Consider the following 72,089-nt stretch of genomic DNA (forward strand, 5'->3'; position numbering starts at 1 on the left):
CCTGGCATTAGTTCTGCCCACAATGTAGTCGGTAACTGAAAACTGACATCTATTTCATCTATTATTTTGTTATTCCAACGCGAGATTTCTTTTTTTGCCACTGGGCTATCTAATAAACAACTTACCAAGTCACTAAAACCGCCTATAGGCTGCTTGTTACGTCGCATTGGCTGATCTTTATATGACTGAGCCCAGCTGGAAATCTGGATATATTTAAATCTTGACAACCCTGGGCCTACTTTGTTAATAAGATAATCCCATGGGAGTAAGGCCCCGTCCATAAACAGGTCATCCCAACTATAAATACCAACTTCTATTAGCGGATTATTAAGAGCGTCTATTGTCCATAAGGGAGGAGCGGGTAGGTTCCATATTGGAGCCTTTGCTGAATAGTAGCCAATCTTTATCGTTTGCCTAATTTTGTACCAAGTAGATACAAAGCCTTTTAGAACTTTCAGTTTTATCTTTTTAAAGAATTTGGGATCACCAAACTTAAACAAGAAACCGGCATGATTAACTCCTTCGCATTCCAATAATATAGAAAAAAGGGGGCCCATCCCTGTAGATATAGGGGTTTTAAGCAACATGCGCATGTGCAATAGCTGGAACGCCCATGCGTATATTTGAAGGTCTGGGCCAGCCAGCCCACCCTTCTCCCTACGACGCCTAATTTTTTTCCACGAAATTCTGGCACCTTTATTGTTCCAAATAAAGCTAGTAATCGCACTCTGTAGTTTAGAAATTAATTTTGGATCAAAATAAAGTGGTATTGAATTAAATAAGAAAGAAACTTTCGGTAAAATGCTCATCTTCACCAAATTAAGCTTACCCAGAACAGAAAGCGGAAGGTGAGACCAATCTCTCATGAGTTTCCGGCACTCTGCATCTACTTTGTTAAAGTTAAGAGAAGCAATCGCGTCGATGTCCTTAACTATGTTCACCCCCAGATAGCGAATTTGGCTTTTAAATGTCCCATTGTTATTAGTTCTATTACAATTCCAGGACATTGACTCTGTCTTGAGGGCATTAATTTCATACCCTGACACTTTCCCAAATGTAAGGGCCTGTTCGATTATCTCTGGGTATGCCTCTTCATAACTTGTGGAAAAAATCATAATATCGTCTGCATAAAGTGCCACCTTCTTATCCCAGCCACCAAAAATAAAAGGTTTAATGAGTATGTTGTCCCTAAGAGTCTGAGCGAATGGTTCTATATATACGTCAAAAAGAAGGGGGGACAGGGGACAGCCCTGTCTGGTTCCTCTCATGACCTTGAAGGGCTCTGTCAAGCCTCCATTAATTAGCAGTGAAGCAGATGGATTACGATATAGAAGCTCTATCGTCCTCCGAAATCTGTCCCCAACGTTAAACCTCTTCAAGGCCTCCGACAGGTACAACCAATTCACCCTATCGAAGGCCTTGGTAGCGTCAAGAGTAAGAACAACCAGTGGAATTTCCTCCTTTATAGCAATATCCATTGAACCAATCAATTCATATGTAAGCTCACAAAGCTGTCTCCTTTTTATAAACCCCTTTTGGTTCGGAGCTATGATATCAGGAGCTACCCGACCGAGCCGATTAGCTAATATAGATGTAAATATTTTATAGTCGGCGTTTAGTATTGAAATGGGCCTGTATGAGCCACAGTCAGAGGCGGGATTACCAGGCTTCAGGATGAGGGTTATAGAGGCATTATTCCATGACTCCGGTGGTAATTAGCCCTCTCTAAGAATTTGATTAAACAAAGTGGCCAGCACTGGTGAAACCTCCGAGATAAGTTTTTTGTAAATCTCGCAAGGCATCCCATCAGTACCTACCGCCTTTCCACTCTTTGCTTTCTTTATGGCCTCCTCAACCTCTAACATGGTTATTTCCCCTTCCAAGGAGCAGGACTTTTCTGTTGTTAAGGACGGAAGAGATATGCCCTCGAGCCAATTAATTATGTCATTCTGATGGGGCTTAAGATCGTCTTGGTATATAGTTTGAAAAAAAATTCTGAAAACTGCTCTAATTTCCTCATCTCTGGAGACGGTGCCCTCCGCTGATGTAACTGAGCATATGTTGTTACGGACCCGATCAGATTTTATTTTCCAGGCAAGTAACTTTCCTGCCCCCTCCCCATATTGGAAATGCGAGAGTTTACTTGCCTCCCATCTCTGTATGACCCGCTTCTCCAGAACTGCTGACAATGAAAGCTTCAGCCTATTCAGTTCTACAAGTTTTGCGGTAAGGATTTGATTTTCTATAGGAGCGGTGTTATCTATATCGTTTTGTACTGTCAAAATGTTTCTTTCAATGGAGCTAACTTCGTCTGTATATTGTCTACTACGGTAGGCTACTTTATTTTTAATAAGACCTCTTAATGTACTCTTAAATGCGTCCCAAATTATTCCTGTGGGGGCTGTATCTTTATTGGTACTAAAAAAGTATCTTGTCTCTGATTGCAAAAATTCAATATCCTCTGTTGAAGAGAGAGGAGATCTGTCAAAGGACCATATTCTAGTGAGAGGTGTCGTAGCCAGTTCTAGTTCTAACTTAACTGCAGAATGATCGGAGAGATGCATTGGAGTGTATTGTATTGAGGTAATTTTTTCAGCTAGAGCTCTACTTGTGAGAATGAAATCAATTCTGGATCTGTGTCTATATTTCCAATTTCTGAATGAGAATTCTTGCCTTTGACCCTCTTTGAACCGCCAAATATCTATGTAGTCGTAATGGTTCATTAAGCCTAGCAGACAGTTTCTGGATTTAGAGATGATTTTCTGCCTACTATTAGGGGATTTATCCACAAGTGGATTCAAGGTTATGTTGAAATCTCCCGCTATAAGCACCGGGTCAGGGAAACTAAGCAAATGGCTAAAAAGGGTTTCCAATATTGAGGGGTCATCTATGTTGGGGCCGTAATATCCCACGAGTGTTAACTTGGTGTCTCCTAATTCTATTGCTGCGATAGCCCATCTCCCTCCGGTGTCTACTTTCTGCTGTTTTATTTTAAATATGACGGATTTTTTGAAAAGAATCGAGACCCCCCGTGTATTAGAACCTTGTGTTGTTGAGATCGATTATTTTATCCATCTATTCCTTCGAACCAAATCTAGTATCTCACTCTCGATTAAGTGAGTCTCCTGGAGGATAATGATTCCCGCATCAATATCTCGAAGATACTGCATGATTTTGTTAGCACGCGGTTTGGTGCGGAGACCATTAACATTCCAGGATACTATTTTTAGTTTACTCATTAAGTTGTGAAATTAAGTCATTTGTTAGGGCTGACTGTAAAAAGAAGAGATTGGACAATTCAAGTAAATTGTTACTATTTGGCTTAAGATGAGAAGAAAACATTGTGTTGAAAAAATTATTTACACAAAAAGATTGGAGCTCTTTTTTAGAAGTGTGGTTGTGCCCCCCCTACCCCCCCGATCCCTCCCCAACTCCCACCCTGGGAAAACCCCGTACTCACCAACCGGAAAACTTCCGGAAGTAAGTGCCCCTAGCTCTTCCCCTTCTCGTCACCGCGTGCCTTTAATATCTACAGTGTGACTCGCCATTACATTCTATGTTTATCTTAGATGCGAGTATAGTTGTGTATAATTGTGCATTTGTGTTTGTTTTAGGTTTTTTTTTTTCATACCCCTTTTATTCCCTGTTTTTTTTTTTTTAACTTTACACTTTATGACCTTCTTTTATTACCCTTTTCCACTTCAATGGAACCTTCACAAAACTATGCTTCGAGTGTATGTAAGAGTCAATAACGATTTTTTAATTCATCTGATTGTAATTGTGATTATTTCAACACATCTTAGTATCACTCCCTTGGTTTCCTATTGCCAAAGGATAATAAAAGATCATCTGCAGCTTGCACTGATCTAATGTTGTGCATTTTGTTATCTAGCATGATTTTAAGGGATGCAGGGAAACCCATCTGTACTGTAGCGCCTAGCTTACGAAAAGCGTCCATCCTTTGGCCGAGCTCCCATTGTTTATCCAAGGTGAAGCGGGACAGCATAACTTTCTGAAAGATGTGCTAAAACTGTAACTCTGTCAAATGACTCTCCGTCTGTCAACAAAATTAGCGATGGGAGAAGAGAAAAAATCACTACACCCAAGAATCAAAGAATGTATCAGAAACCCAAATCTAAGAAAGAAGTGAACACTTTAGTGAACAGTTCTGGTTTTGTGTGTTTCAAATGTGGTAGTACTTTGCACACTGCCAGGTTTTACAGATGTCCTGCATGATCATCTAAGTGTTTAGAATATGGGATTCTAGGACATTTTGCGAGGGTATGTAGAAAAAAATGCACTAAGAAAAATTGAGTACCGTGTTTAATAGAAAGTGGTTCAGACTCATCAGGTAATGAATAATTCTGGTACCATTTCTACAGATTTGAAGACAAGTGTTGTTCTGAATTTAAATGGAGATAATGGCAACAAACCTATGTGCATAATTTCCTTTGAGGGTATAGCTTTACAAGTAGCAGAAGACTCTGGTTCTCCATTCGCCATCATTGCTCGCTCCATTTGAGAGGACAAGTACGTTTAACACCAGAGGCCCTTATTTAGAACCCACCAATGTAAATCCTGAAAATTTTCTGGGAGAAAATTAAAATGCTGGGGTACAGAACTCTTGCATTTGAGTTTAAAGGCAGAAGGGTGTCATGTAAGTTATATGTGGCCACCGATGGACCCTCCATTTTAGGATGGAAGGATCAACGTGCATTGAATATTATTCGTGATCCTGATAGTCCAGAGCAAGTACTAGTCACTTGTGATGCTGAGGAAATAGGTCACAGCTGATATTCTGAGCCAAATATCCTTACCATCGACAGAAGTAGCCAATAGTTCTTGGAATGAATTTTCTGTTGCTAATGTGTCATTGATTAGAGCTCAGGACAGTTTTGGCAACGAATAATGGATTGAAGCTGAGAGTCTTGATCTTATATTACTCGAAGCTAAAGAATTGATTGTGAATGGATGGAGTGGCATGGAAAAGAAATCATTGAGAGATGACAACAGAAGTTTCTGGGGGTTGAGTAATGAGCTTCGTATATGTGATTGATTAGTCTACGTGCAGATAAGGTGGTTTCTCCTAAAAAGATACGAGAAAAAACGTATTAATTTGTGTCATAAAGGCCATTCAGGCTTCACACATACCAAACACTGGCTCAAGGAGCTATATTGGTTGCCCAAAGTGGATACGAATAGTCATAAATTGGTAGAACATGTACTATGGTTTTGGTAAACCGCAGGTGTAGAGTTGTCAAGTGCTTCAGGAGTATCATTCTCTGATCAGTGAGTGTAATTTGGATAAGCAATAGATAGCATCTCCTAACAAAGAGGCGTCCCCCTGAGCACAGCGTATCCCACTGAATAGTGGGTATAGCAATCTTCAACGCAAATGTAGTAACAATAAAGCACCGAAGTTGTAGCTTATTGAAGCTGTTTATTCATACTTCGATATTACGACTTCCTATCAACAACAATATTCGTCATGTGATGCATTAGACCATCATGCATTTCAAACGTATCTCCCAATGCATTTTGGGCAGTGAAAGCACTTCGTCAGGGGAAAATATCTAAGGAGTAGAAGAAGTAAAGATATTTTGAGGACAAAACACGCAAGTGATTAAAAACCATCACCTTTAACCCTGAATGTTCTAGACATAAAAATAATTGGTCTTACGAGTAAATGCACAAATCTTGTGGTAGAACCGCAAACAAATATACAATAATGTGCAAGTTTTCAGTGCTGCAAAACAAAATGCTTACGGTTAAAGTGTTCCCGAAGGGTAAAAAAGTGAACAGTGAAACTTAAACGAGTGCAAAATGATGAATTTATTGAGTGCAATAAAGTTCAATCAGGCGCTATCGTCTGACCACATCATGACACTTTGCAATGTGCAAATCACGATAGAAACACGGTTACTATAGGTTGAAGGTCACGCATGTGAAACACAATGTGTATTGTGCTAAAGAATAACTCTTTGCAAGATCATGCCATGAATGAGAAAGTCAAAGTGAACTTACGATGTTAACAGATTGGGCGAACAAGTCTTGCGAATAGTGTGTGGCAACCGGAAAGTTTGCAAAGCCTCTGAAGTAGTTGTGCATGGAAACAGTGAAGGAGGACAAAATAGAGGAACGTTTAGTGTCCGGAAAACAGGTGCCATGTTACAGTAGGTTAAAAGGAGAGAAAAGAAGCTGTACAAAATGTTTAAATAAAATTGTGTGATTAGGAAATAGTGTTATTAAGAAGCGGGAATGGTGAATGTTGAAAAGTCAAAGTGTATGCTAAAGTTATTGTGTAACTGAGAGATGCACAAAATGAAAATTGAAAAAAGAAGGTGGAAAAGCCGGAGGCTGAGGTAAGTAAAAATTCGGTAAAATTATAGAAACTGGATGCATAAGTAGCAAAGAGGCGTGAGAAATCAGAAAGAAAAGACACAGGAATGCTGTGAAATAAGTAAACATAGCAGTCTGCATGCCAACAAGAATAGCACAATAGATGCAAACAATAGCTGCAAAACCTGCAGTGGTGTAAATACAAGGTTCTAATGTGACAATTCATAGAAGGTGCCAATGAAAGGTAATAGAGAAATTCCATGCGGTCATTGAGTCCGTGTGGTTTTAAAGAGTTTAAGAATCTGATCCAATAGTTCTGCCTGAGTGGTTGTTGTTGTCTCTTCCTTCTTGTTTTTCTACAACCTCTAAAATGAGAAATTTCAGTTGACTGATGTAATGATGGCTATCAACGAAATGTTCTGCAACAACTGACTTGAGATTTTTAATATTTTGGATACTGCTTTTATGTTCATGAATCCTGGTTTGAATTTTTTGCTCAGTCTTACCTACGTACACTAGGCCACAAGGGCATTTAATCATATAAATAACGTTCATTGTGTCACAAGTGACATTGACTTTGAGCTTGATGTTTGTGCCTTTCATGGGGTGTGTTATGATTGAGCCCTTGATGACGTTGTTACAATTGCTGCAGTTGTAACATGGTGACAATCCTTTGAAGTTAGTTTGCATGGTATCTTTGGATTTTGACATGATAAACTCCATAATATTCTTGCCTCTATTGTATGCGAAAATGGGCATGTCATTGAAAATACCTTTACAGTCAGGTTCTGATGCAAGGACGGCAAACATAATTGAAAGCTGGTGTCTAAGTCAGAATTCCAAAGTGTTTCTTCTATGGCTTCCAGACCCAGATTATGGACAGGAGGACGCCTCCTTGCTAGGTCACGTTATCCACAGTGGATACATACATAGAAAGATGCGTCAGATCATGTATCAAGTGTGAGATATCTGATAAGACCTTGAAAACTTTCAATCCACACTTAGGCTCCTCGGGATGTCCAAAGCTTCTGTGGGAGTAATTGCGTTGGATATTACGGGACCCATCTCATGGCAAGATGGTTCACAGAAATACATCCTAGTTCTGATGGATACCTTTTCAAGGTGGTTGGAAGTTACAGTTGTGAAAGTTATCAGCACAAGAAAAGTAATTTTATTTTTGGATGAGATATTTTTAAGGGAGGGGTTCCCAGCCATAATCCTTTTTGACAATGGGGTGGCAGTTCAAATCTTTTAAAATGAAAAGTTATGTATCTGCTTCTGGATTCAACAACGGTTCACTGCCTTATATCATCCTAGCGGAAATGATATTGTTGAGAGGGTGAACCATAGCATTAAAGGTGTCCTGCAGCTAGCTAATAAAGGTGGTGTGCGTCATTGTATGACAAATTGAAGAACATGATTTAGGACTACAGGAGTAGAATTCATGGTACAGTTGGTAAAAGTCCGTTTTCATTAATGAGAGGCAGAATACCTCATTCCAAAGTTAATCCTGGTTGGATGAAAAAAAGCGTAATGGTTGATTTTGACATAAGTGAGGTCAGGAAATGTATTGATGAGTCTCAAAAGAAAAACAAATTGTATTAAGATCATAAACATCGCACTAGACAAGTTCATGTGTGTGAAGGGCAATGGGTACGGGTTAAATATGCAAAAAGAGTTGCTAAAGGTGAAAGCAAATTCAGTGCACACAAGAGAGTAGATAAAGTAATGAACAGGGATGCCCGGTTACAAAATGGTGAGGTTTGGCATTTTAGTTGAATAGCTACGGTTAGAAATAGGAATGGAAAAGTAGAAGCATGTGAAGGTAATACCAGAAATGTTTGGTGGTTGGATGTTTCAGATGTGCCCCAGGATAATTGTTTAAGCCAAGACACCAATGCAAATGAATTTGATGTGTATTGAAGAGTGTGTCACTCAAAATACTTACTCCATGTCAAAGGAAACCCTTGGCCAGGACTCACAATGTACAACCAGTACAGATGTACAAATTTGTGATAGTTGTGATACCAAGGTGATAAAAATATCAAAAGGAAGAATTGTAAAAAAGAATCAAACAAAGGGTTTGGAAATATTTGATTGTAGTTAAGTCAATATCAATATCAAAACAGCTTTATTTGGTGCAAAATGAACATCCATAAAAGCATACTTATAAAGACCATTAATAAAATTGATCATCGGTACAAATATACACTTTTAAAATTTCAATTCATTTACAATTAAAGTTTCATGGAGATTCCAGGGGATCATTAATCAAAATATATCAGGGGTCGCAAACAGGAAATAGTGCCACATCCAAATATCATATCAGTATAGGTGTCTGCAGATATTTTACTAATTAATATGATCACTTTTCTCACACAGTAGTTCATCTAAGTGTGCTAATTCCTTTCTACGCATTACTGCCCTTAATATAAAACGAAGAACAGTGCAAATAATCTTCATATTGTCCAGACTACATAGAAAGTTAAACGCATTTTTTATAAATATCCCACCTATTCCTTAAAAAAAGCGGTTTTAAAACAGACCTCCGAAGTTCACTGTATAAAGTACAGAACAATATAAAGTGTAGTGTGGACTGGGTTTTTTTTCCATTACATGGGCAATTTGGTAAATTATACGGACCCATTTTTTTGTCATGAAAAGCAGTTATATAGTATATTGTGGCAAATCTTAACCGTGTTAAATAGAATCTGTGTTGGGCATTTCTTGTCATTATACGATATGTATGTATACCCTGCACAGAAGGGATTTGACTGTAAGTAGTAACACTATGTTTATGATTTACCTCATTAGTTCTAATACAGGCCATGTTAATGTTAATGTTTAGTGGTCATATGTAGAGTGCACTTACACCGGGTGGCTTTATGGCGCTGACAGGCTTATGATGCTACCAGGATAATCTATTTGTACGCTTACAGAAACAACCAAGTCTTGAGGAGCTTTCTAAATTGCAGAATGTCAGTGCTGGACCAGATTTTCAAAGGGAAGGAGTTCCAGAGTTTAGGAGCGAGGACCGCAAATCTGCAGCCTCCTTAACGTACTCTCTTGAAGGTAGGAATGGTGAGCAATGAGAGATGGGCAGAATGGAGATTTTGTGTCGGAGTATGTCTGAGTATCTGGCTGTTGATAAATGCAGGGCTTTTCCCATGCAAGGCTTTAAATACAAGGTAGCCTGTTTTAAAGGCACAGCACTGAAAGATAGGGAGACAATGTAATTTCCTTAGCACAGGCGTGACTGGTTGCCATCTTGGTTGTGGAAAGACCAACCGTGCTGCCTGATTTTGAACCAGCTGCAGTTGTTTAAACAGATAGAGTGGCATTCCCAGGTATACCGAATTGGCATAATTCAAATGTGACAAAACTGTGGCAATTATAATCTGGATCAGAGCATCATGGATAAAGAAGCAATGTACCTTCCTGATCTTACGCAGCTGGAAGAAACACTTAGAGATCACTGTGCCAACCTGAGACTCCAGTGTGAGTTCGTTGTTGAGTGAGACTCCCAATGTTTTCGCTGAGATCGAAGGGGAAGGTGAAGGACCCAGCTCTGGTGGCCAGTAGTGAGGGCCCCAGAACTTATGGCTGTCCTCGGTCAAAAGGAGCTCTGTCTTTCCCGGGTTTAATTTAAAGGGATTATGGTCCATCCACTGTTGTATATATAATATTGTTGCCTGAAAATCCTCCACAGAGCTCTGAGAACCATCTATCTTAAAGACCAACTGTAAGTCGTCTGCATAATTGAAGACTGTCACCTTTCTTTCCTTCAGGGATTGAATCAGAGGGGAGATGTAGATATTGAATAAGTGAGGGGAAAGTGCTGAGCCCTGTGGAACTCCACATGTGATTTTATGTGAGGGAGCCAAGAAGAGCCCTTGGCGGACCGCCTGAGACCTATCATCCAGAAATTAGGTGAGCCAGCGGGCAGCAACGCCTTGAATGCTAGAAAGTTTGACATGGTCGACCAAACTAGCATGGTCAACCGTATCGAAGGCGGCAGATAGATCTAGTAGTACCAGTGCTTGAGGGGATCCCTTATCAGCATGGTCCCGAAGAGTATCCAGGACTGCCAATATGACAGTTTCGGTAGAATGGGCCGGCCGAAACCCTGCCTGGTGAGGATCAAGATATTTACATTCCTCCAGAAAATTAGAGAGACTATTGGCTACATGGGGCTCCAATATCTTTGCAAAAAACGGGCGCAGGGAGATCGGACGGTAATTAGATAGAAGCGTGGGATCAGCTCCTAGTTTCTTTAGCAGAGGTACCACTATGGCTTTCTTAAAAGCCATAGGGACTCGGCCTAATGAGAGAGAATCATTCAAGAGGGTGAGTACAGGGCCTGGGAGGGCGGAGAGACAGTCTTTGAGTATGTGGAGCGGGCAACAGTCAGAAAGGGCGCCTGATTTAACCTTCACTAAAGTTTTTGGAAGGTTTCAGTGTTAATAATAGGAGAGTGACTTAACATGTTATTTTTGACCAAAGCAGAGGGACTGGGAGTGAGTGGATGCTTGGGGATGTTGACCTTAATAGCAGTGATTTTATTGATGAAATAGTCATTGAGAGGATTACACAGTGCTGGAGATGGTAAAGCCTTCAGTAGAATTCTCTCTGGATTAGAAAGTTCATTAACTATATTGAATATTTTTTGGGAAGTTTTATTGGAGTTAATAATGCGTGTAGAGAAATGGGTAGCTTTGGCTGTCAAAATGAATTTCTTATATTCTTTCTTAGCAGCAATATAAGTGAGTTTTTTATCCGGGTAGTATTTTGATCGCCACTGTCTCTCCAATTGGCGCAGAGACAATTTCAGACTTTTAAGCTCAGTGGAGAACCAATTTGGTGCGTCGGTACGACGGGCTGATTTTAGCCTATTAAGCGGAGCATGCTTATCGCTGGCGTTTAATATCCATTTTGAGACGTTCGCTTCTGTAGCCTCAATGTCTGTCCCCAGGGAAGTGGCAGTGTCAGTTGGCGCACAAAGAAAATCATCTCTATTTGCAGTGTTCCATTTTGTAGCAAGGCCACCTTTGGTCGTGCTAGGTTTCTCAATGGGCGGAAATCTAAGTATAAATTTCAGCAAGTGAGGATCGGACCACGTGCATGGAGCAATGATAGGAGTGGAAATGGTCATGCGTTCGTCCAGACTTGGTCCAAAATGTACCCTTTCTGGTGGGTTGGGGACAGGACCTGTTGAGTGAAGTTTAAATTCATGAGAAGGTCCGTCATTTCAACTGAATGTGGTCCTTTATGGGGGTGTTTGTACCAGTATTTGAAATCTCCCACAAGCAGGACCTTAGCGTGATCAGTTAAAAGTTTCACCATTTGATCGCTAAGTGCCAAAGGAAAATAGGGCATCTTATTGGGAGGCCTATAGAGTAGCACACAGACAAAGGAATCATGAAGAGATTCGAGCTTTAATACAATGTTCTCAGTGTCTTTAAGAGAGAGGCTAGGCAGGCAGCAAAACCTATAGTAAGCGTGAATAATGGCTGCCACACCCCCCCCTAGTTTGTCAGATGAGCGTTTCACATGGATAATGTAATAGTTGTTAGGAATGGCCGCCAACATATCAGGGATAGAGTCATCAGTGAGCCATGTCTCAGTCAACAGAAGGATGCTGGGTTTATCCGAGATCAACAGAGAGAGAATGTCCAACTGATGTTTAACAAGGGAGAGAGTATTAAGATAATAGATAGTTATGGGCATGGTTCCTGACTTAACCTGATTCTGTGGGATACACTCATGGGCTGTGGAAGTCTGTTTTTCAGGAAATAAAATCCGTTTAGTGAGGATTTCATGTTCGAAGAGAAGTGACGGGAAACAACCTTTACAACAAACTTTTAGTACGCACTACCATTACAATGAAACTTTTACAACGCAACATCCATTACATCGCATGCCATTACACGCAACCATTACAACGCATGAAACTACAACGCATACCACTACAACGCATACCACTACAACGCATGTTATTACAATGCATACCATTACAGCGCATACCATTACAACGCATAGTACCCTTACAATATCCAACACTTACCCTACTGTTGCACATCACTGGAGTTAGAATAGTAATTTTACCCCTACACTATCCAACACTTACCCTACTGTTGCACCCCCCTGGAGTTAGAATAGTAATTTTACCCCTACACTATCCAATACTTACCATACATGCAATGTAATGGTATGCGTTGTAATGGTATGCGTTGTAAAGGTATGCGTTGTAAAGGTAGTATGCGTTGTAATGGAATGCGTTGTAAAGGTAGTTTTTAAAAATTTGTTGTAATGGCATGCGTTCTAATGGAATGCGTTGTAATGGATGTTGCGTTGTAAAAAATGCATTGTAAAGGTATGCGTTGTAAAAGTATGTGTTGTAACATCATACATCCGAAGTGACAAGGTGTCGCTAGTGGGATACAGATGAATAGAGTGCATACTTTTAAGCATTTCCGAGGAATAAGTGGGGGAATGGGCATTATAACTGGCCCCTGGGCCTTTGGCACGCATTTACCACGCATGCCTTTACAACAAATTTTGCTGTAAAGGTATGTATGGTAAATGACCATGCGTTCTAAAAAACATGTAGACAATCCACGTTGTTGTAAGGAAACAGAGGCTGTTCCATTTCCTCACAATGACGTGCGCCGCCCCTCGGAGACGACGTGAAGCAGGAACCACGAGGAGAGAGGAACCACAAGGAGTGAGAGGTAAGGGGGATTGGGCCTGGGGTGGGGGTTTCTTTTCTAGGGTTTAGGGTAGTGCAGTGGTGTTTGGGTAGTGTAGGAGGTCGTGCTGGAGGTAGTGTTTTAGGGTTTAGGGTAGTACAGTGGTGTTTGGGTAGTGTAGGGGATCGTGCTGGGGGTAGTGTTTTAGGATTTAGGGTAGTGCAGTAGTGTAGGGGGTCATGCTGGGGGTATTGTTTTAGGGTTTAGGGTAGTGCAGTGGTGTATGGGTAGTGTAGTGGGTTGTGCTGGGGTAGTGTTTTAGGGTTTAGGGTAGTGCAGTGGTGTTTGAGTAGTGTAGGGGGTCATGCTGGTGGTAGTGTTTTAGGGTTTAAGGTTTAGGGTAGTGCAGTGATGTTTGTGTATTGTAGGGGGTTGTGCTGGAGGTAGTGTTTTATTGTTTAGGGTAGTGCAGTGGTGTTTGGGTAGTGTAGGGGGTCATGCTGGGGGTAGATTTACAGTTTAGGGTAGTGCAGTGGTGTTTGGGAAGTGTAGGGAGTCATGCTGAAGAAGGGTTTGTTTTAGGGTAGTGTTTTAGGGTTTATGGTAGTGCAGTGGTGTTTGGGTAGTGTAGGGGGGTAGTGCTGGGGTAGTGTTTTAGGGTTTAGGGCAGTGCAGTGGTGTTTGTGTATAGTAGGGGTTCATGCTGAGTAGTATTTTATGATTTAGGGTATGACAGTGGTGTTTGGGTAGTGTAGGGGTCGTGCTGGGGGTAGATTTAGGGTTTAGAGTAGTGCAGTGGTGTTTGTTTTGTGAGGGGGTCGTGCTGGGGGTAGTGTTTTAGGGTTTAGAGTAGTGCAGTGGTGTTTGTATAGTGTAGGGGGGTTAGGGTAGTGCAGTGGTGTTTTTGTAGTGTAGGGGTTGAAGGACTGGGTTTTTCTAAGACCCAGCGGTGCCAGGGGTCAACACCTGAAACCTTCGTGGGTTACCTGTTCCGGCGTACAAATGACAGAGACACGGGACACTTCCTTCGGCGTCAAAGATTCGAGGTTTATTTACTGCAGGGAACACAGAAGTCACAAGAAGTACATAGCATGTAGGTTCTAGGAGACTGCTTCAAATTGTGTCTGTGGATCACTCCTTTTATACAGTTTTTCGTCATAGAACAACATGGCAAACAAAAGGTTACAACCCGGTTCCCACAGTAAATTTCATAGGGGGTCGCTTTCATGTATTCTGGGTCCGGAACATAATTACAGTAGCATCGCCGGTTCCCAACTGTAAAAGTACATCTTCCCACCATTAGTGCATTCCATTCCGGCTGTAAACGAGTTAAGGGAGAGTCAGAAAATGGTGCAGAGGAAGACCAGGATAGTCAACAGATTGAAAAGAGTGTAATGGGGTGATATCAGAAACACGATTGCAGGGATCAAAGGAGACGTGCCTAATGAATGCACAACTGAGACAATAGACCGGCACGGCAAGATGAGCCTCGAGCGGGGTCATCTGCCTTGCAGTGTCATCCCCCTTGTCATAAAGACACCCTTAAAGGAACACGTGTCTTCCGCAAGAGTTTGGGAATCCCAGGGTCACGAAGCGGACAGTGTCCGTTCGCTGGCTACTTCAGGCCAAGAAACAAAATGGATGCCGTATCTAAAATGGAACCTGTGGGTTCAGATGAAGAAACCCACGAAACAGACGAACGTTTTAGGTTAGCATAGCGAAAACGCGTACACCCACTAAACTCGTCATTTGCGGTTCATAGATACCAAACTCGACCATATTCGGGCGAGTTGAAAACACCACTTACAATTGTCACGGAACCTCAGGGTCATTCTGTGGGTAGTGTTTTAGGGTTTAGGGTAGTGAAGTGGTGTTCATGTAGTGTAGGGGGTAGTGTTTTGGGTTTACAGTAGTGCAGAGGTGTTTGTGTAGTGTAGGGGGTTGTGCTGGGGGTAGTGTTTTAGCACCACTTCAAACAGCAAATCAAAAGCAGAGAACTGTAGCCATTCAGGCTCCATGCCTGGAGGTACAAGTTGGGTAGATTCAGATGGAGGACTCCACCCTGCTGGTGAGACAGGAGATCCTCCCAAAGTGGAAGCCTGATACGGGGACCAGACTCCACTCATGCAAATGTACTCATGCTCTGGAGTTGTGGGTGCCACACTCTCATGCACCAAACCAGTAGCCACTAAGGCCCAGTCATTCTAAATCTTCTTCAGAACTCAGGAAAGGGGTCATGTTGCAAAGGTATGCAGAAGTTCTTTAGTCCATTCCAGCTTGAATGCACCTTCTAACAAGTGTTCTTGCAGAAACTCTAAAACCAAAAAGATCCAACCAGAGCTCTCCCCATTGGTCAAACACTCTGCGCTACCTTGGAATATGGGCACTACTCATGATCTGCCAGATGATGTCTCCTCATTTAGTATCCTCAGTAACCCTGCCAGCCAGCTGGTGACCACAAAGGTGTCATGCCCTCCAGCCATCTTCCTCTTCTGAGACCAAACCTCTCTGCATAGAACACAGTTCCCCAAGTCGCCTTACTTGTTGCAATACCACATGGCAGTGGTGTTGTCCAAGGGAACCTGCACCAGCCTCATTTAGATGTATGGCATGCAAGCATTTATGGCCAGAAGAATGGTCTGTAGCTCCAAACATCTGATGTGAAACCGGCCCTCCACAGAAGACCAGAGGCCTCTGATCTCCACCTCTATCAAGTAACACACAGTTTTACGTGTGCCAGCTAGCTGACAAGGAAGAATCACAAGGCTAAGAGGTGAAGAAACCTCAGAGCCACAATTACTTGGATTACAAATTGAGTCTGAAATATTACAATCACATCCCAAACATCCCAGACGTGTTGCAGCGTAGAAAAAGCCTTGAACTCCACAGTGACCAGGATTTCTCCAGTGAATGAAGCCTCTGTGATGGAATCAGATGGTCCCTGGGCTTCCTATCTTGTAAACCCCATTGATATTCTGCTCTCAACTGAGGTAGTCTATTACTCTCTGTGGCAAACCTTCCATCAGCATCCAGTTGTCGAAGTACTCCCAATCTCTAAAGATGGGCAGCGACCACCACCATCACTTTTATGAACACACAAGAGACATTGGTGAGACAAATTGAAATGGCGTCTGACCCATCTTCAGCTGTGGAATGATGGGTAAATGAAAATACATCTGACAAAATGTGAGCATTTTCGACTTCCGCAGGCAGACACTCAGGGGTTAGCAGTCCAAAATAAGCCTGAGGTTCCCATCCTTTTTCATGGTGAGGAAGTAGCAGGCATAACAACCCAGCCTTTCGTCAAGTCCAGTATGCTTTTTAAGGCACCCTTGTAGAGTAGCAGGCATACCTCCTGTAGAAGGGTAGCCAGATGCGCTTTCAAAATTAATTCTAATTTGGGAGCTATTGAGAGGGGAGGAGAGAAAATGTAGGGCATAGTCTTCTTAGGCACTGTGTATAAACATCTGTCACACGTGATGAAGTGCCAACTTGGCAGGAAGGGTTGGATCCTTCCACCAATTTGCTAGGCATGCACCAGGGAGAGCACACTAAAGCAGTTTGTTGGCCATTGTAGCAGGAGAAATAGAGTTGGAGGAATGGTGCCCAATCTTGCCTATATGTCTGCTGCTCCCAGGTTCTGTGGCACCAAAAGAACTGAGCGGTTTCTTGCATCTCCATCTGAGAAGGCCTGCCTGTATGCCAACTCCTTGACATAGCCTCTAAATTTCATGAACTGGTGGGAGGATTGTTTGGCACTCGTCAAAGGCCCCAGGGAATACACTATAGTTCTGCTATCTTTAAAGCATTTCAAAACAGTGTTCCCTTCTCTCCAAGGAGCCAAGACCAATCAAAGGCCTACCAATTTGCGATGCATTTTTATTGTTGGAAAATCAGGTTGATTTCATGCAGGCATGTCTATGATTGAAGCACAACACTGCTACTGACTTTCCTGTCAATGCAGTCTGTGGTTTCCAAGCCTGCACGGATGATGGACTTGACCGCTGCAAGCATGTCATGGATCATCTCAGCCAAAGAGTCCATAAGATCTTACAGGACTGCCAGCAAGAACTCTCTGGCCATGTCCCAAATGGCATGCGCATATGGATCCCATTAGAGAGACTGCATTTATGGATCTCAGTGCCATATTGGTTAAAGAATATGTTTGACAAAAGCATCAATCCTTTCATATTCTCTATCTGGCGTATTGTCGGAAATTGATTAGAATTCACCATTCTGGACCAGGCCTGTATGACAAGACTCTCCAGAATAGGATGCTTGATGAGAAAATCTGGGTCACTGTGCATCGGCCTATGTCACCTGCCCACATGCTGCTTACAGTTGGGAAAGAACAGGGTTTCGATTAGGTAGCCAACAGCATATCTGTAAGGGCCTCATTAAATGGGAGCAAGTGCTCAGATGTTGCTGGGCCAGACTACAAAATATCTGTCAAGACATTTGTTTTAGTCTCAATGGAGGTAGCTGTAATACTAGTACTTTGGCTGCCATCCGAACCCCCAATGCAAATCGGGCACTTTCTTCTGTTGGTGGCCCATGTGGCAAGTAAAGCTCTGTCTCAGGTGCGGTATGAAGCCCAATGGCATTTTGCAAATCCATCTATGAGTCATAATCAGTATAGTGAGGGGGACCAAGTCCTCTCCTTTACTATTATCATTAGTAACCTCAGTATCCTCAGGTGCACCCTGCTCTGGCACAGGGCCTATTGATGAAGGCTGAGCCCACCCTTCATTGCTGCAGCTAAGAGAGCTGCTCCCCAGGGATGCGGGGACCGCTCTACATGCACCCAGTGCCAGAGAGAAGGCTGGTTCACACCAGGAGTGCAGAGGGTGAGGTGACCCCATTTGTAGGCAGTTGCAAAAAGTGGTCCTAGAGACCCTGGAGGGTCCCGGACATGCTGCCATGTGCAGCGGCTCACCATTGTTCGTGGCTACACTTGTTCCTCTTGCTGATCAGCAGTCCGGGAGAGTCCTGGACCCGCTGAAATGACAGCTTCACATTTTTGATTAGGCTGCATTTTTCCCAGCAGTTGTTCTGCTTGTACGCGAACAACTGCTTCTTAATACCCTACACGCATGGGACCCAGCGAGGCTTTACAGCAGAGTTAGGTAGTGTGTGCCCCCCTTCACATGTTGACACATACTTGGGGGCACTGGATTAAGCATGGGCGAATTTTGCGGATCTCGCGTTCGCGAATTTTGCGGATTTGCGAACTCGCAATCCGCAAAATCCGCGAATTCCCGCGAATTTGCGGATTTTTTTTTTTTTGTGTTCGCCCGTGTTTCTGCCAGTTCGCGAGGGTTTTTACAATTTCGCAATTTGCGAACTTACCTGTCGGGTCGCAAGTTTTGCGAACTTGTTGTTTCTACGTGTCCAGCCTGTTTGGGACACTCTTCTTCATCACTGCCACTCTCTGTCACCACTGCCACTCTCTGACTACTCATGCCACCCTCTGGCCCTCCCATGCCACCCTCTGTTTCATCACCACACCCTCTGGTTGTCCAGTGTACATTATTTTCGGCAAAGCAAAGCACACCTTCCCTGCTTCAAGTGACCTGAATCAATTTGGGGCTGATTAATGTGTCACAGAATATTTTTTTAGCTGGCACCTGCTTCCTTAGTGCGCCCTGATTAGTGATCTTTTGCACTTGCTAAGTGCTTTCATTGTTGCAAAATTAGTTACAACACCTGCCCTGCCCCAACTGACAATAATGAATTAGGGGCTGATTAATGGATTTTAACTTCCAGCCTGGCTCCTGCTTGTCTCCCTTAGCTGTAATTCAGGACCTTTGTGGCATATGTGTAACTATTCTGAGGTTCAGAGCAGGGTCACATAACAGTTGCAACTGGCAACTGAACTCTGGAGGGGCCCCTCAGGAAGCACTACAGGAAATGGCTACTAATGATGAGCCTGAACTTTTGAACCTGGCAAGTAGTTTCAGTTTTGCTAAGATCGTATTTCTGCAATTTAGCACTTATTCGCGGGGCGCGAAGTTGTACTGGGAAGCCGCGAACTCACGCGAACAGTGCGAGCAGTGCGAGCAAAATCCGCTGCTCGCGGATTTGCGGATTTTGCGGGAGATTCGCGAATCTCGCGGATTGCGAATTTCCCGAAAATCCGCAAAATCCGCGAGCGAAACGGATTTTCCGCCCATACCTACACTGGATATTGGATATATGATGGGTGAGACCTCGATGGAGGTGCTCGCTACGGTAATCGGAGAGCAGAATACTGAATTGTCCCTAATAGGAGGGCCGGTGTTCCTGCACTCTCTGGGACTGCCATATACTACCTAATATGAGCACAGAAGCTCTGTGCCCTGTAGCTCGAGGGTGAGACCATCAGTACTGACAGGTCTCTGATGATGCTTTGGTGACTCATTTATGTTCTGTATCTAACTACTGCATTTTTATGTCCTGACGTAATAATGTATATTTGTTGATTTGCATGGTCAGGCATTGGCAGTTATGATGAGTTACGTTCCATTACATGCAGCATCTTGTGTTCACAGGGATTTATTTGTTTTTACATTGTAATGAGGTAATGCTAAAATAGTGAATATCATTTCAGGACCAGCATAATGAATACAGTGACGATGTAGGGTGTTTTCATGAAGTGTGCAACCCATGCGTATTTACTGTATTGCACTAACAGTGGTGTTATGACAATTGCCTAGTTGGCAAAGTGATTTAGGATTTATGTGATTGTGGTCGATGTGTCATATACAATATATGAGATATTTTTATATACTAATGCATGGAGTCTCTTTTGTGGAGCATTTGTTGTGTCACTGCTGTGTGTGTGTGTTGCACAAATGCTTTACACATTGCCTCTGGGAAAAGCTTGTGCCAAGCTACAAAGGGGGTGAGCAGGGCTTATCTTGGGTGTGTAACTCCCTTACCCTCACTAGAGTGGTGGGTTTGGCCTGGCTTACCTGCCTACCCTAGACAACCAGAAACCCCATTTCTAACAAGTCCACTATTACCAGTGTAGTGCATTCTGGGAATTGTGGAATGTCATGAACGGTCATAAATCATTAAAACTTTGTTTGTGTGTATCATTTTTCATGTCTCACATTTCATCCACGAGTCACAATGCATATTTTTGAGGATGACGGTCATACAATTGACAGACTTAACATATTAGAGAGTCACATACATTTACAACATAGGTAATGTGAGAGAGGACATAGAAGAGTGTGGAGATGTTGAGTAAGAAAAGAAGAGAAGACCAGGAAGAAAGTACAGCAATACCGATTGTACTGCTGAATATTGACCACCCGAATATTGTGGTACAAGAAATTTGAAGACAGAATATCGAGGGACAAAATATCAAAGGGGTAAGCCCTACTATTGCCTCTTATATGGCATTATCAAAACACTTTTAGGATGGGGGCCAAGTCTGTTCATGTGGGGGCCAGTCAATCAGAGAAGAAGGCTTGAATTTTTCAATTTGAGCCCAACTGTCAATATATCTATAAATGTTTAGCATTTATTTCTTCAAAACTACTGAATGAATTTATTCTGTTATCCTTGGATTGTCACAAAAAGCACACTTCTTAGTAAAGGTCTAGTTTTTTCCACATTTCATGTAATTCCATTCAGCTGTTGTGGCTATAGTGCTGTCTTAAATTCCCTATGAAAATTGCAGTGAGAAATTGCGTTTTGGGACCTTTTTACCTTTCTCTTGGCACCCCCTTGACAGATCACCCCAAAAATTTCCAGGAAGGAGCTGAGATGGATACACTTTTATTATCGAAAGTTTAGTGACGATTCGCTACTGCACAAAACATAAAACTATGTATATATGTCGCTAATGGGTAGTTATAGTTAGGATGACAAATCTCCATGAAACTTTCCAAAAAGTTTGGCTCCCACCTGGAGCCACAAACCTTTTAGAAAAAAAAAGGAATTTTTAAATTCGGGTACAATTTCACTAATTTTGAAGGGGTGGGCCAGGGCCCAGGAGGAGTGGGTTTTTTGGGGGAGGGGGGTGTCCATGGCCCCCCTCCCCAGGCCACAATTGGCCCTGGGTACCCCATCCCCTGCGGCATGCTGTGTTTTTCAGCGGGAGAGGGCACGTAGACTCCCTTCCCAGACTGTTTTCTGCCGCAGGGGCCCAATCCCCTGGGTGCCTGGCATGCTTTTTATGGGAAGGGGGCATGCAACTCTTTCCCTAGATCATTTTTGGCCCAGGAACCCAACTCCCCTGGGCCTGGCATGTTTATGAGGGGGAGAGGAAACAAAACCTCCCTTTTCAGGCTGCTTTCGACCCTGGGAACCCTAAACCCTGGGGCCCAGCTCCTTGTTTAGGGATGGGGGCATGTGACCCCCCTCTCTGGGTCAACTTCGACCCCTGAGGAACCCATCCCCTAGTGGCTGGCATGTTTTTTAAGGGAAGGGGGAAAACACAGCCCTCCTCCCTGAGCCTTGAAACACCACAGGGTCTCCATCCCCTGTGGCCCTGGGGCCCCAAAACTAACCTCACTGAGTCATTAATGTCCTTTGGGACCCCATCCCCCAAGACCGGCTAACAAGCTATGCCCAGGGAGTCCACCCCGGGACATATTGGTTTCCATGCCCATACCAACATTGGCAGGGAAACCTGTGTTTGCTCTCTCTTGGTGGGAGCATTTTCAAAACTCCTGACAATCGGCAGGAAACACAAAGTCTTCTCTCAGTGGGTGGGCACTTTGAAAATGCTTGTGCCTGCTGGGAGCAAACATTTGATCTGTTTACCTGACTGCACTGAAGCAGGCAGGGAAACACATCAAAATATTGCTCCCACAAAGAGGGAGCAGAATTAATAGCTGCTTCCTCTGAGTAGGAGAATTGTTGGCTCCCACTACATGTGGGGAGCCTGTTGGGGTCACATGGGCCTTGAGAATTCCCACGCGGCCATAATGTGTATATGGTGGGTGCCCTGGGTGGGCACCAGGGCATCCCCCTTTAAGTGTGAATATCTCGAGTTTGGGTACCCCAGGGCCAATAAAGGCTCAGGAGGGCCCCCCTTCCTCTTTATTTAATCGATTACTCTAAACTTTTAGCAATGCAATTAGCCCCTCTTATGCCCCAATTGGTAAATGATCAACAACACGGTTTTGTTGCTGGGAGGAACACCACCACACATGTTAACACGGCTATTACCGCTTTTGATGAGGCTACAACTAATCTCACCCCACTCGGTATGATACTTTTAGACGCAGAGAAGGCGTTCGACCGAGTGGGGTGGGATTATTTGTGGGGAGTCCTAAGGCAATTTGGTTTCAGAGGGCGTTTTCTAAGAAGTATTCAGGCATTATATAAGGACCCTAACGCTAAAATTAGCTATGCAGGGGCACTCTCCTCAACTTTTCCAATTCTGCGGGGGACGCGGCAGGGATGTCCGCTATCACCCCTGCTTTTTGCTCTCTCCATGGAGCCATTTATTAACGCTTTGGAAGCCCAAACTAAGATTGCCCCTATTTTGCATGAAGGTAAAACTCTAAAAATTACCTCATATGCGGATGATTTAGCTATTTATACCACCAATGTGGCGGATGCATTAATAGGGATCACAACAGAAGCTAAAAAATTTGGGACTATCTCAGGCTATAAATTAAATATAAATAAAACACAAGTTATTATGAACTATCAGGCCAACCTACCAGTGCAAGGACTCTGTCAATCCGCAGTATATCTAGGGGTAAAGATATCATCTAAAATTGCTGATATAAGTTCAATGAATTATGATCTGTTATTAAAAGAAGTTACCAATCTGCTGAAAAAAATGGCACAAGATCCCATTAAACCTCATAGGTTGCATTAATCTGATTAAGATGAACACTCTGCCGAAGTTCTTATATTTATTTTGTTCCATACCATGCCGCGTTAATAACTTATTCTTTAAAAAATTAGATGGTATTCTAAACAGTTTGCTTCTTTTTTAGGCCGGCTCCGTAGCCTATTTGCCGCTAACAATCAATATTTTTTCACCAATATATGCTCGGTGGTCACTCAAAACAATTCCTGGCAAAAATACAAGACCCAAATTACTTCAAACGTGTAAAATTTAAGACTGCGAGAGACGCCGTATTTATATGGAAACAGATGTTGACTAAGTGTAATACTTCTTTTTTTTCACAATGAGTTGCCAATATGGGACAACCCTGGGCTTCCAGACATTTTTAGAGATAAAATTGGTCAAGAATGGCTAACTATGGTATTCAGACATTAGGAGACCTGTATGGTATTGACGGTCTTTTACAATTTGAAACATTGCAACTTTTGTATAAACTGCCTGAAAAAATGAGATATAAATACATTCAAATTAGGGACTACTTAATACGTAAAATGAATTTGATAGAAATTACCAGTTCAGATATATGGACTTGTTTCTATTATGTGCATAGAAAATCATTAATTAGTCTGGGATACAAGTGTCTTAGGCAGAATAGCTTTGATGAAGCCCCTAGACTGGCACTAAAATGGACTGTTAGCTTAGAATCTAATGTGACAACCCAGAACATCTCTGCTGCCTCAGTCAATATCAGCAAAACTGTCCAGTCTTCCAGTTTGAAACTCCAATCGTATAGAACGATTAGTCAACTCTATTACACTCCATTAAAAATTTCAAAATGGGCACAAAATAACTTTAATAACGATCGCTCCAAATGTCCTAAATATTGGTTGGACATAGAAAATATTTTAACGCAAAAGCAACTGATTAATTTTCCATTAAACGCAGCCGCGGTACTATTGTCCATATACCCGGTTAGCCCTATCGATAAAGAACTGCTAAATATTACATTGACTTGTGCTAGACTGGTGATTGCTAGGGCTTGGATTTCTCAGAACCCTCCTCATACAACCGAATGGTGGACATTGGTTTTTGAAATTTACACTATGGAAGATGCTATTGCCAGGAATAGAGGAATTAAAGCTAAAAAAAGTTTGCTAAGATATGGGGGAATTTTTTGCAATGCTAGCAATGATTTGGATCATGGATGTTCTTTCAGGTTATGACTTTATTAATTATTAGTGATTTGCCCTGACTAGGAATTACTTTTCTTACTTTTGTCTGTGTCTTTTCTAATATGAACCTACACCAAATTGAATTTAAATTTGATTTATTTTATTTTTCTGATTCTGTATTTGGATATGTTAATCTCCATGACTTGCTTGTCAAATAAAAATTAAAAAAAAAAAAGGATTGCCAAGGGGATGGGGTACCAAGCCTAACAAGACTCTTGGAGGGAGGCCATGCAGCCCACTTCCCCTTGACTATAGCAGCCCTAGGGATAGGTTCCATAAGGCCTAATAAGGCTCAGGGAGCAGTGCCAAGTGACCCCTCTCCCCTTTTTTTAAAAAAAACAGCCCTGGGGGGATGGGGTTCCAAGGGCCTAATAAGGCTCACTGAGGGGAGGCCATGCAGCCAACCTCTCCTTTATTAGAAACAGATGGCTCTGAGGAATGTGGACCCCTGGTCCTAATAAGACGCAGGTAGGGGGGCAATGAGTAACCCCAGAGAGCCCAGCCCCTGGACCGAAAACATAGCCAATGGGGAAAGGGTCAGTATGCCCCCCTCTCTGAGCCTATAAAGGCCCTGGAAAGCCCACCTCTGGGACTGAAAATGCGTACAATGGTGAGGGGGCCGGATGCCCCCCTTTCTGATCTACTAATGGCCCTGCTGAGCTCAGCAGCTATGTACCCGTGTGCCCACCCCTGGCACAGAGTGGTTTGGTGAGGGGGGCTGCATTTCTTCTCTGCCTGAGCCACTAATGGTCCTGGTGAGCTCACCCTTGGGGCCATATCAGCAGCTATGATACAGGGTGCCCACCACCGGGACATAGTGGTTTCTCTGCCTGCAGCGGTTTGGGCAGGGAAACCTGTGTTGGCTCTTGCTTAGGCAGGAGCATTTTTAAATCTCCTGCCAAGTGGTGCAAATACCAACTCTGCTCCTAGCAGGTGGGAGCTTTATCAATGCTCCTGCCTGCTGGGAGCAGATTTTAGTTATGTGCGGGCAGTGAAACAGATCTCAATATTGCTTTTTCTGGGCGGGAGCAATGTCAACTCCTGCTGGATCTAGTGTGCCGGCTGGGGCAGCAGCTCTCCCCACATACTCCAATGTTTTTTACCAGTGGGGGAGGGGGCCTCATGCTCCTCTGTCCCATATATTAATAATGTGCCCCAGGGATAGGGTACCTGGGCCGTAATTGGCCTGGGTGGGAGGGCGCATACCCACACCCCCTACTTACAATGCTGGGCCCTGGCAAATGTGGTTCCCAGGACCACAGTCAGCCAGGGAGTGGGGGCACCTGCCCGCTTACCCTAATCTTAGTGACAGGCCCCAGGGAATGGGGTCCCCGGGGCTAAAATCAACTTTGGGAACTGCATGCTCCCCACCCCTAAAATGAATGCTGGTACCTTGGGGATGGTGTTACAGAGGGCAGAATTGGCCCAGGTAGAGGGTCCACATGCCCCCCTCCCCATAATCTTAATGAGTGGCACTGGGGAATGGGATTCCCAAGGTTTATCAAAAACTGTGAAGGGGGGGCCACGTGGTCCTCCTCCCCTTTACTACAAAAAAGGCCCTGTGGATAGGCTCCCCAGTGCCCAATAAGGCTTGGGCAGGGATGGTCCTTGTGGCCCACCTCCACTTCATTTTAATGAGTGACTCTGGAGGATGGGGTCCGCAAGACAAGGCTCTATAGTCAAACTCCTGTGTGTGGTGGGGTTTGCATATAGGTTTGGTAATGAATTATTAATGTTATGTTAAAAAAACTTGGAGATTCACTGAAAAACAAAGTTTAAAGTAACATTATAGTTAGGTGCGATAAAAGAATCTGTTTTCATTTTTTCAAAACCTCATAAAAAATCAAAGGTTAAAGTAGTGTTATTGTTAGGTGAATTTGTCAGTGTCAACATTAACATTTTGATCTAAAAAAAACACAGAAATTCACCCTCATCAGTGATGTCATCAGTAAAGTCATACATTATGTCTAGGCTATCTGGTTTTAGGTTTAAAACTATAATAACTGATAAAACCCCACCAAAAGGAATACAGCCATCACTGGTGTAAACATATAAACACTGAAAAAACAACTTTGCAACCACAAACTAAGTGCCATTTAAAAAAAAGAAAAGATGAGTGAAAGAGTAATTTTTATTTCTTCCTGAAGGGGTCAATACAATGTAACTTTGTTATACAAGGTAGCATCAAGAAAGACTGGGCTAACATTACTCTGCTTAAGTTTTGTTGTTTAGGGATGTCACTAAAACATTGTCTCTTCTTCCTTCTGCTTTGTTCAGTTTTGTGGTCTTTGGTCTAAAGATGCAGTGTTTAGATGCATGTTTAGGCCTTATTTAGTTATATCATAAATTTTAGAGAATTGGAAAATATCAAAATCGTATTTGATATTTTGGCTAAATTTGATTTCACTGATAGGTAAAATGGCTGGTTTCATAAGAATCTTTCCTAATATGTATCATCACATTTATCCACAGACAGGTAATGGGTGAAATCCTTTGATACATCAGCCCCCTTTTCTAGTGAGTCAGTATTGATTGTAAGTGAATTGCCAAACAACCCAGGCTTTAAGCATTCAATGCAAGATGCAGTGACAGGTATATATGTGAAAAGAATGTTGTCACCAAGCATCTGAGATAGTGATGAAAACATGCCACCCGATGTCAGGTAAACATGGATTGCAGTGTCACATGGAATGCTGCTGAAAAAGGTTCCTACCAAATTCAATAAAGTCTGGAGTGATATTATTTGTATTTGCAGTAATTCAGCTACGTATATGAAAAAGTTGTATGATGGCCTGTCAAAATCAATACCAGAGCTGAAGTGTTTCCCTGAAAGAGATCCTTGTCACTTGGTAGATGGTAAGCTGAAAGCATCTTTACAATCTTCAGAGATAATGTAAAATACCATTGACTTTGTAGTCCACTCTGGTGCAGTAAAAATGTTTTTCGACCTCATATACCCTATGCACACGTGCACACATGCACTATCAGTGCAGAAGGCAAGCATAATTAAAATTAAATAAAAATCCCATAAACACCAGAAAAACACTGTTTCTGTTGTTTTTAATGGCATGAAAATATGTAACCACTGATAACCACTGTTTTTTAAGGTATTGAAAAAACTGGGAAAAAAAACACCAGAATTTACCAAAAATAGAAACTGAAAACAGGAAAGCCTAATTATGTCATGTGAGGTCATAAGCCTTTCATGATGAGGGCGCAAGACATAGTTAGCACTGATAACTAAAACTGGCGAGTTTATGTGTAGATCAAAACCTTAATGTTGACACTGACACATTCACCTAAATATAATGTTTATCTATCTATCTATCCTGTTATAGTTACTTGAGCTAACTAAAGCTTATGCCTGCACAATACACTGCTAATGATCTCATATATGACATCACTCATGGCCAGTGACATCACTGATGACATTACTGACGATTGGTAACAAATAGAGTGGGGGAGGGGGACTATTTCGTCCCCGGGGCTACATCCCCTGGGGTTCGGCCACAAGTCAATCCGGGAATGGGAGCCCCCTTCTCAGGCCGAATTCAGCCCCGAGGACCCCATCCCCCAGGGACTGGCCTTGACATGCTGGGTGCCTTGGAGTCCATCCAGGACACCCAGTCAGCAGCACTGGGGACGGCAGAGAGGAGACTGAATGCCCTTGCAGTCCCAGACAGCTCCCACCTCCATGCTAAACATGCAGCTCCCTGTGTGTGAGAACAATCATTTCATCTGTTTCCCTGCTCGCTTCACAGTGAGCAGAGAAAAATAAAGATATATAAATAATAATAAATATTAAATATTATATATAGAACTTTGGCACCGTTTGATGATCCTTCATGAAATCTTTAAAACTAATTTGCCAGTCACCTAAGCCCCTGCCTTGAAAGTTTTGGTGTCATTCGTCAAGCAGGGACAGTGAAAAAGTGTGGGGGGGGGGGGCAAAACACATTTTCCCTGTGTGAATTCCCATAGGGTTTACAAACAATACTACGGCCTGAACCACTGAATGGATTTGCACCAATGTGTCAGAAAGCTAGATCTTGTTCCAGAGTAGTGTTTTATGGTAGTTTGGTGTAAATCCATTTAGTAGTATTAGAGATATTAACTGAAATTCAAATTTGTACATATAGGGCTGATGATCCGACAGTCTCCATGCTCTAATCTAATTGACTGGCAACACTTCAACCAGGAAGGGTGGGCAGTCATCTTGGGACTCAGTTTCAGCTGAGACCCACAAAAGCCATTAACAATATAGAATAGAAGCAGGGTAGAACTATCCTGGCCCCCCCAGATGTGGTGGTGGGACCCCACTGGCTTTAACACTGTTTTTTTCATTTCTGCTACAAATTTATGGGTGGATCCGTGAATTTGCAGCACAATTGAAAACAACAAAACAAGCATGGTCTCCCGTGCTGGTTTTGAAATTAGCCCCCAGGTGGGGCAGGTCCCAGTGGCATTTATTTTAAAATGAAGAGGGCGCATGGGGCCCCTCTCCAAAGGCTCTTAGAGTCTCATGGCCCACCACCTCCCCACAATAATAGAGGTGGGCCACACGGAACCCCTCCAGGGCTTCCTCCGAGCCCCAGGGACAACCCCCTCCCCAGGGCTTTCATTTTAATTATAGAAGGGGGAACATGGATCCCCTCCTGAGCTTTTTACCAGCCTGGAGACTATCTCTCTGGGGATAAATATAAATGGAATGGGGGGCTGTGCAGACCCCCTGGGCCCCAGGGGGCACCACCTCCCTGGACCAATGCACTTAGAAAACTGGGAGAGGGGCCATGTGGCCCCTCTCTTGGGCCATATATGGCCCACGGACCTCCACCCCACAGGGCCAGCCACTGCTATCTCCCTGGGTACCCAAGCCTAGGAGATAGCAGCTTGCTTGACGGGAGCTGTGACAGCTCCTAGCAAGCAAAAACTTGATGCTCCCAGCAAAAGTAAAAGGGCTAAAACAGGCAGAAAGAGGCAAAATAAAGGTCAGAAATTAGCATAAAGAGGTAGAATAAAAGTCAGAAACAAGCAGAAAGAGGCAGAATAAAGGTCAGCAGTGATCAGAAATAGGAAAAATAAAGGTCAGCAAAGAGCAAAAAGAAGCAAAATATAGGTGAGAAATGAGCAGAAGGAGGCAGAATAAAGTTCAGCAACAAGCAGAAAGAGGCAAAATAAAGGAGAGAAACAAGCACAAAGAGGCAGAATAAAGTTCAGAAATTAGAAGAATGAGGCTAAATAAAGGTCAGCAACAAGCAGAAGGAGGCAAAATAAAGTTGTGAAATGAGCAGAACGAGGCAGAACAAAGTTCAGAAGAGGGCAAAAGGGGAGAATAAAGGTCAGAAAAGAGCAGAAAGGCAAAACAGAAGTCAGAAACTAGAAGAAAGTGGCAGAATAAATGTCAGCAATGAGCAGAAAGAGGCAGAGTAAAGGTCAGAAACTAATAGAAAGTGGCAAAACAAAGGACCAAAAGGAGCTAAAAGAGGCAAGAAAGAAATCATATATGAGCAGAAAGAGGCAGAATAAAGGTCAGTAACGAGCAGAAAGAGGCAGTATAGAAGTCCGAAGCGAGCAGCAAGAGACAGGATAAAGGTCAGCAACGAGCAGAAAGAGGCAGAATAAAGGTCAGAAATTAGAAGAAAGAGGAAAAACAAAGGACAGAAATGATCAGCAAGAGGAAAAAAGAGATCATAAATGAGCAGAAAGAGGCAGAATACAGGTCCTCAAGAGGTAACATTAACGTCAGCAAAGAGCAGTAAAATCTAAATATAGGTGAGAAACAAACAGAAAGAAGCAGAATAAAGGTCAACAACCAGCAAAACAATGCAGAATAAAGGGGAAAAACTAGCAGAAAGAGGCTGAATAAAGGTTTGAAATGAGAAGAGGGGCAGAATAAAGGTCAACAACAACCAGAATTAGAAAAAAAAGGTGTGAATTAAACAGAAAGAGGCAGTACAAAGGTCAGAAGGAGCATACAGGCAGAATATAGGTCTGAAACTAGCAGAAAGAGGTAGAATGAAGGTGAAAAATGAGCAGAGAGAGGCATAATAAAGGTCAGAAACAAGAAGAGGGAGTCAGAATAAAGATCAGCAATGAGCAGAAAGATGCAAAATAAAGGAGAGAAATGAGCAGAAAAGGCAAAATAAACATCAGTCAGCAGCAAGCAGAAATAGACAAAATAAAGGTGTGAAATGAGCAGGAAGAGGCAGAATACAGGCAAAAATGAGTAGAAAAGGCACGATAAAGGTGAGAAACAAGCAGAAAGAGGCAGAAACGAGCAAAAAGAGGCAACATTTATAGTAGTCAGAAACAAGCACCAAGAGGCAGAATAAAGGTCAGACACAAGCGAAAAGAGGTCAAATAGAGATCAGAAACAAGCAGAAAGAGGTAAATTAAGTTCAGAAACTAGCAGAAAGATGACAGAAACAAGCATTAAGTTGCAAAATAGAAATCAGAAACAAGCAGAAAGAGGCAAAATAAAGGTCAGAAACTAGCTGAAAGAGGCAAAATAAAGGTCAGAAACTAATGGAAAGAGGCAGATTAGAAGTCAGAAACAAGCATCAAGAGGCTGAATTAAGGTAAAAAACAAGCAGAAAGAGGCAAAATAGAGATCAGAAACAAGCATCGAGGCAAAATAGAGATCAGAAAAGATCGGAAAGAGGCAAAATAATGGTCAGAAATGAACTGAAAGAGGCAAAATAAAGGTGAGAAACAACCAGGAAGAGACAAAATAGAGATCAGAAACAATCAGAAAGAGGCAAAATAATAGTCAGAAACTAACTGAAAGACCTTAAGTCTAAGGAAAGAGCTAAGCAACATCGCTCGCCGCGTCACGCAGAGCGTACGTCAGCATATCGGCCATCTTCGGTGTGGTACTACTATTTAATGCCACACTGCTTCTGGAAGGTGCTTAGCCTTCTGCCCGTTGCCAAGGAGAGAGCTGTGTCCAGGGATGCTTACCTGGAAATCGAAGCAGCATCTCTTCGGCTTTAAATTTCTTGTCGGGTGACATCCGCAGCTTCACTGCTGCATATCGGCATCATTCCATCTGCAAACCTGTGAAGAAAAGGACAAAGAGAAAGTTACGTGATTTTTATTCATTTACTGTAATCAAACAAGAGTGCCTCTCACTATTCAATCACAGCCAAAAATCAAGGCAGGTTGAAGACGCTATTTGTCGTTTTCAACACAGTACTTTTATTTATACCAGTTACTTTTATAGTTTATAGAATATTTGTCGTACACAACATATGATAAGCAGAAAAGACCTGTACGAAACGTCAATTTTAAACAAAGTTTAAATTATTCATTGCAACATATTGTCAAAATTAAACGTAGACCTGAATGTGGTCAACAGATAGAAACATTAAACATATGTGACAAAGTACATAGTGCAACACACATTTACATCAGTGCAAGGTTTGATTAAAGCAAAAAACTAACAAAGAAAGGAAAGATTAGAAAAAAGGAGCGCGAAAGTGAATTCGAGACTCTATTTTATCGTCAGCAATGGCTTGAGTTTGAATTGTCCTTTTCTAATTCGCCGACGCGTTTCGAATCCAGAGATTAACTGTCAGGATTCTCATCAGGGCATAGTTAATCTATCTGTGAATTTAAACAAAAAAGGGGGAAAAGGTTTCAGTGTCATGATTTAATGTAGAGGCAACCCTCCTTATATTGTGACAGTCAGCTGTGACCTACCGCTTTTGGAAGAAGCTGATTTCAGCAAGAGAATGAAAGTGCAGACTTGAAAGTGGGTCCAAGTATGGAGCGCCTACAATTAAAATGGACGGACATTTTAGCACAAATTGGACATTTAAATGCTAACACTTAGAAAACAAATCACCACTAAGCGTACCGTCATTGGTTTGAAAGTCGGTCAAAACGGCTGCTTATTGCGGGATGAGGGCTCCGCGGCGTGCTCGCAGTCGAGGAGGGGGCAGTGGCGCTGTGTACAAAAAAATGATTGTATATCGGTACTTGTAAACTGAAGTCTGGGTCTTAAAACAGTTCTCTTCCGACATGCGGGAATAGTACCTTTTACGTTTACCACTGTGTTGGTCCAAAGGGGATCCTGTTGCCTGAAAGGACGTCTTGGCGAAGCCGACGTGTTAAAGTTTAGTGGACGCGCTCCATCTCCGCTAAGGAAAAACGGAGTTGTTATTAGTCTACAGCTTGCCTCAGTCCTTAGGAGCGCGCTGGGTCGCGGCGCTTTGCCGCAGGAGCATTGCTTACCTCGATGTGATTCAGTTGACGGGTCACAGCGTTCTGTCTGGTTTCCCAAGATGGATGCTGCTGTGGTTACTATGGCAATGAATCATTGAGGTGTTGCTTTGCATTATGGGATTTGTAGTTTGTGCAAATGTCATGTATTGAGTTGGGAAAAGTCCATGTTACATTTAAAACATACTGAGACGCGACCGAGTCGGTCGTCAGGAAAACAAGACACCATTGGATCAGAGTCTGGCGACTTCAGATAAAGTATTGAGGCCCCTCTGCACACTGTTAAATTTCAATATTAAGTAAGCTTCTGTTTTCAAAAGCATCCTGTCTACATCCACATTGCTTTGTGCCGGGCGTAGTGTGTACAACACTGTCCATTTGAGATGATTAGCGTCATGGCTGGCGTTTATGAAGTGTTCCACCATGGGGGCAGTCATGATTTTATTCTTGATCCTGGATCGGTGTTGGCAAATGCGTGTGTTCACTTGTTGTGTGGTTTTGCCAATATAAATTAGATCGCAGGGGCACTGGACCAGGTAAACGACATTCTTGGTCTTACAATTTGAAAAGTCTGAATGCTTCCATCTGGTAGTTCCATGTTGGAACTCGTCACCCTCGATAGTGTTTGGGCATACAACACAAGTGCCGCATTTGTGATGCCCTGTGATTGGTTTAAGGTTCCATTGGCTCAGAAGGTCACTTTTCTTTTTTGGTAAAGTGACGTCCGCCCTCATGATATGTTGGCCTACATTTTGATTCCTCTTGTAGGCAAACAGAGGATTAGATAGTGGGCAGTCTAAATTCGCCAATAAGTGCCAATTGCTCAGCACTGTTTTTCTCAATTTGTGGGTGTCTTGTCCAAAGGTGGTGACACAGACCAACCTTTCAAGTGTGGGTTTGGGCCGTACTTGCAGTAGAGTTTCGCGGGGGGTGAAGCGAGCTCTTGTTAGGGAGTGCTTGAGTAATTTTTTAGGGTACCCCCTCTCCTGCATTTCTTTGCAAAACGTCTCAGCATGAGACGTGAAGTCTCTCAGGTTCGAACAGTTCCTCCTAATGCGCAACAATTGCCCATATGGAAGGTTGGATTTCAAGTTCCTGGGATGAGCACTCTTATGGTGCAAAATAGTATTTCTATCTGTATCCTTTTTATGGAGAGAGGATTTCAATACTCCATTGATGTTGATGATTTCAACGTCAAGGAAAGTCATCCTTTCGTTGCTTTGTGCCATCGAGAATTTGATGTCAACATGCCGGTTATTAAGCCAGTCATGGAAAGCTACAAGGTCTGTCTGGCTCCCCTGCCATAGGAGCCAGACGTCATCTATGTAGCGGAGCCATTGTAAGATATGCTGTTTAAAGGGGTTATTGCTGTCAATGAACATCTGTTCGTACTGCGCCATGTACAGCACAGCCATTTCTGGGGCATAAGGGCACCCCATCGCGGTGCCCTTGACCTGCATAAAGAACTCCCCATTGAATGAAAAGTAGTTCTTTTTTAATGCAATTTCGGCCAGTCTTAAAATGAACGCTGTGGGTACTTGGTGGGGCCTCTCTCTCTGGTTCAGATAAATTTCCATCACCTCTAGTGCTTCTTCTTGCGGGATCTGTGTATACAGGGAGGTGACGCCCCTGCGATCTAATTTATATTGGCAAAACCACACAACAAGTGAACACACGCATTTGCCAACACCGATCCAGGATCAAGAATAAAATCATGACTGCCCCCATGGTGGAACACTTCATAAACGCCAGCCATGACGCTAATCATCTCAAATGGACAGTGTTGTACACACTACGCCCGGCACAAAGCAATGTGGATGTAGACAGGATGCTTTTGAAAACAGAAGCTTACTTAATATTGAAATTTAACAGTGTGCAGAGGGGCCTCAATACTTTATCTGAAGTCGCCAGACTCTGATCCAATGGTGTCTTGTTTTCCTGATGACCGACTCGGTCGCGTCTCAGTATGTTTTAAATGTAACATGGACTTTTCCCAACTCAATACATGACATTTGCACAAACTACAAATCCCATAATGCAAAGCAACACCTCAATGACTCATTGCCATAGTAACCACAGCAGCATCCATCTTGGGAAACCAGACAGAACGCTGTGACCCGTCAACTGAATCACATCGAGGTAAGCAATGCTCCTGCGGCAAAGCGCCGCGACCCAGCGCGCTCCTAAGGACTGAGGCAAGCTGTAGACTAATAACAACTCTGTTTTTCCTTAGCGGAGATGGAGCCCGTCCACTAAACTTTAACACGTCGGCTTCGCCAAGACGTCCTTTCAGGCAACAGGATCCCCTTTGGACCAACACAGTGGTAAACGTAAAAGGTACTATTCCCGCATGTCGGAAGAGAACTGTTTTAAGACCCAGACTTCAGTTTACAAGTACCGATATGCAATCATTTTTTTGTACACAGCGCCACTGCCCCCTCCTCGACTGCGAGCACGCCGCGGAGCCCTCATCCCGCAATAAGCAGCCGTTTTGACCGACTTTGAAACCAATGACGGTACGCTTAGTGGTGATTTGTTTTCTAAGTGTTAGCATTTAAATGTCCAATTTGTGCTAAAATGTCCATCCATTTTAATTGTAGGCGCTCCATACTTGGACCCACTTTCAAGTCTGCACTTTCATTCTCTTGCTGAAATCAGCTTCTTCCAAAAGCGGTAGGTCACAGCTGACTGTCACAATATAAGGAGGGTTGCCTCTACATTAAATCATGACACTGAAACCTTTTTCCCCTTTTTTGTTTAAATTCACAGATAGATTAACTATGCCCTGAAAAGAATCCTGACAGTTAATCTCTGGATTCGAAACGCGTCGGCGAATTAGAAAAGGACAATTCAAACTCAAGCCATTGCTGACGATAAAATAGAGTCTCGAATTCACTTTCGCGCTCCTTTTTTCTAATCTTTCCTTTCTTTGTTAGTCTTTTGCTTTAATCAAACCTTGCACTGATGTAAATATGTGTTGCACTATGTACTTTGTCACATATGTTTAATGTTTCTATCTGTTGACCACATTCAGGTCTACGTTTAATTTTGACAATATGTTGCAATGAATAATTTAAACTTTGTTTAAAATTGACGTTTCGTACAGGTCTTTTCTGCTTATCATATGTTGTGTACGACAAATATTCTATAAACTATAAAAGTAACTGGTATAAATAAAAGTACCGTGTTGAAAACGACAAATAGCGTCTTCAACCTGCCTTGATTTTTGGCTGTGATTGAATAGTGAGAGGCACTCTTGTTTGATTACTATATTTAGGCCCAGCCTCCTCACTTGTCCTCTAAGGGCCAAGCTCCCCTTGTTCTTTTATTCATTTACAGCACCTATCGCAATACAGCAATGCCTGCTAAAGCGTTATAGTAAATATTCTAGACAATTTTGGGAAAAAAATATCTACAACAGGAAAAACATGTTTGGACAAGTATCATTGAGATAAAGAACTTTCAACAGAAGAACAACATTTATTGCAATAAAGATTTTTAGTAACTAAGACATCACATTATATTTGTGTCATATGTGAAATTGTAGAAAGTTTCGTTTGTTTTTTGCCTTTTGTTTATTTTCTTGTACTGATGGATTACATATGGGGCAACTTAGAAAAGCAAGTGTTATAAAGAAAAACATAAGAAAATACTGTATAATGAAAAAAACCTTGTAATAATACGTTTACAGAAGTAATTGTTATTTATTTCTTCAGAAGAAGAAGATTAAGGAACTCCTCAATTTATAAACACACCTCTCCAAAAACATCTACACAGTGAAAAATCAAGCCATCACAAGTCTACTAGGACACAGTGCTCATCAGCTCGACTTCGCAGGTAGGAAAGTTAACCAATGTAATTACACTAATTAGGAAGTGAAGAGGGAACTAATTGTGCGTCAAAATACAACAGATACACTAAGGTTAATTAAATCTTGTTGCCTCGCAGGTCAACAACAAGAGCCCACAAGCATCCAGTATCCTGCCCTCCTCCCTGTACCCTATTATGTAGCTCTAGTGGACATAGATTCACTGATTATAAGGTAGGGTAATGGGAAGTTGGTCCATAGGGGCTCTGCGAGACTCAGCTGCACACATTAAAGATAAGAGTGCATGGCTGGTCTGACAGAAGGCTAAGCCCAAGTAAAATGTTTCGCCCAGACGCAATGGATCAAACTCGGCAGATATTTCTGCAAGATATTGCCACCCTCTTAGCTGACATTAAGTCAAAAAATGCACCATTACGCAGAGACCTCTCTGCGTTACAAAGTAATATGCAAGACCGTTCAGCTTGGAGTTTTCCCTCAATGCAAAGACCTCTCCCCAAGCCACCTAGTTGTTCATCCAGTAACACAGATGCTGAATAGCACTATAGCCACTGCACCTACACAAATACAAGTGGTAACTCCTGTTTCTGTTCTCTTAGCACCCCCAGAAAGATTTCATGGGGATAGCAACAAATTAACGATTTTTCTAAATCAGTGTCATTAAATTTTATTGCAAAACCCACAGCCTTTCCTCACGATTCCTCTAAGGTAGCATTTATTCTGTCTTATTTTGGAGGGGACACAGCGTTGTGGTCATTTCCTTTAGTGGAGCGAGATGATGAAATGAAATGAATGAAGCTTATGAAGCTTATATAGCGCATGACTTACCCTGGGGCATCTCCGCGCTTGCTTAGGGAACCCGTCCTGGTATTCCCCTGTGAGATAACCCTGGCAGGGTATCCACAAGGTGAAAGCCAGGCATCCCACCGCGAGGGGCCGATGTGGAGATTAAGCAAGCTATTGCCCAGAGTCGCAGAGTGTGAACCCGTGAGTCGAGAAGCCACCGGAGCGAGAATTAACGAGTCCGTGGAATTTTTGAGCCCAAGACCCGCCGAGGCGGGGAATTGAACCCTGGTCCAGGGCCGAACTCAAGCTCCAGGTCTGCCGCCTCTAACCCCTGAGCCACACTTCTCCACTCCTCTATGACTTCAGAAGGTTTAAAGATACTATGAAGAAAATATTTGCCAAACATGTGTTTGTGCAATCTGCAGACAATTAAGTACTCAACTTAAAACAAGGGTCTTCAGACCTACTTCATTATATTTCAGTGTTTAATAGGTTAGTAATAGAAGCTGAATGGCCTGAAGAAAAACGTGTATCCCTCTGAAATAGATTGTTATGAGACAAGCTCAAGGATATGGTAATTCAAATCTTAGAGCCACCAGATGACTGCAGTGAGTTCATCAATCTGGTAGTAAAGTTAAACCATTGTTTATCAGAACGTGAAGGCAAACAAGGTAGAACTGAACATAAAATGTTGCTGTTTAAGGAAAGGAATAGTACTAAAGTCGAATCCACTAGTAAACTTGATATGGGGAAGCAATGCAAATTGGGACAATTAGAGGACTCCTCACCAAAGAAGAAACGGATAAACGCCGAAAATTGAATCAATGTCTTTATTGATGAAAAATTGGAAATTTTGAAAAAGAATGTCCTACCCATCCAAATAAAGGTAAACCAAAGGTAACTGAGGTAGTCGCTCTTCAACATTCTGAAAACTAAAAAGCTTGACGAAAGACGAGGACAGTTTGTTGAGTGAAATCTCTAGTTTGGCCTCCACAGCTCCCGAACCCTCCTTTCATAATCTTAGTATTCGAGTAACAATGAAATACCTAGACAACAATGCAGATATATGGTCCATAGACGACTTAATAGATTCAGGTGCCACCGGTAATTTATGCGACACACAGAATTTGCAGGACTTAGGATTAAAAACATTACCAAATACTGACCAGAAATCGTAGATGGTAAAGAATTAACATCAGGATTAATACAACATCATATTGAGAACCTCGTCGTGATGTGTTCCACGAATCACTGTGAACATATCACTTTCGATGTTATAGATGCACCTCAGTTTCGGCTCATTTCAGGAGTCCTGTGGTTGGTTCAACACAACCCCAAAATTAATAGGCTAAAAAACAGTTTTGTTTGATTCTGATCATTGTTGTAACATTTGTTTTCAACACAAGGCTATGGAACATCTTGTACAAGGTTACGATTTCCCAAAGTATTCAAAGAGTGTAATACTCCTTGATGGTTTTGCAAAAGAGTATTTGGATATCTTGGCTGTCTTTGACAAAAAAAGGCAAACACGTTACCACCCCATAGAGGTTGCGATTGTCGCATAGATCTGGTACCTGGGGCAACCTTGCCATGCAGCCGAGTATATACCCTCACTAGAATGACAATGAGTATTTAAGAACATACTTAGATGAATATCTTGCCAACTGTTTTATTAGACATTCTAAATCACCGATCTCCTTCCCTCTTTTTTTTATGCCGAAAAAGGGGGGTGAGTTACGTTCGTGTATAGATTACTGTGCTTTGAATAATGTAACTATTAAAAACCGTTACCCACTTCCTTTTAATACCAACTTTTTTAGACCAAATAGAGGATGCAACCATTTATACAAAACTTGATTTGCATAGAGCATACTATCTTGTACGAGTTCGCGAGGAGTGGAAAACAGCATTTCGCACAAAATTCAGCCTTTTCGAATATCAGGTCATGCCCTTCGGACTTTGGAACGCTCCAGCTACTTTTCAATTTTTTAGAAATTACGTTTTGCGAGACTTGGATTCACCAATTTTTATAGGCGATTTATTCAAGATTTCTCTCAGACCATAACTTCAATCACTAAGCTACTTCCCAAAGGTGTAAAATTTAGTGGAACGATTTAGCAGAACAAGCCTTTCCAGAATTAAAAAGACAATTCACTTCAGCACCTATACTGATGCATCCTGATCCTTTGCGCCCATTCATTGTTGAGGCGGATGCTTCACAGTACGCTTTAGTTGGCATTTTGTCACATAGACATAAAGACACTGGACAAATGCATCCCATAGCTTATTATTCTAGAAAACTATCCCCCGCAGAACAAAATTATGCTATTGCTAACAGGGAACTATTGGCCCTAAAAGCTGTCTTTGAAGAATGGCGCCACTACTTGTTACGAGCAAGACACCCAATCACAATTCATACAGACCATCGTAATCTCCAAACTCTACAATCTGTTAAAGCTCTCTCTGCTTGTCAACTTTGTTGAACATTGTTTTTTATTGATTACAATTTTATTATCACATATTAGACAGGAAAAAAGAAATAATAAAGCGGATGCTTTATCACATATTGGCATTGATGATGACATTTGTAAACAACAAGAGGAATTACCCACGCATTGCTTTCAAGCCAGCATCACTAATACAGATGGGGTATTGGACATACAAAGAGAATTAAAAACAAAGATGTTACTAGAATGGCAAGAATTGTACCCATCACTCCAGTGGAAAGATGATGCATTGTTCATGAATGACCAAACATTTGTACCGTCAAAAACTTTGCAAAATCAAGTCATACAACTGCATCATGATATCCCTTTGTCCGCACATCCTGGAATCACAAAGAATTAACAGTTAATTAAAAGGAGATTTTGGTGACCTTCCATGTTCAATGACATTCAAGAATATGTTGATCCGTGTGTCAAATATACTCAAAATAAATCAGTACCTTAAGTCCCTAGTGGTTTATTACATCCTTTACCCATACCTCCACAACCATGGCATACTGTCGCCCTTGATTTTATAGTAGAACTTCCTCTTACCAAAACTGGTTACACTGCCATTTTAACTGTGATTGACAATTTTACATGCATGGATCAATTTTATACCAATAAAGAAACTCCCTTCAGCAGTGGAAATAGCTCAGATATTTTTTAAATAAACCACTCATTTACATAGAATCCCATCTATCATTATATCTGATAGAGACCCTCAATTTATTTATAATTTTTGGCCAACTTAAGTAAATCATTTAACATGGAAGTGTGTACCTCCTCAAGTTATCAACCCTCAAATGGATGGTTTAACTGAATGCACAAAATCAAACCATTGAACAATATTTACGTTGTATGTTGGCAAATTGTGATCAAGAATGGTCAGACATTTTATAGAATTTGCTTATAATAATATGGAACATTCATCCATTGGTATGTCACTATTCTTTGCTGCTCATGGTTTCCACCCAAATAATATTCAGGGACAACTTTTATCTCCATTGATGATTCCATCTATATGTGATTAAGTAACAAACTTGATATCCATTCAGCAACAAGGCCTGTTTCAACTAGCAGATGCAAAGGAAAGTCAAACGCTCAGCAGACTTGCATCGCACTTCACAAACATTGTATGCCATAGGAGACAAAGTTTGGTTGTCCACAAAATACCGACAGATAAAAAGTAATACAAAATGTTATCCTTGGTTTATTGGACCATTTCCCGTTGAAAAAATTATCAGCCCACTAAGTCTTAAATAAGCCCTCCGGCAAACATATCGTTTTAACCCTGTCTTCCATGTATCTCTTTTAAAACCTTACAATCCCATGACTCTTACATAAGCACCTCCTCCTCCTATTGAAGGAGTCCATGAATTTGAAGTAAAATCTGTGCTTGAAGCGAAAAGAATACGTGGGAATTCATATTATTTGGTGGATTGTAAAGGGTACGGGACAGAAGAGCGGTCTTGGTAGCCTAATGCTCATTTAAAAAATGCCACACGTTTAGTAAAAGCTTTTCATACATGATACCCAGATAAACCAAAACCAATTCCTCTAGTTTTAGGGGGGATTTTGAGAGGGGGGTACTGTCATGATTTCGCTGCACATCACAGAGTCATTAACACCTTGGCTGCTAGGCGTTTCCCCCCCCCCTGTGCTGGAAATTGCTTTATTACTTTATTTATGACGAGCTCAGCTCGTCATCAGCACAGCTCAACTGTGCATCATGACGAGCTGAGCTCGTCATCAGCATCGAAAGGGTTAATATTTTAAAAATCCCATCCCTATCCCTTGCAACCAGCACAACCAAATGTGTGCTTTATGTGTCATGTTTTAAACACCATTATGACTATGTATGTAAATGTACGTCATTTTTGCTTCAGTACTGTGTAAGTCATGTTTTATAATGGGCACAAGTGTTTGTAAATGTCATTTTGTATAAATGAGCAAGAACATTTTATTTACTTAGGAGATTCTTGATAATGTAAATATTTGCTGACTTCAAAGTTTAATCATAGAACAACATAAGAAAAAGACCTTCTGACTCGGACCACGAACCAAAGTCAGCCTCACGTCTGTGTCACAGCTTAAGTCTAAGGAAAGAGCTAAGCAACACCGCTCTCCAAGTCATGCAGAGCGTATGTCAGCATTGCGGCCATCTTGGGTGTGGCACTACTATTTAATGCCACACCCAACTTTTGCAAGGTACTTAGCCTCCTGCCCATTGCCAAGGAGAGAGCAGTGTCCAGAGACGCCTACCTGGAAATTGACGCAACATCTCTTCAGCTTCTGGTTTCTCATCTAGTGACATCGCAGCTCCACTGTGGCATCTCAGCACCATTCCAGCTGCAAACCTGTGGAGAAAAAGACAAAGAGAAAGTTATGTGATTTTCATTCATTTACTGCACCCATAGCAAGACAGCAAAGCCTGCTAAAGCATTATAGTAAATATTCAAGACAATTTTTGGAACGTTTTTTCTACAACAGGAAAAACATGTTTGGACAAGTATCAATGAGATAAAGAACTTTCAATAGAGAATAACATTTATTGTGATAAAGACTTATATCAATTAAGACTTCACATCATATGTACATTGTAGAAAGTTTTGTTTGTTTTTTGCCTTTTGTTTATTTTCTTGTAGTGATGTAACACATCAGGAGCAACTTAGAAAAGTAAGTGTTGTAAAGCAAAACATAAAAAAATACTGTATAATGAAAACCTTGTAATAATAAGTTCACAAAAGTAATTGTTAGAAGAAGATTGAGGAACTCCTCGCTAAACACGCCCCTCCAAAATCATCTACAAAGTGAAAAATCAAGCCGTCACAAGTCTACTAGGACGCAGTGCTCATCAGCTCGGGTTTGCAGGTAGGAAAGTTAACCAATAAACTAATAGTAAACTAATTAGGAAGTAAAGAGGGAACTAACTGTGCGTCAGAATACAACAGATACACTAAGGTTTATTCAATCTTATTTCCATCACAGGTCCACAAGAGCCCACCAGCGTCCAGTATCTGGCTACCTTCACTGAACCCTATTATGTAGCTCTAGTGGACATAGATACACTGGTTTTAAGGTAGGTTACTGGGAAGTTGGTTCATAGAATCTCTACGAAACTCAACTGCGCACATTAAAGGTAAGAGTGCATGGTTGGTCTGACAGCGTGGGGCTCAGCGGCTCAAAAGAAAATTCTCTGCGTCCAGCTTCTTGGCTACCGCTGCTCTCCAAAGTGTGATTCGTATACATCTTTTCACTTCCTTTCTGAAAGTCTCCAAGGACAACTAAGACACTCGCAGGTGGAATATGTACTTCTTGTTATTTATTTAAAGACCAAACATCAAACAAGTTTCGTTTATTACTAACGTTTTTCAATGACGATGAGACACCATAGGTTTTTTTCCGTATTTAAAGGATCAGCAATGTCATGTGACCATAGACTGACCAAATATACTCAAATGCAGGACAGCTTGTATGGTGCCATAGTAACCTTATCTCTTGGCATGAATTAATTACAGAAATCACCAGCTGAGGTCAACTTCTCATACTATTTACAACTTATCTCAGCATGGAACTAGGTATGTAATACACTTTGCTCACTTTTATAAGTATTAATTTGAAAGGTTGAGGTGCATAAAATAAGTGCAGGTACTCTCCAAATTGAGTTGCAGACTATGGGCGGGGTTTGAGTTGGGCTAGAGGCAGGTTGAGAAAGGATGCCTAGGGGCAGAGCTAAAGGAGCACCTTTAAGGGGTTTGAGATTTTCTTGATGTGCATGATGACACAGAAGTACTTCTGAAATATATGGAGTATTGTTTTTGTCCTTAAATGTACAGACGAGTACATTTAATATAATCTTTCAAAATGTGCATGTACACAGATTACCTCTGTGCACGGCACATGAGAGAAATTTCAAATGTTTACATTATACATAATAGCAAATAGTGTTGGCTCTTTACACAGAAACCTTAAAATTGAACAGCATGATAACACTCTATTTAACAAAAAGCCTCATCTGTTTAACATCAATGAAATGGACACTGCACACAAGACTCTCGCATGCAAGCCCACACAGTGACATACAAGCACTCAAGCATGAACACACAGCATTCAATGCCATTGTTTTTACAACTGCTTACATTGTTACGTTTCGCTCTGATGCATCTTCATTGCCACCCTCCGTGTCACCCCATTCCACCTCATCCTGACTCGAATCAAGCATAGTCTGTTACAGCATCATATTTTCTTCACTTACATTTTATATGAGTCACAAGAATTGGCAGTCACCAGGCCCTGTCACACTCCTACCATGTGATTGACTCCACCGGACCTTGTTGGACCCAGTGCCATTAATCACCATGTGACGCAGGCCCATTCCAAACTCCCGGACAGCTGTGAATAAATACAAATAGGCAGCTGCTGAATAGCTTAGCAGCAGTACAGAACAATAGTAGATTGACACTCGATTGTCAGAGTGCAGCACAAATATGAACAGACTAATTTGTTGTCAGCTATTAAGCAGAAACTACTCTACTGAATGTATCCTTTGCACTAACCTTGCCTTGCTGCTCCATGAGTACTGATACACTCTTTGCCCAAGAAGAATCTCTGGTACTCAAGGGCAAAATATTCACAAGTGGCAGTATTGAGTACCGGTGAGTTCTAGTCCATTTCAAGTACTGATTGTGTTGACAAATGCCAGGGCAGCGAACCAAAGTTAACTTCTAGGATGATCTGGTCCTATCCTCCACCAAGTTACGGATGTGGCGCTCACCTCAACCACATTTGTTGTTCTTTTTCATGGTAACTAAGACCTATAACAACAGAAAAGGTCATGTGATCTTTAATTTTGCCTACCTTTTGGGAAATCATGCACGCATGCTCACAGAGTCTAAAGTTGTCAGCGAAATGAGCTACCCTGTGTTTAATGTCAGATGGCCTTCCTAATAACCGGTGGGGTATGGCACAGGGGTCCTCTGAGAACAGTATTTACAGTTCTGTTTACAGAAACAGCGCTCAGAGCAATTTAAAACACAATTGCTCCTAAGGAAGGCTCTTTAACATAGTAAAAAGTAGTCCTTAAAACGGTCATTAAATGGAAGCAGAGGATTGATAGATTTAACTCTTCCTTGTTCTCGGGAGGGCTAAATACAGAAAGAGGCACGATGCATGAATCCCATGGACAAATAGGAAGAAAGAATAGAAAAGCGACTATGATGCCAGCAAATGGCAAGTCTATGGGAGGGCTGAAGCCCACAAAGTACCTACAACAGGTCTCTTTTCTTATATTTACGATTAATAACAAGAAAAAAACTAAAGGACTTCAGTTATGGTGAGCTCTAAGCTCATGTCCTATAACATTACATCACACTTTATGCCACTGTTGACATCATGTATGATGAGATTGTTGACATCATGTGTGATGCGATGGATAACATACGTCATACCATGAAAAATAATTCTCAGGTTAGATATTCTACTGAAATAGGGGCCTTGAAACCAATGTTTATTCTACAATAAGAATAGCCAAACATGTAACATTATTTATCTTCGAGCATGTGTATGATTGTGTGTAGTTAGTGTAAATGGTGACTCAAATTCATGTTAAATCGACTCAAATTCAGGTTAAATCGTCTTTCCTAATTTATCGCCTTTAGAACACTTCAATAAATATTTTTCATACTATTTCGGACTTCTAATTTGTGTTGATATTCTCATGCTTGTTCATAATTTGCAACAGCCATGTGATTGTGCAGTTTTCCATTTCATGTGTATGCAGCAATGTGACTTAACATTTGCATTCCTCTTCCCCCTCCTTTTCAACACGTTGGGAATGCTTGGAGACCCTTAAGCGGATCCGTCACATGTTCTTCTAATGTGAATCATATAGTACCGGCCTGCTGGCACCAGCGCCTTTTTGGTGGCTTGTTCCTTATCAGACAGCAGGCCTGAACCCATGACACGGCGCTGTATAGACACAGACATGAGCTGGGTAACAGGCTCCGTTCCCAGGCCCCGGGCGAGTCGAGGAGGGGGGCTCTCCGGAGAGGGGGTGGGGAGGGGGGTGCATTAAGTAGCAGATGCTCCCAGTCTCAGACGGGAAGCCAGCACAATCGACACACAGCTCTCTGTCAGACAATGCCCGGCTTCACAGAAGTCTGTGAGATTAGCGCGCAAATGCGCCGGCGTTGTCGGAAGTGGCCCATGACTATATGCAGGAATTTATCACACACTAAACATTATTCGTATTATAAGTCAATTACTGTTGGTAATTTAATGAAGGGGACATGGTTTGAACAACAGTCGCTCTGTAGGCGAGATATTTTTTCCCACTCACCCCCACTCCGTTCCTCCCGCATCCCAGCACCTGCCTTCAATTTTTGTCTTAACACTAATGCGCAAAGTGGCATCAGCTGGCAAAGACAAACAACTAAAAGCTCCCCCGCAATGTAGCTTTGCAGATGCCAGCCTTTGATTTGATGGGGCAATGCCAACGAGATACGCTCCACCGTCCGTTCATCCATTATATGTTTGTTTCCTGCAAGAAATGCTTTCAGGATTTGCATACATTCGAATTATAACTGTGTGGTAGCGGAGAGTAGATAAAACCACTCTTAATTCACCCACTTTCTGATTATGGTGGTGATGTTATTTTGAAAGCCCTCAACGTGTTAACTAAAGAGACCTATTATAATATATCACACAAATAATTATTTCACACATACTGCCACTATCGGAATCTATGATCGTTTCACCAAAACTGAATGAGTTAATGTTATTTTAATTCTTCCAAAGTAGTTCAATTAAAGTAGAGGTTGGAGAAAGGTTGAATATCAGCTTTCGGTCACGCTCACAAAAGGACAAACTGCATTGAAAGTTCATAGTGAGGATGATGTGATGGACAAGCAGTTCCTCACAATAGCATCTATATAGCATCAAGCCCGCACATGCACAGAAAAGGGCATAGTCATGTTTTTGTAGCAGGACATTTAAAGTCTTCTCAGAAGGCCACATGTTATTAATGTGTCACTTCATGAAGGTTATCCTACAAATCCAGAAGGTCACACTCTCAAGAATGCTGCTGTCAAAGGTTGGATGGATGCTCACCATCCTAAAATCAGCTCGGGCAAAGCAGAAATTCCGAGATGTGGAAACTGGTCATCAACATTATAATTCCCAGAATGGCCTGCAAGTTTAGTGTAGCTCAACCCCATAACAGAACATTTGAAAGACCCAGGAATCACCCAGACATAGTCCTTACTCAGTAAGGTCGGATAGATGCTGCAAGGAATCTATTTGACCAAAATCCTAAAAATAATTTTCACCCTACCTAAGTCTCCTACAACAACAAATGGTCTTGTACACTCTCACTTGGATTAAACTGAGTTTACTTAGGTGCAGCAAAGCCAGCCGCGGGTGCCATACGCAAAGGGTGGTGTGACGGGAGGGGTCGCGCGAGGCAGAGTGGCTTGGGAATACTATATACCATATTATCAAAACTTACCTTCAGCCGGTTAGTCGCCTGCATCATCACGTCGCTTCTCCTCCTCTTCCTGGGTGAGGTCCCAGAAGCTCCTGGAATGGACTCCCATCCAAACCCTGTGCGTTTGGTCTGAGCAGGCAGGAAAGACACCCATCTCAGACCAGTGAGTCAGTGGGGTTTCTCCAGCCCGGCTTCTCAATGCAGCTGAGCTGGACAAAACCTAAGTGCACATATGTGTTTTGGTCGGCCTGATACGACGGACCAAAACACATATGCACACTTAGGGTGTGGAGTGCACATAGCACTCCTCCTCCCCCCTCCTTTGCCTCAGCCGACCCCTCCCAACACCCCTGGCTAAGAGCCGGGAAATGTAAATTAAAACTATGCAAGAACATCATTTTTAAAATAACAATTGTATTAAAGTTAAAAGCACAGAGTCAGTATTGTAATACCATATTACGTTCCCATTGTCGTGCACTGTAGTACATCAATATTCACAGAATACATATAGTTAATGGTTTGGAAGGTTACTGTTTCTGTTTTTCCTCATCACCATATCCTCTGCCGGTGAAGTACAAATCTCCCCCCTAAAGGCATTCCATCCTCCCCGTTTCTTGTCCCCCTTCTTGGGGCAACCCCGCTTTTTGTAGACATCCTTCTCCGCAATCATGCATCTATCCATCTCCGCCACCCATCCAACAGTCAATGGCCGTTTGTTGGATCCCCAGAGCATTGCTATAGCCCGTTTCACCAGTAGGTACCCCAGTGCCACCAACATCATTTCAATTTACATTTGCTGGCTCTCAGCCAGGCAGTGGGGCGACGCTCCTCCGCCATTTCGGAGGAGCTGCCACTGAGCAAAGCTTCTCCTAAACAAATAACGAGAGCAAAATTCGGTGGTCGGTCTACACATACAAATTACATTCTCGTCCATCTTCCTGGATGCAGTCCTTAAGCCTGAGATACCTCTCCTCTCTGGCAGAAAGCCAGCATCAAGGAAGACCAGGACTCGGAGTAATGAAGGTTACCTGCAAGTAACCGGAGCATTAACCTTAAAATCACATCACCACATTCCTCTTGACTTCATTAGTTTCCAGTCTCTTGCCCGATCTCCTTTCTTTGCTTAAAGCATTGAATGTTACAAGGAATCAGACAAAGATAACTCCAAAATAGAAGATCAGAACTATCACATGAGATACAGCCTCCACACCAACACATTTCTACAGAATACAAAATAAAATGCAACACTGCTACAAAACCCGACTTGGAAGTTGCTCATTCTCATGCAAACTAGCAAACTTTGCAAACTTCCTTTACATCCAGATCAGGAAATTACAAACCAACCCTATCTGCCAGAAGCCCATAAAGACAGGGCTCTGGAAGCTTCACCCATCAATGTTTGAAACACACCAACCTTCAACACAGCAGCAGCCAGAAACATACAGGAAGTCCAGACAAAGTCTCTAAAACGTTAAGTTATCCGGAATACTCTGACAGAAATGGCAGGGTAACACACCCACCTTGTGATGACTCATTGATCAGGCATTGATTACATTCAGGATGAAATGCTCTCCATCACTTCATACCTCCTATAAACATGGGCATGTATATCAGCAGCAACTTATTCACCACGACACACCCAGAGCACGTGTCAAGATCTCACCCACCACACCCTACTGTTACAATTCAAGGATATACTACTAAAATACATTGTACAGCGAAACATATAATAATACCTGTAATACTCCCAGATAGTTTGAGTGTTACAATGTCCCAGCAACAACAGTTGTGTGTTACATAAATTGTATGTAAAATAACAGTAAACAACATTGCAGTATAAACTGGTAACACTTGTAGTTTTCGGGGTAATGCTATCTTCTGGAGTTATTTAAATCTGTTGTATTATGATATTTTGTGTTCTTCTGACAATGAAGAACCCTATTCTTAAGTGATTTCCTTATACCTTCACTCATTTTTCAGTGAAGGGGTTTATTTCAGATGAAATATATTGTAATATGGAAGGAGATTGAGAGGATGTAGGTATTAGATGCATCATATTTGCCCATACATTCAAAGACTGCATTATACCATTTAGCCTGTACAGGTCCCACTGACTGTTATGGATACAGAGGGATGTTGCATACCTGTAGTTGGCTGATGTAGCCCTCTGAATGGAATAATCATCTCGATATGGGGCATGTTTCTTAAAGTGTCATGAGCTGGGATTCACTAGTCACAAGAATAGCGCAACATTTTAAATAATGTCACACAATTCTACGGATTCACTGTTTGCATAAGTAGAATGATTTTTATTAATGATTCTTTTAATGTTGCTTGCCATAAAAGCTTCCCGTCCTGAGGCCAGAGATGCTGTCTCTACCTGCCCACCTGACTGAGCCATCATTGAGCCTTCAGGAGGCAGGATGCCCCCAGTGAATCATGTGTATGAGACTGGTACTGGTGTAAAAGTTCTTCACTAAGATATTCTTGGTCTGGGTGTACTTGGACTTTAGACAGCAGCAGCTTGATTTGCCACTGACTGACATTGGGAGTGGTGAGTGGACAGTGGCAGTATCCCTGCTGCTTGGAAGGCGCGAGCAACAGCGCAACTCTGATGTGATTTTTAAGCTGAGTTAACAGCTTTTAAACTGTTTTTAATAGCGAGCTTGCTCACTCTTTTAGTGAAGGACAGTGGGAGGAGAGCAATTAGGCTCCCTCGTGTGCTGGGAATTAAACTGGGGCATGGCAGGACTGCCGAGGTCTTTGACAGCTAGCCTGTTGGGGAAAGTTAACTGGGGGCAGTGTTCACAGCTGAAGTCTCCTACCTGACGGCAGCGGCTGCAACAACACGCAGGAGGGCTGGGCTTGTTTTCTTCCTTCCCGCCCCGTTCTGACGCCGGTGACCAGCACCGTTCGTGCAGAGGGCGTGGAAGGTCCAAGCCAGCCACTTCCTGTGCGCGGGCAGCGCTCTAGTGGTTCAGACGCTGGAGGAGGTTAAAAGGCAGATGCTTGCTCGGCAGCGCAGCGGACGAGCGCAGCGGGCGCGCCGGCGGTGAGCCCGTCTGCGCCCGTCTGCGCCCGTCCGTGGCCGGGCGTTGGCCAGGGCCCAAACCCCTGGTCAAATGAAGAGAAGGATGCAATGGAGCAGAGATCAACTCTTGACTCTCCGCAGTAACATCCCCGATGTGTGCCAGCACAGCGTAAGAGTGGAGGTGGATGTGGACTGTAGGCACTGCAGGTTTTGCTGCAATACAAAAAGGGAGGGGAAACAGGAGTTTACTAGTCTAATCTGTGGGTTATTGAATGTGAGATCTTTGTGCAAACCTAGATTAGATGTCTATGATTTGCTTGCAGAGAATCATTTCGACCTTCTGTTCCTCACAGAGACATGGCTGGATGGGGACTCCGCCACAGACTTAGCTGAGGCCCTACCAGAGGGCTACCATATGATTAGGCAAGATAGACCATTGGGCAGAGGTGGGGGCATAGCCATCATATTTAAGGAGCCGCTATGCTGCCAAATGGAGCAAGCACCAATCTCTGATAGTGAGACAGGTGCTTTCACTATTAAAGTGAATGGCGGCAATACAGTGAAGGGCTTCCTGATCTACCGGCCACCTGGCACTCATACTAGGTTCAGGGACAGTCTGGTAGAAGGTTGCACTGAGGCCGCGTTACGCAGAAATAAGTTCCTTGTGTTAGGGGATCTTAACATCCATCTAGAAGATCCCTTGGACAGAGGGGCAATGGATCTCTGTCAGGAACTACAGGCCCTGCAGCTAGAGCAAAGAGTAAAGTCCCCCACCCATCAGATGGGCCATTTACTGGACCCAATATTCGCTAACTGGGGGGAGGTAGAGATCAAAGCTGTCATTCCTGTCCCCTGGTCGGACCACTCTCTGGTGCCCTTTGTGGTGCGAATCCCGGGCAGTAGATTGTCGGAACAGGCACCCCTTAACTATCTCAGCCGCAAGTGGACTAAGTTTTCGCAAGCAAAGTTCAATGCGGCAATTACATCGGGAGGGGATCCGGGGGGGGGGGAGGATGTGGAAACAGCCAGTAACAATTTGACCAAACGTATTGGACTGCACGGCCCCTCTTTGCCGGAAGCAGGCGGGTTGCCGTACTCAGAGAACGGCCCAGTGGATTAACGACGAGCTGCGGGCAGCTAAGGCGGAGTGCAAGCGCACAGAGAGGCAGTGGCGGGTAGCCTTTAGGAGCCAGGTCAAACAAGAATATTTAGTAAAAAGGCGCATTTACCATGGGAAGATTAGGAAGGCCAAAGCAGCCTACTATGCGGATAAAATCAGGGAGGCAGAGAATTCCACGAAAGAAATGTTCCTGATCTATAAGACTCTTTCGGTAGGAAAATCCGCCATTGCACCTGGGGACTGCTCGGTAGACTCGTGCAATCGAATCGCGGATTTTTTCGCGGAAAAAGTCTCTAAAATATACTCCTCCTTCCCCAGCCAGACCATGGCAGGATCCGAGTTTGTTGAACCTCCTAGGGAAACCGAGGGTCTACAAGTATTGGCAAGGTTTACTACTCCTCCGCCAGAAGTACTGATACAGATCTGTAGGTTGGGTAAATTGGGCTCTCCTATGGACCCGACATCCCCTAAATGCTTGGCCGATAGCCTTCCACTTCTGGAGCCCTACTTTAGGCATCTACTAGATGTCTCCTTTAGGACCCATACTGTACCCAAAGACTGGAAACAGGCGGTAGTGCTCCCCTTGCAAAAGAAGCTTAACATTAGCTTTGAAAAACTGGAAAATCTTCGCCCTATCTCCCTGTTACCGTACATGGCCAAAGTGGCAGAGGAGGCCGTGAATATGCAGCTTATGGAGTTTGTAGAGGAGGCAAGCCTCCCTCACGATACCCAGTTCGGATTCCGGCCCCGGCACTCCACGGAGTCGGCCCTACTTAGGGCAGTTGAGACCATGAGGCAGGGGGTGGATGAGGGTCAAACAAGGGCCTTGATCCTGCTGGATCTAAGCGCAGCCTTCAACACTGTAGCTCATGCCATCTTGCTACAGTGTCTGAACAAAGGTGGGATCTCTGGTGCTGCGCTGAAATGGATCCAGTCCTTCCTGACTGGTAGAGGCTTTCAGGTCAGGCAGGGAGACTACTATTCGAGAATAGTTAATTTGGATCAGGGCGTGCCCCAAGGGTCGTCCCTGAGTCCAACCCTTTTTAACCTGTATGTCTCCCCAGTGGGTACCATAGTAGAGAGCCATGGGCTTCGCATAGTATCGTATGCCGACGACACGCAGCTGGCCATCTCACTATTGCGCGCGCCCGGTCTTGCTGCAGAGAAATTTAGAGTTTGCATGCAGAAGTTGGCAGCCTGGATGTCTGCCAACTGCCTAAAATTAAATGGCAGCAAGACAGAGGTGCTCGTGGTGGGGGGTGGCCCGTCAGTGTGGTCGTCGGCATGGTGGCCATCCTGTTTGGGGATGACACCCACACTGTGTCAAGAAGCCAAAAATATTGGGGTATGGCTTGACGCTGACCTCACATTTGGACCTCAAATTAGCCGTGTGGTGGGGGTATGCTTCAGTGTCCTAAAAAGCCTGCGGAAGATCCTTGACTTGCTTCCGGTGGAGGCCCGAAGGACGCTGGTGCGTGCCCTGGTTACGGCACGACTGGACTACGGCAACCTGCCCTATCTGTGGGCGACGGTTAAGAACATCAGTCATCTCCAGGTGTTGCAGAATGCCGTGGCCCGTTTGGTCTTGAGACTACCACGAAGGTCGGCCTCGGGGAAAGCGCTCCAGGCACTTCACTGGCTCCCAGTGAGAAGCAGGATTGAGTATAAGGCATTGTGTACCTGCCATCGCATTTTTCATGGTAAGGCGCCGGTGCCGTTACGGGACCTGATTTCTCGCTATGAGCCATCCCGTGCCCTGCGCTCCACCGGTGTGGGGTTATTGAAAGTCCCCAAAGTTAGGAAAGCTTGGATGGGGGGCAGGTCCTTCCGTTATCTGGCAGCCAGGAGCTAGAACGGACTGCCGCCGGAGCTACGCCAGGAGCCATCCAAATCCAGATTCAGGGGGAAACTTAAAACCCATCTCTTTACCCACTAGTTATGCTCGGCTTCTGGCCGCCTGATTCTGTCGCTTCCACTTGTCACAGCGCGGGGACACACCGGTGCGCGTAACCAGGCGCTTTACAAATCTCCCTATTATTATTATTATTTTTACCTGCATGATAGGCTGGTGATTCACATTCCATCCCCTGTCCCTAAGCACCATGGCTTCCAACTCTGGCATGGCCCCAAACTACCTTAGCACAGGCTTGAGGCTCCGAATCATAGCTCCCCATTCCATGGCAGGCAGCTGCGCCTAAGTTGTCCCAGTAAAGTGTGTTTTTGGGAAGTGTAGTGTCCTTTCCAGGTCGGGTGCTTGCAAATGATCACAGCATACATGGAGCTTGGTGTTAGACATCTTTTGTCCTCAGTGTGTAACCGTTAACTGAACATTCTACATCATGAATTCTATCACTGACACCCACGCACTTATGCCACGGTTCTATAAAGTCCATCAGGAACCAAAAGGGTCCTGTCATCGCTCACTCACAAGACACCACATCTCCCCCTTTCCTAAATAAAAAGTCCAAATAATATATATATACATTGCAAATCTTCAATAAGTCATTTTGATGCTCGAATCAATCACCCAGATCTGGTCATGTGACGTTATGAAGTTACAGTAGAAGTGTCCATGACTGGTACTGGAGACAGAGACACTGGTACAGTCATTGGGCTCTCAGGACACTCAAGTAGACAAATTTCACTTCGGACATCTGGAGATGGAGATGTACAAGGCAGGTGCTTGAAAGACAAATAATATTGTGTAATGAACATTCTAGGATGCTGTGCAGTCGCCATGTGTCCTTTACTAGTAACAACACTCACTGGATCTGCATCTAAAGGAACATCAGACTTGCATTTCTGTTTTTGCATGACAATAACTTGGCCACCTCTGTTGCAGACAGTGTTCCAAGCACAGCAGCATCTATCCACATACGTCTTCATTTGATGTTTGTAAGAAGAGTAAGTAGTGCAAAGTCTATCAATGTCAATAGATCTTTCACTGCTCCATTGTGGCAACTTGGTGCCTATGGCTCTCCCAAAGTTTAAGGTGGCAGGGTTTCACTTGTGGTAGAATGCTGAGTTGACCTGTATGCACGAAACATAGACTGAAAAACTGATTTGAGTTCAAGCTTTTCCAGTACAGCGCGCTGAATGGTCTTCTTGAGGGTGCTAATAAAAGTCTCGACTACACCATTCACCTGTGGCTAGAGAGGCATGCTTTTCTGATGCTTGACAATTAGATGAGTGAGAAAATCTTTACATTCTCAGCTATTGAAAGGTGGGCCCTTGTCAGGTTTTAAAACTGAAGGAACACCCCACGTTGCAATGATACTTTCTAATCTCTCAATGACTCAATCAAAAGTAGTTGATGACAGATCTTCCAAAGGGGAAAATGGGAATATTTAGCAACAACTACTAGTAGATGATGACCATTGTCAAGGGGACAAATAAATCAAATGCAATATTCTCCTGTGCATGCTTTGGAAGATCATGTTTAATAGATGTGGAGTTGTCTTTGATGTCAATAAGTTGCACAAATAACATGCCTTTAACTCTTTTTGAACTCTTTCAGCAAGATTAAGGAACCTCATTCATTCCTGTAGGGCTTGTGTCTTAGCCACAACTCAACGGTGTCCGTCATGAACCAGTTCAATAACTTATTATCTAGGGTATGTCAATTCTCGACCCTCATAAGATGATGACTTCTGGGGTGACTGAAAGATCTTCTTGCACATTTTTTAATTTATTGTATTATGGGTCATCATGAAGGTCCTCTTACCACCTCCCTCTGTTGCTTGAACAGCCATTCGTGCTCCTTAACCTGACTGCCTTGTTGCTTAGCCTGTCTGTTACCCATATGGATCTGCCTCAGGTAGCATAACTGTTACCTATATTTAATTCGCTTACCGTTACCTGTGTTTGAATTGTCTACTGTTGACTGTGTAAGTTGCCATACTGCAGTTGAGTTGCCTCGCCGTTACCCTATTTGACTGTTGCCTATGTTTGGTTTATCTCGCTTTTGCTAGGAGTTGATTTTGCACTTTTGTGCTGTAGTAGTGTTTTCCTCCTGGTCCCATTTTGCACCGTTTCCTGCATCTCTGGTCTTCCGCTGTTTCTTACCCCACCCCTTCCCCGTGCTTCCCGCCAGCCCCACCCACCGCTCAGCACCCCTTCCTCCTCCCCGGACCTACATAATAAAGGTGGCAGTACGGGCACACAGCGGGTGCACTGGCACTGCGCCAAAGGCAAGCCCATCTTCATCCTTCCACACCTGGACCGTGCCCAGAGCCAGGAGCCCTGGTTCTTCCACCCTGTGCAGATATACCACCGTAGACCTTTAACCCCTGAACTCATGCCACTTCAACAACAACAACTGGTGCAGCATATCTCCATGCTTCACCAGAGAGCTGTACTCTTGCCAGTACTGCTGCTTCACCTGCAACACCCCCGGATCTACCAAGGCAACAGTGGAGGACGCTCCTTGCACCTGGCGGCCAAAGCCTTGAATAACTTTCCCTTGCACCTCAGGTCTGCCCCATTGCTCTGGCAATTCAAGAAAGAACTCAAGACCTGGCTGTTTGAATTAACATATCATCTCATAGTAGCTAGCAACTCCAGCGCATTGAGACCCTCACAGCTGTTTTGTGGCACTCTACAAATCCTTGATCGATTGATTGATTGAGAGATCGATTATGTTTTCACCATGATTTGTGTATAATGTCTTTGACTATTAGCAAATCCCTGTCAGTACTCATTATAGCAATTATTTGTTCTACTGATATGGAAGCAGGGGTACTGGACTTCACAATGAAGTTAACATAAGCATCAGCCGCTTTGGAAGTAGTGTCATGACTCTGAATTGGCACATGGGAGGAGTAGTCAGCAGGGTTTTGATCTATTCTTGGATGATGCACAATCATATTAATCATACTACTGCAGTCACAACCCCTACCTCTCAATGCAAGGGGGCATCTTGGCTTTGGGATTGCGAAAGTGGTTAGCATTGCTTGGTGGTCGGTGACAACTGTGAAATGCTTTCCATCAGGACCACACCACAGTGAGGCTTTTGTTTTTCAGGATGTGATTCAGCACCTTCCATCGAGGAGAGACTTAGACTAGCATAAGCCACAATGTGTCTTGGATCATTGGGATGTCCAGTGTATTGGGCAAAGGTGGTACCCAACCCCACTGGGCTTGCATCAACAACAACCTCCTTCTGCAATTTCAGATGAAAGTATGCCATCTCAGTGGTGTTCTCAATTGAATGCTTGATTTTCTTGAAGCTTTGTTCAAATTGGATCAGCCATTGAAACATTTTGTTTCATTAAGTCTCTCAATGTTTTACTTACAGTGGCAAAGTCATGTATATAACTTGAACAGTAGCTGGCCATATCAAGGAAGGATTGCAGCATAGTTATGGGGAGAAGTGGAATACAAGGCCAGTACTTTATTTGGATTCAGAGTCATTCCCTCATCAGAAAAGATATGATCAAAGAACTTGATTTTGGTTTGGTGAAACTCACAATTCACAACATTTAAAGTGAGACCTGCATCGGCAAGTATATGAGACACTTGTGTAAGAACTTTATCATATTACATTCATGTGGCCCCAAAAACAAGTATGTCATCACAGTAATTGAAAGCATACACGACTGGCTGTATTATTGAACCTATGACGTCCTGAATTTTTTTTGCAGCTGCTGCCACTCTGTAGCTTAGTCAAAATCACCAGGTAGAGAGGAGGAAATCTATTTGTCCATTCAGCTTCCTCGTATAAATACTCAATATTCAAAGAAAGGGGGGGGGGGGAATGGACAACTTGTAACTGTGTTACCAAGGTTCTCTATCTCTCTCAATAAAAAACCCTCATACACGCATTTAGAATCGATGGCGGTATATCTTGGTTCTCCGCCTACACTAATGCGTTATTGCATCATCATTGGGTTTTTGTGTGTCGTATGCATGCCTCAAGCCTGAGGCAACCGCTGGAAATGCAGTAGTGTCCAGGGATAGTTGTTAGGCCATACTCATACGTGGAATGGGTAAAAAACCTTCGCTCATCCAAAGGAGAAGACTTTAATTCAAAAGTGGATGAGAAAAAAGCTGTAGTGTATATATGAGGATCGTGTTACTGAATCCGCTATACATCCATTAATCTTTCAGTCGACATGTTTCTGCCCCATTATGCCCAGCTGGGTCTATGGGGCATTCATCAGGACAAAATCAGTACTTACACTATTTGTGAAGTAACTTACAGTGGGTCTTGTGTTCCACTTTTATCTGGCCAAGTTCAAAACTCTTAAGTATACCCCAGTTATGTAATAGGCCAAATATTAACCTTGCGAACACAGCTAAAATGTAGCGATTAAATGTGTTTTATGTTTGTTGTATGCGTACTTGCTGTTTGTGTTTCAAAAATTACAGGCACAATACATCCTCGCCCAGAGGGGTGGAGAGAACGAAAAACACATATAACAAAAACAGATGGATAAACTCATCTGTTTTTGAAAACTGCCCTCACTCACACACCAAAGTGTGTGACATGCTTCATCATCGGGTCTGCTTACAAAACGCCCTGGTGTAGCCACACACAGGGCGGATCATAGGGGAGAGGGTAAAAATAATAAATGAAAAGACCACAGGACATAACACAAAACACACGCAACATATAAAGTGATATATATCAGTGCATATCACCCTGTGATTTAAACTGGTTAAACGACAAAAGTGCAGTCAAGGAAAAAGTGATTTAAAATTGGTTTGAGGATACCAAACAAAACTTTAATACTAGGTTCCACAATCAGGATTAAGAGAAAGTAGGATGGGTCGTGTTTTTGAAAAGAAATTTAGGATTCTCAAAACACCCCTCCTGGTACTGCTTGTGCAAACATGTTTCGACCGACTTACTGTGCCTCAGGAGGTCACCCCGGTCTTCTTCAGGACAAATGTCGTTCCCAGTAGCACTTGGGGCTCAACTGTACTTCGGTCAAAATCCCACGATAAGGCCGGTCCTAATAGATCCTGGCTCCTTCGTCACATGTGGAGAACGTTCCCAATGTAATAGGAAACATAAATGAGTTTATATAGTATACAAACTCAAAATGATGTCCGGCAGGAAAGCCTCCCAGGAACACAACTGTTCGGTAGGACCGGCCTCTCTTCAATACCTGCTTCTGGAACGCCCAGGCACGCGTGGGTGTGCCTGGGCGCTGCCCGCAATGGCAGGCCCGTCCGCACCCGCCAGAGGCCGGAGGAGGCTGGGCTGGGCCATCCCCCTTACATTGGATGGTCTGTGTTCTCAAAGAATTGGTTAGTGTTGCTGTTTTTATTGCTGCTGTTCTTTGTTTGTCCAACCTCATCTGTGGCTTGTCATTTTGCTCTTTATAGCAATCAGCATAGTTACATGAAGAAAACGGTAGTGGTGTATCCAAACTTGAATAAGACCGCAAATACACAAATAATTGTCTAACAGAGAACAATGCTGGATAAGTAGAAACAAACTTTAGTACATAAAGACAGAATGCTTCATAGACCCCTATCCCCCACTAGTGTTGTCTGTGATAACCAGACGCTGTTATCCTGCTGTTTTTAGTGGGAACAATAAGAGACTATATACTTTAGTATTTCACTCGGTTTACTATGAGAGTAGTTATCAGGAGGTACCTATTATAGGGCTAGGGCGCCTGTTAGAGGCATTCTCAGTATGAGTAAAGATAAAGGAAGGTCTGTGGTGAGGACACTAGATGCTTTTTTAGTGAGGGCAGAGTCTGTCTTTGTTCGTGAAATTCAACTGACGGAGCAAAGATTGTCCTTAGAACTGCCACGCCCTCAGAGTAGACTCTCCCTGACCCCTACACCTTTGGTACCAAGCATAGCACCTAACAACACGACTCCTTCATCAATTAATCATACCTCAGTACAATCCTTAACAGATTCAGCTGTGAATATTGTCTCTCTAACATCTCCTGAACATAGCCCCATTGGGCCAACTGTTACAACTAGAGGTCAAAAGGATAAATGCAAATGCAAGCACATACAAAATGCTGAACCTCCATCCACTACTGTAAAAGAAAAAGGAAAAAACATCCCCAAGCAGAGTAAGATTGCTACATGTTCCAAGGGGAAGAAAAGGAAATTTGCAGAAGGTGTATGTGAATCAGGAAGCCCCATTAAGCAGAGAGAAACAGTCAATCCCGATTACTTACTGCAGGATGATAATTTCTCGGGTAAACTAGAGTCCCTGATGTTAACTGCCCTGGAGCCCATTCATTAAAAAATGTCTAACTTAGAATCGCGGCCAGCAAAAATTGAGGAGTTGGTGCAAGGCACTCATCAACTGGCCCAGTCAGCTGCTACCAATTCAATAGCATGCACACTATCCTGTAAAGTGAAAGAGCATACTGCGGGCATATCCTCTAATCCGGTAATTCAAGAGCAAACGAAGAGTAGGGTTGTGAATTCTACTTTAAACTTAAACAATTCTGCTCGCATTGAAAGCAGGGTAATTGCAGGAGGGAAGGAAAGGGGAAGCACGGATTTAGCTACTAACGGCATAAACCAGCGGGGACACTGTGAGAATTTTTACAATTCCTCACAAAATCTAAATTTACCCCCAGAAGCTATCCCGTATATGGTTGTTTTGGCCAATGTCCCTCCCTTACCCTCTAATGTATTTGAACATTGTTCAACCCTAGTCAAGTCAAGTCAAGTTAGAATTTGTATAGCGCACTACTCACCCAGAGGGTCTCAAGGCGCTTGAGGGAGGGGGGGGGAAGCGTTACTTATCGAATATCCAAGTTTTGAGTTGTTTTCTGAAGGAGAGGTGGTTCTGTGTAAGGCGTAGGTGGGTGGGGAGAGAGTTCCAGGTCTTGGCCGCTAAGTAGGAGAAGGATCTTCCTCCCATGGTGGATCTTTGGATGCGTGGAATCGCGGCGAGGGCTTGATTGGACGATCGTAGTTGGTGGGTGGGGGTGTAAAAGGTCAGGCGCGTGTTGAGGTATTTGGGTCCTAGGTCGTAGAGGGCTTTGTGTGCGTGGGTGAGTAGACGGAACGTTATTCTCTTGTTGACGGGGAGCCAGTGGAGGTCTTTCAGGTGACCGGATATGTGAGCTTGGCAGGGGATGTCTAGGATAAGTCTGGCTGAGGCGTTCTGAATGCGTTGGAGTTTTTTCTGTAATTTGGCTGTTGTTCTGGCGTAAAGGGTGTTTCCGTAGTCCAGTCGGCTTGTGACAAATGCTTGGGTGACCGTCTTTCTTGTTTCGGTGGGGATCCAGCAGAAGATTTTTTTGAGCATACGTAGGATGTTAAAGCATGATGATGAGATGGCGTTGACTTGTCTGGTCATCGAGAGGGAGGAGTCCAGGATGAAGCCCAGGTTACGTGCGTGGTCCGTTGATTTGGGTGCGATGCCCAGGGCCGGTGGCCACCATGAGTCGTCCCAAGCGGAGGGGGATGATCCTAAGATGAGGACTTCCGTTTTGTCTGAATTCAGTTTTAAACGGCTGTTCTTCATCCACTCTGCCACTTCTTGCATCCCTTCGTGTAGGTTGGTTTTGGCGGTGTTTGGGTCTTTGGTGAGGGAGAGGATCAGCTGGGTGTCGTCTGCGTAGGAGATGATGTTGAGGTTGTGTTGGCGCGCGATGGATGCGAGGGGACTCATGTATACGTTGAAGAGGGTGGGACTGAGTGAAGATCCTTGTGGTACGCCACAGATGACTTCAGTGGCCTCTGATCTGAAAGGGGGGAGGCAGACTTTCTGGGTTCTTCCGGCGAGGAATGAGATGATCCAGTCCAGTGCTTTTCCTTGTATCCAGACGTTGCTGAGGCGTTGTATCAGGGTGCTACGGCAGACTGTGTTGAAGGCTGCGGAGAGGTCTAGTAGGATGAGGGCAGCTGTTTCTCCGTTGTCAAGTAGTGTTCAAATGTCGTCTGTGGCTGCGATGAGGGTGGTCTCGGTGCTGTGTTTGGCTCGGAAGCCGGACTGTGATGGGTCGAGGGAGCCGTTAGATTCGAGGAAGGCGGCGAGCTGATTGTTGACGGTTTTCTCAATGACTTTGGCAGGGAATGGGAGGAGCGAAATGGGGCGGTAGTTCTTAAGTTTGATGGGGTCTGCTGTGGGTTTCTTCAGGAGGCGCTGAGTTCGGCATGTTTCCAGCTTTCCGGGAAGGTAGCAGTGTTGAGGGAGCAGTTGATGACATCTCGGAGATGGGGTGCGATGATGGAGTCTGCTTTGTTGAAGATGTGGTGGGGACATGGGTCGGTTGGCGATCCGGAGTGGATGGTGTTCATCAAGCGGATGGTGTCTTCAGTGCTGATTGGGTTCCAGGCGCAAAGGATGCCGGAGGGTGGCTTTGGTTTGGAGGTGAGGGGGGTGGACTGGTCGCCAAAGCTGTTATGTATGTCAGCGATTTTGTTGTGGAAGAACGAGGCTAGAGAGTCGCAGAGGTCTTGAGATGGAGTGATGTCATTGGTGTCGGCGGTGGGGTTGGTAAATTCTTTGACGATGTTGAATAGTTCCTTGCTGTTGTGGGCGTTGTTGTTGAGTCGATCCTTAAATGCTGATTTCTTGGTGGATCGGATCAGCTGGTGGTGTTTGCGGGTGGCGTTCTTGAAGGTGGTCATGTTGTCAGTGGTTGGGTTTTTTCGCCAGGCTTTCTCGAGGGTGCGGCAGATCTTTTTGGATTTCTTAAGGTCGTCATTGAACCAGGGGGCTTTTTTGCTACCTTGCTTGGTTAGATGGTTTTTCAAGGGTGCTAATTCGTCTGCGCAGTGAGTGATCCATTGTGTGAGGTTGATGGCTGCTTGATTTGGGTCCAATGATTTGGCGGGAGGGTTTTGGTAAAGCGATGTGAAGAGTTGGTCGGTGGTAATTTTGTTCCAGTTTCTGCAGGGGATTGGTTGTGGGTGGTGGTGGGTCATGGTTTTTTTGTAGTTGAAGTGAACGCAGCTGTGGTCCGTCCAATGGAGTCCTGTGGCGTGATTGAAGGAGATGTACTTGCTGGAGGAGAAGATAGGGTCGAGCGTGTGTCCGGTGTAGTGGGTGGGGGTGTTTACTAGTTGTTTGAGTCCGAGATTGGCGAGGTTGTCTAGAAGGGTGGTGGTGTTGCTGTCGTTGTTCTTTTCTAGGTGGAAGTTGAGGTCTCCTAGTAGAATGTAGTCCTCGGAGGGGAGGGCGTGTGGGCTGATGAAGTCTGCGATGTCTTCGCTGAATTGTGTGCGGGGTCCTGGGGGTCTGTAGATGAGGGTGCCTCTGAGTGTGGTCTTAGGGTCGGTGTGAATCTGGAAGTGAAGGTGTTCGGCGGTTGCGAGGTTGTCGTCGGAACTGGTCGTGATGCGGATGGTGTTTTTATGGACGATGGCGATGCCTCCTCCTGTTTGGTTGGTGCGGTCCTTTCGGATGATCTTGTAGCTGTCCGGGATGGCTATGGTGATGTCGGGCGCTGATGAGGCGTTCATCCAGGTTTCTGTGAGAAAGGCGACGTCCGGCGATGCGGTGTCTAGTAAGTTCCATAGTTCAGTGGCGTGTTTGTGGGCCGAGCGGGTGTTGAGCAGGATGCACTTCAGGTGGTTAGTGTCGGAGTTCTGTTTGGCGTTTGTGGATTTGGTGTGGGTCCTGATGCAGTCTAGCTTGCAGGAGTGGCAGGTGAAGGGTCCATGGGTGGGTCCTGGGGCGGCTTGGTAGCAGTCTGAGAGACGTCCTGTGTTGAGTGCAGAGAGGGTTGCAGTGTCGTACGTTAAGCAGGTGGAGTGGATTGTGCGGGGACCAGGGGGTCTGGCGCTGGGTGCGGTCCGGGCGCTGACGGACATAGACTGGCTTACTTTTGGCGCGCCTTCGGCGCGCATAGGGCGCGTCCGCAGCGCGTGGACGCTGTGCGCAAATGCATCTGTCATAAGTGGAGAGTGGAGGGGGGCGGAGCGAGGGAGGAGCAGCTGGGAGGCGGGAGCGGGGTGGAGAGACGGGCTAGGAGGCACAACAACAAGATGGCAGCAAAAACAAAAGTGAAACAGGACGAGATTGGGGCACAGTCTGGGATGTCACTAAGATATGGGCAGAGGCACCGGCACAATCAGACACAAATGATTACAAAAGCAGTGCGAGCAATGCAATATAGCGCTACGATATCAGTCAGCCACAAACAATAATACAAGCAATTAGGGCAATGCAATATAGCGCTACGATATCATTCAGCCACAAACAATAATACAAGCAATGAGGGCAATGCAATATAGCGCTACGATACCAGTCAGCCACAAATGATAATACAGGCAATGAGGGCAATGCGCAAATTGGTTAATGGCAGCAATGAGCACAATAGCGCTACAATACCAAGTGACCAGGGAGCGTATGGGGAGCGACCGCTTCTGAACGAGTCAGGACGGTCACAGCGCTGAGACAAACGGGACGATCCTTAGCTATCTGTGGGAGGGAGGAGCAGCTTGGAGGCGGGAGCGAGGTGGAGAGACGGACTAGGAGGAACAACAACAAGATGGCAGCAAAAACAAAAGTGAAACAGGACGAGATTGGGGCACAGTCTGGGATGTCGCTAAGATATGGGCAGAGGCACCGGCACAATCAGGCACAAATGATTACAAAAGCAGTGTGAGCAATGCAATATAGCGCTACGATATCAGTCAGCCACAAACAATAATACAAGCAATGAGGGCAATGCAATATAGCGCTACGATATCAGTCAGCCACAAACAATAATACAAGCAATGAGGGCAATGCAATATAGCGCTACGATACCAGTCAGTCACAAATGATAATACAGGCAATGAGGGCAATGCGCAAATTGGTTAATGGCAGCAATGAGCACAATAGCGCTACGATACCAAGTGACCAGGGAGCGTGTGGGGAGCGACCGCTTCTGAACGAGTCAGGACGTTGGTTAACCCTAAGGAATAAGGCACTCCATTTCCTAACTACCAGGACCAGTCTGAAAGATCACCTCTTTTCGGAATTTAAAATGATCCATAGGATCAGATGGGTTGGCTCCTCCCCTAAATTGTTAAGAGGAGACTGTGTAGTTATAACATTTAGGGCCCCGCAACTGGTACGCACCATTATTAAGAGGGGCCGGAACGGGCCGGTTACTCCTCATGATATAAACACTTTAGGATATTTTTACCGTCCCTCTGAGCCTGTATTGAACTTAGGACCCCAATGTGCACCAGACAATTATCTGTAAGCCAGGCACCCAGATATCATTTACCTACTCATAACCGTTTCGAGGTTTTGAGTGGTTTGGAGGATAATGACTGACTCTACCGTGCACCCTGTGTAAAATCCATGGAACGGAACGAAAGTGGTGATAAACGGAGACTTGACCTCAAGAGGGATAAACTGCCCCATGATCCTAGTAATGAGCTTTTATATAGTAATCACGTTGACTCTAATGATCCTGCTCAACCTGTACACGCTACTATGATCCCAACAGAGGATGTAAATTCCCCCTATCACTTACACCTGTTGTTGAGCATCAAGCCTGCCATATTGTATCTTGGAATACTGCTAGTATTCGATCGAAATTAGATATACAATTATGGTGGGACTTTGTTTTACAATACAAAGTCCTTTGCTTCCAGGAGACCTGGACTAAGGAAGCAATCCATTTAAATGGGTATAGGACCTACCATATCCCAGCCGTTGTAGAGTGGTAGACCTAAGGGTGGTTTGTACGTGTATTTATCTAACACACTGAGCTTAAATTTGATCACTTATTTCGCTAATGATAATTATTATCAATTGTGTGTTCTGGATTTTGACTTAAAATTTTCCATTGCTCTGGTTAATTTCTATAACAATATCCCATCAGGTTCACTGTGCACTGTGATTAAGAACATGTACAAATCATTGACTCTTTTAAATAATAGTAAAAGGAAAGATATAATGTTATTTTTGGTGGGGGATTTTAATTGCATGTTGTGTGTAAATGCCGAAACCAACCTATGTGGGGCCTTATGCGAAGATGGTGTATGCTCTTCACACTTCAGTCACTCTGTTTTAGGGGATCAGCTGAATGAATTAATCAATAGCTTTGATCTTGGGTTTGTTAATGATCACCAGTTCCCATGCCATCAACATTTAGCGGTCTGGGCTGTCGTTCCACCATCGATTTTATGTTAGCTTCTATTAGTTATGCATTCAGACTTCATTCTTTTCATGTATCTGACAACTCACTCAGCGACCATTTTCTGCTCTGTCTAACTGTTACACTGCCGCTTAAGAAAATTGTAGCAACCAACAATAGAGACCGACTGCTAGAGAATCTAAAAATTGCTAGTACTAACGATTATTCCTTTCGATGGGCAATGGTGAACCAAACCGAGATGCTTAAATCAATTATCGCTAAATGTATCTCAGATATAGAGACATGTCTTAGTGAAGATACTACCCCAGCCGCATTAATAGTGTCCTTTCAAAAAAGAACTAAGGTCATTAGAGAGTCCCTCAGCAGGTAACATAAGAGAAAGAGGGCCCAGAGGGGGTGGTTCGATTCAAAGTGTACTCAACTTCACTCGCAGTTAAAAAAAAGAATTGCATAGGAAGCCAAGGATTGTTATAGAAGTCAGGAGAGTGAGACAGGCCTATAAACAAGTGCTTAGAGACAGGAAACATATACTAAGGAATGAGGCCTGGGAGGCTCTCCACTTGGCCTCAATAACAAATGATAGCGCAGGTTTCTGGAAGGCAATTAGCACACCTTTTTTATCTAACAATACTGGCCCTACCATTGAGTCAGCCATCCCAGAGAAACTGTGGATAAAGCATTTTACCCAGGTTTATGGAGGAGTAGCAACTTCAGTAGGGACCCGAGATATAAATGATTTTCCCCACTCCATGGATCTAGTGTTTACCTTGGAGGAAGTTGAGAGGGCCCTAGATGCCAGTCAGGGCGGTAAGGCTCCTGGACCAGAAAGGGTCCCCATAGACCTGTTTGAGTCAATTATACTTTTGTGGGGGCCTCTCCTCGTGCAGGTCCTCAATGCGAGTGGTAACGCCGGATTCCTACCCACTTGGGTAGAGTCCACCATTATTCTTTTCTTCAAAAAAGGAGATAGGAATGACCCGGGCAGCTACAGACCGATTTCCCTGCTGGACTCTATCACGAAGGTTGTGGGCCGGGTTATATTTAGAGCGTTTATTGGACTGGGCTGACGAAAATTCGATCCAATCCGATTTGCAATATGGGTTTCGTGCTGGATTAGGGACAGTAGAACAGGGTTTGAATCTCTCCTTGTTGGTGGGAAAATACACAAGGGCCAAGAAAGGGAATTTGTTTTTAGCTTTTGTGGACCTCTCAGCCGCTTTTGACTGCATGGTTCACTGGAAATTATGGAAATTGCTGGGAGATCTGGGGATTGACATGAATATTATTTATTTTCTTAAATGTTTTTATTGTGACGCTAAGGCACGCGTACGCTACGGCCTGAAGGGCGAGTGTACGGCCGCATTCCCGATTAGGAGTGGAGTCAGGCAGGTTTGCGTCCTGGCTCCATTCCTTTTTAATCTGTAAATAAACGGGCTTGAGGAAGCCTGATGTAAAGATAACTGTGATTTTCTTCAGGTAGAAGGCCGTCCAATACCAGCCCTATTGTACGCTGACGATGCTGTCCTAATGTCACGTACACAGGTGGGACTGCAACGAGTTGTGCATAGTTTTACCCTCTTCGTGAAAGATTTGGGCTTCAGGGTTAACTCCACCAAAACCTTTATCATGTGTTGTGGCAGAGGTTTTAAGATTAACAAAGATATTTTCATTGCAGGACAAAGGATTGAGGCTACTAAAAAATTCTCTTATCTGGGTATTCTTTTTTGCCATAACGACTCTTGGGTACATGCAGTAGCTGCAAAAAAATTGGCCCGCTTACATACTCCCTCTGCACTCACTATCTTCGCCAGGAAACTTGGCAAACGACCTCCTGAGAAATTAATTAATATATACAAGGCTAAATGTGTTTCTGCTGCTCTTTATGGGAGTGGGGTATGGAGGTTTGCTGATCTCTCCCCTATACAGAAAGTTGAAAACTCCTTTTTAAAATACATTTTAGCCGTACCTAATGGCACCTCAGGGTGTGTTTGCAATGCTAAACTGGGTATCCAGTTTATCTCTGATTTAATTAGGATAGAGCCTGTGCTATTATGGCACAGCCTATGGACGAAAGTTGAAACTAAATTGAATAGAGATATCCTCTCAGATATAATGAAATTGGAAGGAGCAACGAGGATTCCCTGGTTGAGATATGTTTACAATTTTTTCAAGGATCTGCGCAACGTACAATATTTTTTAAATCCTTCTTCTATTAACACAGTAACTAGAAAGTATTTGAAAAAAGAGTGTTTAATGCTGCAGGATACCCTGAGAATGACATCAGAGATTTTAAAGCCCACTGTCCTACACCATCAATTGATTTTAACAACTTTTACTATTCAACCCTAGTTATCTTTCGTCCCCGGTGCTTATGACAGGTTCTTATTAACCCGTTTTAGGCTGGGGAGTTTCCATAACTTAGTTACTTTCTGTCAAAGCCCAGCTCACCTGAGTTTCTGTTCAGTTCTGATGGAGGTTGAAGACAGTCCGACACCACCCTGAAACTGCTTGTTCCAGCACACTAGTTTTAAAACAGTGCACTAAGAACCAGAAGCTCAAGGGAAGGGGGGAAGTGGATAAAATAAAAAAAGAGAGACAACACCGTTCTTGCGTTTCCACTGTAGAAGAGCTGCTAAAATCTGCGGCCCTCTCTGACTTCTGTAGAAACTGGTGCCTAATGAAACATAAACAAAGAACAGATAAGTACAACCTATCCCTAAATGTGTTCCTGACTAAACCTTAATCTTATTAGAAATTCTCTTCTAAAAGTACCTCTTGGATCCTGGTCTCAAGCTTCCTGGTTTGGAATGTGTTACTGTTCTGGGATGTGCTTTCTATGACTCTAAAACTTCTGTAAAATAAAACGAATATCATTATCAGAATTACCAACGTCTAACATTCACCTTAATATAACTAAAGCCGAAATTCTTAATAGCAAACTCACTTTTCACACATATCTAGACTTTTTATAAAAACAAATACTGTACGTTTACATCAAAATACAGCAGGTCATTTGTGCAAGTCCCTGATTTACTGTTTGCCTTGCTGTCAATAGTTTCCTCTGTTCGATTCTTAAAAAAGTTCCATGTAAAACAATGTTTATTTCACAAAGTTCCACAAAGTATTCTTGTAACAAAGGGTTTGAACCACAAAGTTCGTGGGAGATATCTTGTTCCAAATTGTCTTTACATGAATCTAGAAATCGCCGGTAAATTTCTTTCAGGTAATAAAAAGGTTTTGCACTTACTTGTTGCTGAAAAGGGATACTGATCAGTCTAACCTTGACCTCTTTCTCTTTTGCAGATCGATTGCAGTGGACAGAAGAGGGGCTGAGGCAAGAAGTTGCCGGAAACCAGAAGAAGGAAGAGCCAGAAGCCACGCCCATTGAAGTCAATGAAGGTCTAGAGAGAGCAGGAGTGCCAGCGCCGAAGGATCTGTTCTCAGGTAAGTGGGAGGTAGACGAGCAAAAGCACTGGGTGAGGCTCAGGGGCTGCCTTTTATAGACAGGGTTGGGTGTGGTTCGAAGAGCTGGGTGTGGTTCGAAGAACTGGGTGTTGGTCTCACAAGCAGGTGTGCAGAGCTTCAGTTATTATGCTAATGAGTTGAAGTAACACATGGCCTAGGGAGGAGTGTTCTAAATAAGGCTTGGTAAAAGCAAGTTCCAATGTTTTCTAAATAAGACTTGGTAAAAGCAAGGTTCAATGTGCAAACAAGGCAGCAATGTCCAAACTTGTGAATACATTGAGCAACATACACAGAAGTCTTAGGGAGGGGCTGAGCTAACAATAAAGGCTTTCAGTAGTATGTTTAAAGAGAGCTATTACAGAGACCACTAGTGCAATGAGAGGGGAGATGCTCTTTGCTGTGCACAAACCCTAACACTTTCCCTGTTATGAATGATTGGACTTACGATCTCCGGCCCTGCCCCTGTGATTCCACTTTCCCCCAAACTACGATCCATGTAATTTTATTCTGTAAATTTGATTCTATTGAAAGGCGGATGTTTTTAGTTCCCATTTTAAAGAGATCTGGATTACGTCAATGTCGCCCGGCATTACTGTCTTTACAGCTGCTAGTCAATGAAAACAGTGTTCTAAGAATCTTAGCCTTTTTGAAAAAAGTGCTTTATCAAAGGAAACTTATGGTCACTTGAATGCTCACTTTGCACAGTAACGATGGTTACAATCTTATGATTTTATGATTGCCATTCTGTAATATTTTTATGTAATTACTCGTAATGTTTTTATTATGGTTTTTCTTATGAAATTGTCTTTGTTTGTTATATTTGTGTGCTTTTATGATTGCTTTTTAACAATCGAATAAAGCTTTTCTTGAACTTGAACTAGTCAATAATAAAATTATGTCTGGGGTACTTAAGAATATATGTAGACTCAAACATTGTTTTCTAAAGAAGCAATTCCATACCATATATGGCGATGGACTCACACATAGACTTTACAAATGTAACACTCTGATCATAATGTAGCATCACAACAGATTTGTTTCTATCTTCTAAATGGATTTATGTATCTTAGATTACCTTAATTTGCTGCACTATCTTGAACTGAGTATTTAGATTAAGCTCCATACATGTGAATTATTTAATGCTGTGATTAAGTACTAGTGAGTTTACCCATCCATTTAAACTCCCTCCAGTAACTAAAAGCACACCATTGATATAAATATTGAATTTGTAACTTTCTTTCAAATCTAGCATATTGTGATGATAGTCAAGTGCTTCAATTAATGTTTAGAAGAACATTCATCAAACCTTTGCGTGAGAAAATTTAAAGAATTGGCTGATTTTTTAAACAGTGATGCATGTAGCGGTACTGATCCCACCTGTAATAACAACTTACAGGTATATACAGTGCAGTCACAATCAAAACATAGATTATTTTTGATAAAAACCTGATAAAATGATTCTATATGTGGCTTTTGCTCGAATTATCCTAACCTTTTTAAGATCATGACCTTAGAATTACAAATAGATATTGCAAATGAGTGTTCCCTATGTTGGTCATCTCTGACAGTTGAAAACCCCCAATTATTTAGTACTAGGATTATATTTTGCTCTAGGAAACGAGAGTTCAACAAACATGTTTCACTCACAAAGATTTTTTTTTAACAAATCAATTCCTGTATCTTTTCAGATTAAATAAGATTAAACAAAAATATATTTAATTAGAGAAATATAGACCAAATCCAGAGATGCAGAAGTCACAAAAATAGGTTTCTTTACATTCCACCGAAAAAATTACCAAAATGGTGAGATGACATATGAGTGAACATCAGCATTCAAGCAAACTTTTGACATGCACTGCAATGTCTTAACCAGAGTACTTTTATCCTTCGGATTGCTCCTTCCAACAAAGACTATAACCCACTAAAACGGCGACAAAGGGAATACTCAATAAGTTAATGCTTTGCACAGACACAGTTTCAATAGCTCTGCTATAGATAATGGCCTAAACGCTAATCTCAAATGTATGCGTGGTTCTATGTCCATGGCTCGTGCTCTAGGTTCTATGTTCATGGCTCATGCTCTAGGTTCTTTGTCCACGGCTCATGCTCTAGGTTAGATGTCCATGGCTCTTGGTCTAGGTTCTATGTCTATTGCGCATGTGTGGGGTTCTATGCCCATGGCTCATGCGCGAGGTTCTATGTCCATTGATCATGCTCGAGGTTCTTTGTACATGGCTCATGCTCTAGGTTCTATGTCCATTGCGAATGGCGAATGGTGGAGGTTCTATGTCCATGGCTCCTAGTCTAGGTTCCATGGCTCATGTTCTAGGTTCTATGTCCATGGTTCATGGTGTAGATTCTATGCCCATTGCTCATAGTCTAGGTTCTATGTCCATGGCTCATGCTCTAGGTTCGATGTCCATTGCTCCTGCTCTAGGTTCTATGTCCATTGCTCATGCTTGAGGATCTTAGTCCACAGCTCATGATCTAGGTTCTATGTCCATGGCTCATGCTCTAGGTTCTATGTCCATGGCTCTTGCTCGAGTTTCTATGTCCACGGTTCATGCTCTAGAATCTTTATTTATTTATTTAGAAGTTTTATATAGTGCTGGCCAGACCCGAAGGTATCAGACCGCTTTACAACAGTCGCCATTCGAGAGTCATACAGTCTAGCAGAAAGTATACATATAGGCTCATGTTGCTTTGAAAATTCCGCTTGATGTATAGTATTGATGCACGATGGTCAGGTAGTCTACAGGTTGTGTGCCTGTTAGCTTGCATCTAGTCTCCTTTGTTAACTTGCATCAGGTCTCCATTTGGGGATGTGTGGTAGCGGCTGGGCTCGTGGAAGTGGTGGTGGTAGATGACTTAGGGGCCCATTAGGATGGCGGGCGGATCGCCCCGGCCAGGCTGGCGGTAGCCACTGCCGGCCTGGCTGGGGCGATCTGCCCGCCATCCTTGCTGCAAAGACCCCAGCCATATTTTCTGCCCCGGTTGCCTTGTGACCGGGGCGGAAAATGGGCATTCAACAATGCCTTTCGCCATGGAAAGGCATGCAGAGTCTCCCTGCGGGGGCCCGTTGTGGGCCCCCAGGGACCCCGGGGGGGTGCCCCCCTGCATTTCAAGGAACAACGTGGCAGGCACCGCGCAGTGCCTGTCACGTTGTGCTTTGAAATGCACAAGATGTATTCTTAGCATTGTGGCGGCCCGCCACAATGCTAAGAATACGGGATGCGCACACCACTGTGGCGGGCACATCCTAATAACCCCCACGGGACCCCCGCCCTTATGGTGGGCGTTCCCTTCACATGATGGGATGGTGGGCGGACTAAGTCCACCCGTCATCTTAATGGACCCCTTAATGTCCCAATAGCAGAATGCAGCAGTGTGTTGGCTTGTGAGCTTCGGCGGCAGCTATCGGTTTGGGAGTGCATGATTGAGGAAGAGGTCTTTGAGCTGTCTCTTGAATTTTACAAAGGAGGAGATAGTCCTGAGGTGGACTGGAATGGAGTTCCAGATTTTAGGAGCATTTCCAGCTAAGGACCATGTTGCGTTTTTTTGTTTGCGTGTTTTC

Source organism: Lissotriton vulgaris, chromosome 3_1 (genome assembly GCF_964263255.1).
Source record: "Lissotriton vulgaris chromosome 3_1, aLisVul1.2, whole genome shotgun sequence".
NCBI lineage: Eukaryota > Metazoa > Chordata > Amphibia > Caudata > Salamandridae > Lissotriton > Lissotriton vulgaris.